General features: G+C 34.7%; 5 protein-coding genes and 1 pseudogene across 6 annotated transcripts; 1 reads left to right on the top strand and 5 right to left on the bottom strand.

The window, feature by feature from the left end:
* The first annotated feature begins 6871 nt into the window (after positions 1-6871).
* Positions 6872-7540, top strand: LOC108451679 (probable E3 ubiquitin-protein ligase RHG1A). The gene has a single exon (XM_017749339.1). It carries the CDS (start codon positions 6872-6874, stop codon positions 7538-7540), a length of 669 nt encoding a protein of 222 aa, XP_017604828.1.
* A 449-nt stretch (positions 7541-7989) lies between these two features.
* Positions 7990-10149, bottom strand: LOC108452476 (exocyst complex component EXO70H1). Its single transcript, XM_017750271.2, has one exon. It carries the CDS (start codon positions 10016-10018, stop codon positions 8195-8197), a length of 1824 nt encoding a protein of 607 aa, XP_017605760.1. The 5' UTR covers positions 10019-10149; the 3' UTR covers positions 7990-8194.
* Positions 10150-14994: 4845 nt separating this feature from the next.
* Positions 14995-16841, bottom strand: LOC108450422 (60S ribosomal protein L35-like). Its single transcript, XM_017748041.2, has 4 exons — positions 16707-16841; positions 16446-16581; positions 15627-15783; positions 14995-15294 (listed from the first exon to the last, which is right to left on the bottom strand). Exons 1-4 carry the CDS (start codon positions 16708-16710, stop codon positions 15220-15222), a joined length of 372 nt encoding a protein of 123 aa, XP_017603530.1. The 5' UTR covers positions 16711-16841; the 3' UTR covers positions 14995-15219.
* Positions 16842-18344: 1503 nt separating this feature from the next.
* On the bottom strand, positions 18345-19149 carry LOC108452737 (dirigent protein 25-like; annotated as a pseudogene).
* Positions 19150-19833: 684 nt separating this feature from the next.
* On the bottom strand, positions 19834-24565 carry LOC108452886 (uncharacterized). Its single transcript, XM_017750669.2, has 4 exons — positions 24308-24565; positions 21466-23504; positions 21027-21195; positions 19834-20936 (listed from the first exon to the last, which is right to left on the bottom strand). Exons 2-4 carry the CDS (start codon positions 23323-23325, stop codon positions 20284-20286), a joined length of 2682 nt encoding a protein of 893 aa, XP_017606158.1. The 5' UTR covers positions 23326-23504; positions 24308-24565; the 3' UTR covers positions 19834-20283.
* A 30128-nt stretch (positions 24566-54693) lies between these two features.
* On the bottom strand, positions 54694-58657 carry LOC108450262 (metal tolerance protein 11). 2 transcript variants are annotated; one of them, XM_017747806.2, is made up of 6 exons: positions 58145-58657; positions 56815-56924; positions 56479-56724; positions 56263-56343; positions 55908-56141; positions 54694-55360 (listed from the first exon to the last, which is right to left on the bottom strand). In XM_017747806.2, exons 1-6 carry the CDS (start codon positions 58323-58325, stop codon positions 55010-55012), a joined length of 1203 nt encoding a protein of 400 aa, XP_017603295.1. In that variant the 5' UTR covers positions 58326-58657; the 3' UTR covers positions 54694-55009. The 2 variants fall into 2 exon arrangements, with proteins under 2 accessions (XP_017603295.1, XP_017603296.1); XM_017747807.2 differs by lacking the exon at positions 58145-58657 and adding an exon at positions 57615-58106.
* Positions 58658-72089: the final 13432 nt, after the last annotated feature.

Genomic DNA, 72089 nt, shown 5'->3' on the forward strand with positions numbered 1-72089 from the left:
GTTGGTGAGAATGTATCTACAGTGTTATAGCGGAAAATGCCAGCGAAATGTAAATATAGGGGCTTATTCGCAATACCATGCAAAATAGGCCACTTGGGAATAAAAAAAGTCTATGAAGCCTCCATAAATGTAATGCCTTTTTCTATTTATGAATCACTTAACGCAGGTTTTTTGACAAAAACAGGTGTTACTATACGGTTGGCAAACAAGTCTGTTATGCATCCTGAAAAAGTCCTCAAAGATGTAGTGTTGAAAGTTAATGAGCTTATTTTCCCTGCAGATTTTTATGTGATAAAAATGAAAGAGGATATAGCTCCTGGGTCTTCAGACATCTTGTTGGGGTGACCTTTCCTTAGTACCATAAATACTAAGATTGACGTACGAAATGGAACCCTCACGATGGAGTTTGATGGGGAGATTACTAAATTTAACGTTTATGGCACTATTAGTCATCCTAGTGAAATCTTGAACGCACCAGATCTGAAATTAAAACCATTTTTCGAGCATCTCAAATGTACATTTTTGGAAAATGATGGGACCATACATGACTTAAAAGGGATTAACCCCTTGATAGGCACACATAAGATTTTCTTGGAGAAAAAAACAAATCCAAAGAAAGAGGCACAAGGACAATTGAACCCAAATATGGTGGATGTGATAGAAAAGAAGAATCTCCAAGCCCGTATGAATGAAAGAATCCAGTTGGAACAACTCCAAGACTAGTTGAAGCGTCAAGCTAGTGACGTTAAACAAGCGCTTGTTGGGAGGCAACCCAATTTTTATTTATTTTTATTTTATTTTTATTATTTATTATTTTATTTTTTAGATATTAATAAATTTCTCTTCTTCTATCTAGGTGAACCGAAAAAAAAAAAACTCAGGAATTGGCATACTTTAACAAACAACCCTTATCTTATTCTTATTCCAACAAAGAATAGTGCGTCCCTGCCACATGACTACCTAAAACCTACCTCCAAACACTCACCCTGCAGCCAAACATCCCTCTTATACACCCCCAAACCTTAATAATTTATCCTATTTTTTACACAAACCCCTATCAGCTGCCGCACCTTCTTCCTCATCCCACCTACTACCGATTTTCCAAGCGCCATTATAAGGACCCACAGCTAAGCCGCCACCAAACCACCTTTCACCATCAACAACTACTTCTCAGTGCCCCAACACATCAACTTAGCCAAAAAACGCCTTCCCTTCCTTCCTCTCCTCCACGCGACACCGAATCTTCTCATCCTTCTAGCTATGCATGAACGACCGTGACTACATGGGGAGCTTTCCTAAAACCTTTTTTCTTTCAAATATTTGTTTTCCTTTTTCTTTCACATCGAGGACAATGTGTTTTAAGTAGGGGACATTCTTCATTAATTCTGTCATTTATTACTGTTTTTAGTGTTTTGTTGCTGTTGCTGCTCCTTATGCTCGTTTCTACCCATATTTAATTTTTAGAATATTCTGCCTCTTTTCATGCCCAAGATTTTTACCAGGAATTGCCCACTGTTTGACCTATAAGCATGATTTTTGTCTTCTGAGAAAATTATGATTTTGCTATAATTGATTTCATCTCCACTGTTTTATTTATAATATGTTAAAATAATTATGATTAATAGCGTTAACCCTATTTTGTTTTAGTAAATTTGATTAAGTCTAAATGAAAAAAGGACACTTAATACAATTGCATGCTTAAAATATGTTCATGATCACTATTAAGGTGATTGTTGAAACTTATTTTTGACACTTGATTGTTGCTCCTAAGTCCTCTAAAATTAAAATTTCATTTAATAATAATAATGTTTCTGTGGTTATGAGTGCAGCTTAAGATGTTACCATCTAAGTAACTGGGGTAGAATGCTTGGGTTGTCATCCTATTTCGCGTCAAAAGGTTGTGTGACTTGTAAGGTAAAACTCCGCTAACCGGAATTAATTTTGAAGAATGTGCTGGGCTGAGTAACCGGGATGAGGTGCTTAGCTGTCATCTCTCTTCGTGCCAAAAGGTTCGATATATTCTTAAGAAAAATAAAAATTAGGAGTATGTTGGGTTGAGTAACTGGGGTGGGGTGCTTGGCTATCATCTCTCTTCGCTTCAAAAGGTTCAATATATTCTTAAGCAACAATAAATTAATTAATTAATTAAAAAATAAAAAAATAAATAGAAAAAAGATAGATGTATTAATAAAATGTGGGGTCTAAAGGTAGAAACAAATAGGGTGTCTTGATAGGTTTGGTAAATTACCTAATTTTCATGAAATAATCCAAGTCGATCTTAATTTTTGTGTGTGTTAATTGGAATACTTTTTCAATTTTACTTAAAGCAAGCTAAGGGTTCTCTTTATTTTTCATATGCATTTTGGCTAGTTTTTATAAAACTTTGAAGTGGTACTTCTTTCATGGCAATTTCTAAACTTCATATTGGATAGGAACCATACTTGAGGGCAAGCATGGGCTAAGTAGGGGGAATTTGATAATACTCTAGAACAACATATTTTTATGTGCTAATTGCATGTTTATTTTGAGTATGACCCTACTAATTTGAGTTATTTATGGTCTTTATCTTTCAGGGACTAAATTGGAGGCAAAAGAAAATTTAAGGGCAAAAAGTGCAAATTTGAAGATACAGTGGGCCAACATGCGACATAGGGAAAAAAGTGGTGCCAAAAATGCAAGTATAGAAGACATAAGGGCAAAAGTGTAAAAGAAGAGATTTTATAGCACAAGACTCTATTTAATGTTTAATTATATTAGGATAATTATTAAGGATTATTATTTAGATTTAATTTTAGGATTTATTTTTATTTATTTTTAATTATCTTTATTTATTTGTATTTACCTTTTAAAATTTAATTAGGAATAGGCTAGGTTTCTTAGTACTATAAATAAGGGATAAAGTGATACAAATTTCGTCCATCTTTTGCTATAAACACTCTCTCTCCCATAAATCTAGTCTTTTTATTCTTTCCATATTTTCTTTAAATAAAAATTCCATTTAAATAAAAATTCCATTCCCATTGTATTTATTTATTTTTCCCCAAAAATCATGAGACAATAAATCTATCTAGCCGAAGATTGTCAAAATTCCCCAAAAAGGGTTCTTGAGGCTTAGAATCCGTACTTAGCCTTCTCAATTTGGAGATTTTTATTTGAATCTGTGCTTTTTATTTGGAGATTTTAATTCAACAAGCTCTTACAAACCTCCATTCATCAAACAATACAATTTAAGAGTTTAACTACTCAATTTTCCATTTGTGCTCAAATTAATTAAAAAGTCCAAGACTCTGTTTACCAATCACCCTTTATATAAATATTCCAATCTCCTTATCAATCATTTTGGACGGGCGTGATGCTAGAATACCATGTGTACCACCTGATTTTATTGCCGCCAACCTATGATCACAAGCAGCATATAAAATAGCAAATTGAGAGCATTGAAGATACCATGATCTTTTCCATTTGCTCAAATGTAAAGATGGTAAATAAATATTGAGTTCCATCAATGATGTGGAAGCCGCCATGCTTTTCCAGTAAAATCATAAACTAAAGCAAAAACATAAATATAATTTCAATTAGCTAATCATATGATGGCAGAAGTAATCATGACATTGATTCCATTAATCAACCTGTCTTCCTCTTTAAACCTAACCAAGTTGAGAAAAAGGAAACACAGTGTACAATAAATATATATAAGTGAAGATCTTCCATGTGTAGTCTAACAGCTTTTCAGGTGGCTGCTTTTCTTTACTTTAACAGTGTTTAATTTTATCAATCTATAAACTAAACCCTAAACTTTTTATTAGATTAAACGTTAAACCCAAAGAAAAGCAAATGAAAAGGCTAATTTGATGTTGGTTAACCACTAAGGCTGCGATTTCCATGAATGTTTATTAGAAAGAAATTAAAAAAAAAAAAAAGGGCTGCTAAACCTGATTTTTGCAAGAATGTATTTCACTTTGAAGATATATTAACGATGTTGTTTGTACAAATATTTCATTAATGTAACAATATGGATGTAACCCTTTAATTATATTAAAAGCCTTAGACTTGGACCCAAATGATTTAATAAAAAGGTAAATTACACTTAAGGCCATTAAATTATTAGTAAGTTCACATTTTGATCACTTAATTTTAAAAAGTTACAAAAGAGTTGTTGAATTATTCAAAAGTTTTCAGTTAAATCATTAAATTGTTAAAATCGCTGCTATATGGCATTCTCCATTCGCACTAATTGAAAGCTCTCATTTCCCTTCTCTTCTCTTCTCTTCTATAGTTCAATATTTTCAAGAAATAATGTTTAACGTCAAGAATCTCGAACTAAAATCTAAATAAATTTCTTCTTTGATCTCTAACATTAACCATCAGATTACTTGGACCTAAGATATGTTCTTAGACTCGTTGATGAGTATTGATCCACTGTATCAATCATCAAATTATTAATTGGAGCTCGCTAGTTGAACTTTTAAGAAAACAAACATAACCATCCAGTTACTTACATAAAAAATTTCAAATAGTTAATGATCATTTTATAACTTTTAAAAGTTAAAATAATTGAAACGTAAACTTATTAATAATTTAATTACTTTAGATCTAGTTTACCCTTAGTGAAAATTGAACTTAATTAAGAACATTGAAGTTGTGGACTTGAATCTACTGGCTTTAATAATCCATTGGGCTGGAAAGCAAACTGTGCCTTAGGCTCTTTAATTGGGTGAAAATGAAAAGGCCCCATGATTTTTATTTCAAAACACAATAACAAGTCAATATTCTAATATTCACAATCAAATTTTATTATTCATTCCTGATTATCCCTTAAGTTGAAGTGACCATGGTATACTTAATAAAAAAATTATGTCAACTTAGACATAAAATGAGGTTGGCAAATTGTTGCCATTTTTGGGTAATATATATTTTTAAATGATTATTCTTATCTGACATTTTGGTTTTCATGCTTTTTTGTTTTTTAAATCTTGATTAATCGGATACCAACTCGAATAAAAATGATTAATATACCTTTTTTTAAATGATTATTCTTATCATTCTTGTGGCATTTTGTTTTTCATACTTTTATGTAATTTTAAAATCAAAAATTAAAAATAACATATCTAGGATTTAAATCGTGTTTAATGAATTTCTAAACAAATTATTTACCACTACACCATTAATAGTTCTTGAGTAAACTTTTAAATAATTAACTTTTAACATAAAATGTTTTCTATCACCAATTTGTAGTTTTCACACGCATACGCATGTGATAGATTTCTAATTATATATAATGATCATGACCAAATTGGTGTCACTCATAACCGGGTCTCAATTCAATTGTTAAATTACCAAAATGTCTTTATTCTAACAAAGTAAAAAATATTAATTTAAGGGTATTTTTTCTTTTATATAAAATCTTAAAAAAAATTCCATATTCATGATGGGATTTAAACCCTAAACACCAAACAGATACTCTGCTAACTTTACCATCCCAACTAAAGTAACATTTAGTTTTTACGTGAATTCTTAAAAATATATGATATAATTATTTTTACCTACATCATGAATATGTCATAATCTTATTGCTAATGTCATCAATTGAGTTAATTTACCAATTCAAGAAAAGAGACATGTTACAATAAACAATTGAAGTGTATTTAATATTCTTAATATGATGTATTTATCTATTTAAACTTTCTTTTACTCACAATTTAATTTATTTTTATTTTAAGTTCGTACATATTATACATATGTGTTGTTATAATTATTAGTTTCAAAACTTATATTTTATTATTTATTGTATGTTATTTATAAATGCACCAATGCATTCTAAATACATTATTTTTATACATATTTTTAATCTTATTATATATTTTAATTTTATTATGCACGCATTATCATCTCTATCAGTGTCCGTGTGAAAACTTTCACCCTCTCTTTTTAAAGAATTGGGTTGAGGTGTGCATCATTGTTACATTGATGTTTATGATATATGAAAAGCACTGTAAGCGACCAAATTGGTTTTTTCTGAAAATCATGTTTAGATTGGGAGAAGTTTTAGGTTTTATTAATTGCAATGGTAGCAAGGTTGTTGACGTTGTTGTGGAATGCTAAAAGGTTAACCTTTTGTTCCGATGTTGCAGCGCTGCATTTTCGTCTTTCTACATGTGAGGAAATTGAGGCGGATGGCCGGTGTTGGTGATGCCGAGAGCCGAGTCGTGGAGGTTGAATGGATTCTTAATTGGATCATGTTTGTTTTCACTAGACTCGTATCACACATTCTGATAAGCGGAAAGCTAATCAAAGATGCTTCCAAGTTCGAAAAGGGTATGGAATGGCCACTTGCCATGCTCGGAATGGCAGGAATGAATTTGCTTAATGTTTTCCTCGGCATCGACCTCTTCAATGCTTTCAAGAAAGAGAAGAAACGCCACGAATGACGGAAAGACTTGGCTCAATCTTAAAGCTATCATCTTCTTTTCAATTGATTTCATACAGGAAGTGCTTTTTCAGTTCAAAATGTGGTATCACTGTAAATTTATGTACAAGAGAAAATGTTTTCAGTTTAACAAATCCAAAACATGTTTAATGTAAATTACGATGGTAATGAACCTTCAATATTCTTTTACTTTTATGATAATAAATTTGGATATTATTTAAATATTTGAATTTGTAGATAATGATAGGGTATCTAATTTATTATTTATCACTTAAATATTTATAATATTTTTTAAAATTATATAAAAACATTGTTGAATTCCAACGCCACCTCTGTATTAGATTCCTAATAAGACTAGAACTAAAACACATATCTATAAATGTATTATTTCTTTGCTTATAAAATCATATCATAACACAGAAAAAAAATATATAAAACATTGCCATGGCTTTCTGTTACAACGTGAACATTAGGCAAGAAAACGAGCCTAACTTAGAAGAATTCAGTGATAATGTTTTCAAAATCAATACAGAGTTTCGTTATATTTCATCTCTCAATGTCGAAACCACCCTAGATATCTTTAATCAAACCCTGGTTTTTGGTCGAGACATGTTTTTATCCGACCAACATCATCGAGACATCATTCTTTGCATGGTTCTTGATTCGAGAGCTTCTCCAGAATTCATCGAGTCCGCCGTCTTTCCTCCTATTTTACGTTTTGCAAGGGATGCAAATAGCAACCCAATGAACCTTGGGCTTAAAGTAATAAATATGAATGTGGTTGTGGAAATAATTGTTGATGTGAACATCATCGAGGAGGATGATATTAATTATGATGACGAGTTGATTGACGAATCATTGATGAACACTGAAATCAACTTTACGCCAGCAAGTAGGTCATCGATTAAAGGTTTGGAAAGGGTTAAATGGGATCTAATGACGAAGAGGGAGGATGAATGCGCCATTTGCTTGGAGGAGTTTGTGAAAGGCAAGGAGATTGCTTCGATGCCTTGCGGTCATGGTTACCATGATGGTTGCATTATTAAATGGTTGAAAATTAGTCATCTTTGTCCATTGTGTCGATATCAGATGCCCACTTTAATTCACCTTTAATCCTATCATTATTTTGAGACGTCTACTTTTAACATGCTTTTTTATTTTTGTATTTTTATAAAGAAAATTATAAATAAATAAATAAATAAAGAGTTGATCAACATTACCTTCAATTGTAAGTGTAACCCTTCGTCATTTATCAGTGTCTTTTTCATCATTGAAATTTGTGGAGGGGAAGGAGGATATGATTTGAACCTTCTTATCTGATTTTGGTTTAGTACGTTAGATTATAAAACCTACACTTATAAACCTGTGCAAGGCTAAAACTATTGTATATCTATTTTGGTTTATCTGCTCTTTTTCTTTCCATTCTAAGTTTCAGGCCTTCGGTGTCCAAGTTTTAAGTTTTAATGGTTAAATTTCAACAATAATAACTTTTTTTCTAGATTATATATTAATGGTAAAATTTGAGTTTGGGTACTTGTATTATACCAAACACAACCAAGGAATTTATGGTAAAAAAAATTTTCAAATTCATCCAAAGTTCTGTAATTCTGTTCATACTTCATCATCCTTTGATCATACAATTAAACATTTCAAACTTACCAATCTGAATCTCTAAAACAATAAATTAAAAGCAAACATCAAGAAGGAAACGAATTGCATAGATTTTGTAAACCAGACATTGAATTCACAGTTCTTGAATTGTAGCATTCATCGAAGAAGACAACCCTTTGAATGAGACGAAGATGATAACAAAGAACTCGACGAAATCCGGGTTCCATGGAACAAATCCGACAAGTAATTCCCCAAATCATCAGGCGAAATCCTCACGAAATCCGCATTCAATTTGGTCGAAAACGTTTCGTAGAATTCTCTATAAACCGGCACAAGTTTTCCGGCAATCGAAACCTTCAATTCATCTCTTAACTTCCCATCGGGTACGATCCACGAAATCTGTTTCACATAAACTTGTTCGAAAGCAGCATTGAATCTTTTGAAACAGTCTTTTACTGCTTCGTACGACAACTCTGATGTTGTTCTTTCGGGCAAAGATTCGAAAACCCGATTCCAAGCAACTGATTCGTAGCTCAAAGCATATTGTTTGATCTTCTGAGTATGTCGGAACAACCATTGATGACCTAGGAGATGTTTGAGGGTACTTGTCTGAACTTGATTGATGATGAACTGAAGATTGTTTGCTAAGAAAAGATATGAAAGTGACAAATCTTCGTATAGTTGTGCTTTACTGTCAATCTTGCATAAAAGGATCAATATTAACCATGCAAGATGGACAGAAGCGGCTTGCTTCGGAGCTTCGATGACGGTGGGATCGTTAAAGTAAGATTCCGGAAATAGTACGTTGTCGATCGGTGGATGAATCGATATGATATCGGAGAGAATCCGATCATAATCCGACAGGGAAGATAAGTAACTCATCGTGGATTGAGCGAGGGGATGAATTCCTCCGCCGGGAACCGGTGTTTTGGATGAGTCTTTTCGGATTGATGATCCGAAGTTCGTGAGCAATGTTTTAACCGAGCCACCAACTTCTTGCAGTGATGAAAGGGCCTGGAGTTTAATGGCTGAAGTCAATTCAACGTTGAATATCGACTCGATATCCGGCCGGAGTTCGGAGATCGCTCCGTGGAGTTCGAGTAGCCGGAAGATTCTATCCGGCTGTGAGTTCTTATTCTTGGCGATGAGTTCGGGGAGCTTGAAGAGATTCTTGGCTCCTTCCGTAGTTATTTCAGCGAAACAAGCGTCTCTTATAGTTTGAGATGCCGAGAAAACATGATCACAGAGAATTTTTTCGCCATTGAAGAGTGATTTCACAGCGATCTTGACTGCATTCAACCAGTTCTTGATTGTAAGATGGAGATATTCTCTATCCATTTTGATGATTAGGGAAGATTTGAACTTTTCAATGCCAAGAAGATACAATCCTCGATCCACTATCGATTTTCTGAACAATTTGTAAATGTGGGCGCACTCTTTGCCATAGCCAGAACTGCTCATGCACTCAGCAATGGCTTTCAAATCCGCCATTGCTAACGCCGAGACCCTCTCCACTTCGCTGATAGACTCGCCAGCTATTTTCAGCTGATCAGCCTCATCTTCTTCGACATCAAAACTGGCCGAACCATCGGATGACAGACTCGTCGAGACCGATTCGGGATCGAGCCGCTCACGGTTGGACGATAGTATCTGATAAAACTCTTTTTCAAGCCTTTTCATGGCGATTTGCATGAGGGTTTGAGCGATGACGAGCTTATGGGGAGCCGAATTTTGAGAAACTAGAAAATGCATGGTTCCACGAAGATCCATAACGCATTTGAGGTACTCTTTAGCTTCTTTTCTGTTACGGTGAAAGAGAGGGGTGATTGAGATTAATGAGGAAGAGTTTAGGTCCCATTTTTTGATGATTGATTCGGCATTTTGAATGGTTTGTTCCACCATTGAAGATGTAGGGGAGGTTGGAAGTGAAGAAGTGGAAGTGGGAGACAAGGTGTTGTTTGAAGTGTGAAAAGACACCATGGTTGAAGCTTCCAAGGTATAAGAGAGAGATTGGTGCTAAATTTGGATTTGGGAGGAGAAGGAATAAATAGAGGAATGGAGCAGCATGTTTACCGTTGATTTAATTCCGTGTTGAATGCTTGAGATATCTTGCATATTTTCAACAACAGTGGCGTGATTAGTTATTATATTCATTCATTATATGATAATAAAATTATTAATTATATTAAATTAAAATTACTTTATTTTAAAATAAAATAATATAAAGAAAATTTGCTAAAATATTTCATCTAATGGAATACATTTGCTAAAATGAAACTCAAAGGGAATTGACGGAAGTTCGGTTTAATTGGATGCAAAGTATGATATGTCCCCAATCCTTTTAAACATAAGTCTAGAGTGAATGAGTTTGGCTCGCTCCCAATTAATTTTATCTAAATTTATTTATATTTGTAAAATATTATTTTAAACTTACCTATATTTTTTATTTTTAAAAAATATTTATATTATATTATTGTAATCTTTAATAATTTTATATATTTTTATTTATTGAAATTATTTATAGTCTATCTTAAAATTATTTTAATGTTTACATTAGAGAGTATTATTTATTTAGTATAGGTTTATTTTTTTAATATGTTCTAAATTATATAATTTATAAAAATAACATAATATAAAGTATTACAAACTCAAAAGCAAGTCAGGTCGGGCCGGGCTCGAGCCTTGAATGTTCAAGTTCAATCCCGGCCTATATTTTAGATAGGCCTAATTTTTTTGACCAATCCCATTTTTCGAGCCTAATATTTTTTTTTCCAAACCCTCTCAAATTTTGAGCGAGCCTTTAGGCCTGGACGGGTAGTCCGATCGAGGAACAGGTCTAGTGAAGCATAGCTATCCTCGGACCTACTTTTTGGCCATCCTAAAATTACTATTCATTTAATATTAAAAATAAAATATTTTTATAATTAAATTTGAATAACTTTAATTTTTTTAAAATTAATAAATTACAATTCATTCGAGCAGACTAAATTTGATAAATTTGGGTATGATAGGAGAGTTTAAATCGATTAAAATAAGGTATAATGAACATTTTAGCTTTCTATTTAATTTTTGTTTTTTAGTCTTTAAATTTGTATTTTTGTCATAACATTTTTTAACTTTCTTGACATAACGTACATGTAGATTGTCACATGGATAACATGTCATAATTTAATTAATTTAACTTTTAATATTCAAAATTTTTATAAAATTATTTTTAAAATTAAATATTATTTAAATTATTTAAAAATCTTTTAATAATTTGAAATTGTAAAAATTAATTAAGTGCTAACATGTCAACCACATGGCAATACACGGGTATGCCACATCAATAAAAGTAATAAACGCTAACTATTTTCATCCATTTTGAGATGTTTAAACAACTAAATGTAAATTGAACAGACGAAAATTTAAATGAATAACAAAAATAAATTTTTTGTAAAGTTAAAAGATTAAAAATTTTATTATAAATAATGAAAATGTTTAATATACATATCTAATTCGGATATAATTTATACATGATTTATGCTTATACTATTGATAAACAAATGAAAAAGAAAAAGAGTTATATGCGGATTGTAAGTAGAGGTGTGTATGGCCGAGCCGGGCCCAACTAAAAATTTAGGCTCAAGCCTAGTCAGTCTCGAAAAATAGGCCTAAAATTTTACCTAAACCCGGCCCGAATAAAAATGTTAAAACCCGAGCTCGACCCGACCAGCCCATATTAATTTTTATATTATTTTTATATAATTGTAAAATATATATAAACCATCAAAATACTAAAAACATCAAAATAAATATTTCTCAACAAATTAAAAATAAATTTTAAAAAGATGTATACTTAAATAACACTAAAATAGATACAATTTAATAAGCAAATGCCTCTAAAATAATAACAAAATTAGCAAATGTCTTTAAAATAATAAAAAATTAACAATAAAATAAGTTTTATATAATATCCAAACAATAACAACAAAATAGTAGCAACATACTAGTAAAATAGTAGCAAATAGGGAAAAATAATAAGAAAATAATATTAAAATAATTTTTTTCATTTAGTGAATTCCCGACCCGGCTCGGCCCAAAATGCCTTACCGAGGTCCGGCCAGTTTTTAAATGGGCCTTATTTTTTATCCAACCCATTTTTCAAGCCTTATTCTTTTATTAGGTTTTTTTATGTAACTTTAATCCAAAAAAATATTTAAACAATAATTTTGTAATAATTAACTTTCAATTCCCAATTATTCTCGTTAGAATAATGAAAAAGGAATCCAAGGTCAGTAAGAAACAACAATAGTTGAGTTTCTGGTCCAAAGCTATTGGTTTTATAATTCGTTTACTCCCATTTATATATATTTTTTTCAGAAAATTATTCAATCATTAAAAAAAACAATTTTTGGAAAATTGAAGTAAAATAAAAACCCAACATAAATACAATATTAAGAGGTTATCAGCTGATAAGAGCCTCAAGATGTGGTTGACTTTTGATGATAATGGTTTGAAACTTTCAAAGGAACAACAGCGTTGAAACGTAAGCCAAAGATGATGGCATTTGGACAATGCTAAGACTTGACTAATGTTGGTCGAGTAAGAATTTGCGGCTCTCATTTTCTGCTCTATTTTTCCCAATGTTTTTTAACTTTCAAATCTCTATTGTGTGGGTAATGTTAGACTGCCTTCTGCCTCCGAGTCTTGTCTGTGAAATTTATTTTCATTTTTAAATGTATAGCTAATTAATCACGGTGAGATTGTTGTTGTTGTTTTTTTTTAACACTTTTCTTCTAAATAAGATGGTTCTGACTATTTACGGTGTAATTAGAGTTAAAAGAAAAATGTGAGTTACGAAGGATCAAAGTTGATACTTTTATACGCTCTCCAGTATTTAATATAAAACTCAATGGATAAAAAAATCATGTTAATGAGATTTTCATTCAATAGTAAGACTAAACCCTAAAAACTAAAGTCCTAAGTTCGGGTTTCACCTTACCTAAATATGTGAGTTTTTTTCTTAATTAATTAATTAATTGTTGAATTAATTATTTAATTCAGTTATTATAATAATTTCCTTTTTTTTATTTCTTGAAACTTAAAAAACACATACCTCAACATATAAATCTTTACTTGAAGGTTTAGCTTGGAGGTCAAGCTGCATGGATTCCATTCCTTCTGTCCTCAATCGACTACTTTGATAGAAGCAGGGTGCAATGGTAGACTTTAGCAGGATAGTTTTAGCAAGTATCAGTAGTTAAACGGCACTAGTTTTTCGTTTTAATTAATCTATTTAATTTAATTAAATAAATCATAAAAATATTTAAAATAAATAATTTAATTTAACCGGTTTAATCATCTAATTCAATTGATCTATACATATTCTTAAATCAATCAATTTAATTTTTTAATTAGGTTCCATGATCATCAAATTTGAAAGATTTTGTTTTATTGTCTAAAATATACGACATTTTATTACTTCACTATGCCTGGGTTTAAAGAATTAATTATAAATAAATATAATTTTAATTATATTAAATCATTATAATGTAAAATATTAATTATTTTTATATCTTATGTAAATAAATTTAAAATTTATTCTCCAGTAATTATGATAAATTATGATAAAAACACTATATGAAAAAGTTAAAACACGATGAAAATGACAAAAAAATAGTTTAAATTTGTTGCCCTATTTGCATATCAACTCTATGCATCATTAATGCATCCCAAGTTGTCTGAGAAAAAATAAAATAGAAGGATTTTTAATAAATACTGTAAATTTGATTTAGATCTAATTAAAATTAAGGATAAATCGTTATCTAATTTTTATATCGTTTTCATTTTGAGTGAATCCTTATAATTTTGTTACCTAATTTTTAAGACACTTTCATTTGTCACCTAATTATTAAATCTTTAATAGTGGTTAATTGTACACATCAAATCACATTTATACTTTCATTTTGCTCACCTAATTTTTACATCGCTTTCATTTTGACAACTCAAAAAAAATATTTTTTTAAATATTGATTGAGGTAAAAATATATTAAGAATTGAATTGAAAAATAATAGAATTTAAAATAATGAATTAAAAATTGTCAACTTGTGCGTGTTTACCCTATCCGGAAGTTCTAATTTTTTTCATTATTAAAAAATTATCCCTTTATAATGTCAGCCGATTTATTATTATAATATTAAAATTAATTAATTAATTTAATCTTCTTTTAAAATTTTAAATTTTATTTTATATTTTCAAATTAAAATCAACTCAAATAACTTATCTTTAATAATTTCTACAAAACACAAATTTCTTTTGATTATATAATCTTAAATCTTCCATACTAAGTTAAAAACAAAAAAAAATCATTAAAATTGATTAAATTATTTAATTTTGTCGGTCATGCCAAACAAAACTCATAATTCTTTTCATCACTTCTTTATCCAAACAAAAACATGCAACTAATTTAATTAATTAAAAAGATTTTTCCATTCAAGATTATACAATCAAAAAAAATTAAATTTCTTAAGCAATTATTAAGGATAACTTGAGAACATAAAATAAAATTTTAAAATTTAGAAAGAGATTACCATATGACATCCAATGATTGATCCACATGTCAAATTAGAAGTGACAAAAATCAACAAACTATATGTAACATAAGTGCCCAAATTGCAAACTGTTTATTTTTAAATGCCTTAAATGGAAAAAATTTTATAATCCAACGACTAAATTGGGTTAATTATCGCTTGAGCTTGAACTCGACTACATTCCAACCCATAAAAGTATTCCATCGCCATTTAAATTCTCACTCAAGATTCGCCTTAATAACAATTGACATTGCCATCTTCATCGTTGACATCAATTAGGAGGGGTATAAAATCATGACTGAAGCGACCTCAGGGAATGCCGAGGAGAAGTTCCTAAATATGGCATTGACCAGCAAAGATCCCAGCATGACACTAGTGAGATGTTTCAAAACAAAGATAAATGGATTTCATTTCTAACCTCCATCTAAATTTCATTCTTAAGCAGAATGTCCCTCATTTAATTACCACTTCCATCAAAAAGATTAAAATCTAGATTTGACATATGGGAAAATGTTCAAAAACATAAAAACCAAACAAAATCACGGCTCGGGTTTTCACAAATAAGTAAACACAAACGGATTTCAAAATAGAATCTCAAATATCTTATCCTACACCTTAATGGCATACTTCCTCATGGGGAAGTACATTTCCTTCTTCTTTTCACGTTCTGTCTTCACCGATGCCTAGGGCAAGCAAACAAATCGATATTCAGATACAACCAAACAAGCTATACAAATAGCAAGCAAACTAAACCCGAATACATGTTTCAGATAGTTCTATGCATTCAAGATGGATGGAAGCTGCATGGCAGCTGAAATGGCACGATTTTATGTTATTCTGATTTCCGACTTTTCATTTTCTTAATGTACTCATGTCTGACACCTATAACAAGCACATCTTCAGACATGGGTATGTGAACTTAACCCGACACTCACACTAGGATTTTAGTAAAAAATACTTATTCAACAAAAGCTATAATAAAAGCATATTCGCATAATCAAAAGAATGTCTGTACCTGATGCTTGGTAAGCCTTCTCCTGATGGCTCTGGTCTTCTTTGGACGGAGATCAAGGGGCAAGAACTTCTTCTTCTTATATGCCTCCCTCAGTGCAGCCTTCTGCTTCTGTGAGATCACTGTCAACACCTGAGCAATTGACAACCTCACCACCTTTCTGCATTCATACAAACAGAAGAATCAAAATAACATGCCAAAGCCAATGAATCCGGAACCGGAACATGCCAAATCAACAAGGTCTAACAAAATATTGAACAAGTCAAAAATGAAACTCATATACAATGCACTCCAAAGTGTACAGTTTCAAAACCAACATATACGTTAGCCTAACTAGCTCTTTAAAAGCTGAACTTGCCAATCAAATGATATCGGAATCAATATCGCTACTTTGCTTTTCGCTTCTCATATAGTCACCAAATGATATAATTCGAGGGAGAAAAAATGGCATATGGCTAAAATAAATATAAATTCAAACATATTGTTCCATACATAAAAGCGAAATTATTAAGCTTCTTAATGAAAACCAATTTCTTAAATGTTTTAACGTTTTATTTATCACAACACATTTTAACAACTATACAGAAGGGAAACTTTGTTCCAGAGATACCAGCAATTCACTTTCACTACATAGCAAAAACAATATAAGAAAGTACCAATCGAACAAGAAAATCCTTTGTTAGAAACAAATGAATACCCATTTCTCCAAATAAACTAGGAAATCAAGTTCCATTTGCATATACCCAATTAACCCTCAACTTACGATCCATAGCTAACACATACAACAGATTAAAAAAGAACAATACAGAGAGAGAAAATTACATCTTGGAAAGCTTGTTAGGTGCACCACCGGTAACTTTGGCAACACGAAGAAGAGCGAGCTCAGCTTTGAGATCTTTCAACTGAGCCAAAAGCTCAGTTTTTGATTTCTGTCTCAACTCATGGACCTTGATTCTCGCTGTTTTTTTTAAGCGATTTACAAACAATAACATGAAACAAAGATTAAAACACATGAAAAATCCATGTTTCATTTTAGGAAATGTAAGAAAAATATGAACATTTTAAAGGTATTTGAAGAGTTACCCATTGCTTCTTCCGCTGCTCTTCAGAAGTGAGTGCAATGCCGGCTTCTCTCTGTCTTTCTTAAAGTATGATGAAACCCTAATATTAAAAGGAGACTAGGGTTCTAAAGAATTGGGTTAAAATTGGTTTATTTTATTGTAGTTTATTGGGCTATAATATTATATGGGCTTCTAAACTTGGGCCTGTTTGGATAAAGTCTAATGAGGAATGAGTATAGCTTCTCCACAAATCGATTTTTATAATTTCTCTAAAATTTAGTTTTTTTTAATATTTATATATTTTTTAATTTAGTCATCAATATTATAAAAAGAGTTAAATTTGACAATAAATATTTAAAAAAGAGTTGGATTAAAATCTTTAAACAACCCAACAATAATTACAATATTATTCTAGTAACATCATGTAAAAACCAAGCATCTATCCGCTGATGTTTCATGATTATTTCCGGAGGTTCCTAAAAGACTATTGGATCATAAGAGAAAGCTTTCATAATCCCAGCCAACGTATAAGCAGCTCTATTAATTTCTCTTGGAATCTTCTTAATGACCACCTTCCATTGCCTCCTACAAATCTCTTGAATTCTCAAGGTTAGGTCCCGGTCGGTACAATTACCTACAAGACCTATCTAAAATGGCTTCCACAGTTTGACAACAATTTGTTTCGACCAGAATATTAACCCAATTAGCATCCCACGTTATAAGAAGTCCATCATAAATAGTCCAAAGTTTAACCTGCCCAACATTGCATCTATCAATGTTTCTCCCAACTCCTCCACGCCACATACCAAGTTCTTCTCTAGCCACAACAGTTGTCGATGCAACTCCCGAAATAGGATCCCTTCACCCATCCTTAAAAAAAAAAGCTTTTAACTCTATTTACAATATTTAAGGAAAAGTTGAAAATTAAATTGGGTTAATGGTAAATTTAACTACTAATGTTTTTCATGTTTTGCCAAAATGACTTTAATTGTATTTTTTAGCCTTTTTTGGTCATCAACATTTATTCTTTATTTCAAATTGCTTTTATTTTTCAATGATTTGATGAAAGTATCATTAAAAAATTAACGGGTAATGTGGAATTTCATATGTGAAATATTTTAATGAGATATAATCTATTATTTAGGTAACCCGATAAAATAATTACATGTAAAAATTATAAAATAAATAAATAATTCATGAAGTTAAAAAATAACTTTTAACTTAAAGAAAATAAACGTAATTATCTAAAAAAAGGTTTCAAAATGAATGCACACATTCAATATTTTCGATATAGATTACATTCTATTAAAATATTTCACATATAAAATTTCACATCATCCCATTAAATTCTTAATGGTAATTTCATCAAATCTATTAAAAAACGTAATTTGAAAAAAAAACAAAGGTTTATAGCAAAAAAGACTGAAAATACAATTAAGGTCATTTTGACAAAGCATGTAAATATTAGTGACCAAATTTGTGATTAAGCCAATTAAATTTTACATTATAAATTTTTGTAAGAAATTTTTAATAATTCAATCAGATTTTTTATTGGTTAATTCGGTTGTTACATATTCATTTAACCGGATAAATCAACTCAAAATTTACGCAACAAATTCTAAATTTTTCATTTTTTTGTTAGATTCATAACACAGTATAATTTTCCAAATAAATCACATAAAATTTCACAATTTTTATTAAAAAAATCAGAAATCTTTGAATTTTGACTCTCAAATCAGATCTAATAGGTAATATAAACAGTAAACTCAGCACTGTCTCAAAGCCATCAGTCTCCTGCTGTTGATTGCTTGCTGGTATGGTCTTAACAATGGCGAAACCTTTTGCATTAACATATTTCCCAGTGCCACCATGATGGCCAAATGAGACTCCGATACACCGACCCGATGAACCCCAAAGAAGCTAAGGGTGTCAGCGTAGTGTCCACTCTCGAACATGGCCGTAAATGCCATGGTTTGACTGTTCCCATCGATTGAGCTAGCAACATAGAACCCTTGTGCCTTGCCTAGGAGCCCAGACCCTAGCTCATGTCCGACAGTCAGCTCGTCGTCCATGACCGTCATGGTTCCGAACATGAGCTTTTGCAGTGCCGACCCTGAAGGAAGTTGGCCCCCAGTTAGGACAGGGAAGTTGGAAGCCCCATTGTTTAAGTTATTGCCATTGTTTAAAGCTTGAGTGTTGCCACCGAGACCAGTGAGCAATGGGAGGTTATTGTTGTTTAGAATGCCGGTGTTCCCAGTGTTTTGGTAAATGCCATTGTTGAGTGGGAGGTTGCCACCATTTGGTTTGGTAAATGGGAGCTGACCATTGACTGCAGGGTTGTTGACAATGCCGGTGATTGCTAGTGCAGTGGGGTTTGACCCACCTAGGATGTCATGCATGAAGAAGGTCAGCGTGTGGTGGTCAGGGTCAGGGTTTACAGGATTGGGACCAGTTGTTGCACCACCAACCACATTAGAAACAGGTGTTGAAACAGGATTGGATGGGTTTGAGGGTTGCTCATCAAGCATTCTTGCTGAAGTGGAGAAGGCAATTGTGAAGGTGAGAAGTAGTGCAGAAATGAGTTTATAGGTTTCCATCTAATATGTTTCTGGCAAGGAAAAACAATACAAGCTCAGGAATTTATATTTGTCTTGATGAACTGAAGTTTCATACACATACATACATGTATATATATATATATATGTAAATGTGTATGTGTATGTATGGAGTTGTTGAAGTTTTACAGAAAGTGGAAGATAAGGAATGGTTGGAAGATTGGGTGATGGTTTAACTCCAAGTAAAGTTCATGGCACCTTTCTCATTTATAAAAAGACTATATGTTTCTAACCTATTTTACTTCAATTTTTTTAATTATATATTATAAATATTTGAAATGTCTTATATCCAAAATACATATTGAAGTAGATGTCGAATATTAATATATTTTTAAAAAATTTGAAAAGTCAAAGCAAAATTAAATTTTAACCAGAAAGTCTGCAGAAAAGGAAATAAACTAAGCCAGTTACAAAGAAAAGTTGATTAGTGATACCTAAAAGTGGTCAACCATATGTGATCCTATTCATGTATATGTATCGAATGAATATAGAATCTTTGTTTGGTATGCAGTGTTCCATAAGCATTTTATGTGATTTTCCTGTTCTTCAAACTATCTTTCCATTAAAAGTTCAATCCGAACCCATCTTAGTATTTAGCAGAATATAAAGTATTTACCTTTAACTGCATAGCGGGCAACAAAAAAACGTATCCTTTCTTTTTCTCGTTGTCTTCTTTTAGTAACAAAGTACAAAACCTTTTAGCCTTTACATGTATACACCGTAATGGCATCTGCCATCATCCCACTATACACACACACACAAACATCCATACAACTTGACTTTTCATACTAATGCAAAGAATGAACTATGTTATGTATATTTTCCTACTAACTCTTTCTATATTTTTTCTCACAAGTTTCTGTAAAATATGAATGAAAAAAAATGCAAAACAACCTTGTTCTATGTTGCGCTCCGAACTCCACTTTTCTTCAAGTACTCATGTCACAGATCCTTCAAATATATGGAAAAAGCTTCAAAAATCTTTCAAAAACTCTCTAGGCTAACAATCTCTGCTGCCAATTCATCAATAAACAAATTCACTATGTCTTTACAGATTACTTCAACATCATATCCTAAGAATAACCATCCATCATCTTTTCTAAATAGTTTCTCAGATGAGTTCTTTATTGCTTCTTTGTCATGGCAAACTAAGAGCTTATACAGTTGCTCTTCGATCTCCTTAAAGTTCTGCCTATGGCTAAGCCTTCTTGCAACAGGTTTTGCCCACATTGGTTCTCCAAAGCATGGTCGGAAAAGTTCGATTAAACCCGAATTTATTCGGTCAAAAAGTAGCCTCCTTGCTGACCTATTCCAAGATATCTGTTCACCATACTTCTTCTCTAATTTATCGAAAACTGAAGGGCCTATTTGGATTTCGGGAAATTGCCATTGATCAGAGCATATATCCTGATTTCTACCACGGAAACCTGCTTCGGTCAATACATCCACCAAATAAGAGAAATCTCTATTCTCTTCAAATTTGAACCACCAAGCTGAATCATCATCAATTACTTCACAATCCTTTAGAGACACTATTCCTGTATCATTATCGTCATCACTTGACACAACCATTCCAGATCCTTCTGAGTATCCTTTGAGCGGTTCAGGTTTTAGAAATTTGAGTTGCCGCTGTACGTCTGCTAGAAAACAAGATCATAAAAGAATCTAAATCAAGAAAAGGTGCGGTGAAGAATCCAAAGGTCAAGGAATCCTTCTATTTCACTAACCGTGTAAGCTAGCCGTTACACTTCCAAAGCATTTGGAGTTTGATAAAATCTCCTCTTGGAATGGTGCTTCCAAAACAGAAGCCAGACTGGGCTGATAAGTTGTCTCTGAGTTGACAAGAAATTCAGGGTCTTTGCTACACTGGTTGGATATTTTCATTGCTATGTCTTCCTGTACAATAACAATGAAACAAATCGGAAAATCCATTTTTTTTGTTATGGAACAAAAAATGTTCTATTGACTTCTAATACAAACTAATATTCTTGAAAACAAGATGTCTTTAGTCCAAGCTGCCATACTAAGAAATACTTTTTCGAGTATTTATCAATAATCAGTTTCATTATCATTGATCAAACCATATCCGGCACCATAGCATTACTTCAATGTGGTATTAATCTAATAAAAAAAATTGGAGACTCGAAAAGAAAAGGAACATCAAACCTGTTGACTTGAAGTGATATGGATACACAAAGAAGAATCATAATCTTTCTCTGACATAGTGCAGCCTGTTGATTCAAACTGGTGCTGCTTATGGTTTCCGGTAGACTTGCCAACATCCATTTCTACAGTAACTGCCATATTAGAGGCAATGCTCAGAGATGCAGCAGTGCACATCGATGACTTGTGTACTAGATAATCCTCTGCAGACATATTTTCATCCTTGATGATATTCCATTGATCAATTGTGGTAATTTTATTTTCAGAATAGAAGTGAATGATATTATGGTTAAATGACTTAGAAACTACAGAATTTTCGTTCGAAAGATCTTGCTGCTCAACGTTGTTATGGAACATATTATTGATAACATATACGTCTTGAAGCAAGTGACTGTTTTCTGACTCTAGGTATAGATTAGGTTGAGACTTCCTGCAGATGGATACTGAGTTTCTTTGTTCCAGACCATCATTCCCACTAGCATCCTGCTTCCTTGGCCCCATGGTTATATATGAATCACCATGGAAAGCTTTTCGATCGGTCATGATTTTAGAACTTTCAACATATGTAGAATATGCTGGAGATATGGACCTTATTAAATCTCCAACACCACCAATTTTCTGGCCATCTCTACTGCTAATGCCCAATGGACTCTGAAAGTTTGCACAATTACCATGATCCGGCAATGTAAGCATGTCATCACGAGTTCTGCTTCTGCACCTGCCCGTAAGCCCATTCTCCCGAAAATCTTTAGTCATCCTCCATCTTTCGGAGATTTGCTTCCTTGCTTCCAGAGTCATATATGATCCATCTAGGTAGTAACATGAGGGCTTGTTCCAGTTGTTCAATTCAGAATTATTAGGGGAAAAAACCATCATGAATTCTGGTTCTTCCTTAAAACTGCGAACGCCAATGAATCCCCACCTCAGTGGCTCCAAAGAAATGTTACTCATATTATGCCTCGTATTTCTGAAGATTTCCTTTTTAGTTTCACAGGAAAGGATAGACCTATGCCCCGTGTGTTTCACACCATTGCAAACATTCTTCATCTCCTTAACTTGAGCATGCAAAGTTCCCTTCCCATGACTAACAAACCCTTTGTCTTTCCAATTACTTGAATACGAAGCTTCACTAAAACTAGGAGAAGCAAGACAATTCTTAGCCTTCTCTACCTCCAAAGGATTCGGAATAACAATTTTCCTAAAGGAAGGACATCTTTCATTGTTTGATTCATGACGAAATCTAGGAACCATACAAGTACTATCATGACCATTTTTCCTTCGGGAATCTTTTACATGACGGTTATCAAGTTTTTGGAGCAATTTAGGATCTTCTTGATGAGTTGTACCTCGAACCTTCCTGTATATGTCGTTTTTTTCACATCCAAAGGCGCATGCTGACCCTAACAATCTTACATTCTCAGCTTGCTGGTGAGAAGTGCTGCCTTCTTGATCGTAGACATGCTTGGTCGTCGGATAATTTGGTTTCTGAAAATGATTTTCAAAGCAATCCTTTCTAGAACCCGCAAACCGTAACCCAGGTAGTCCAGAATGAACTTCTTTCGAAGGTTGAAGCTCGATACCGAATGTCATAAATTCTGCACCTGCAAAGCTTTCATTTAAAGATGGACCACTTTCCCTGATGAACTCCTGCTCTTCAATGCTGAGCTGAAAGGAACGGTGTTCATGACCTGTTTTTTTCTCCCAAACACCTATAGAAGCAACTTTACGTTGATAATTCTCGGAAAGCACTCTTTGCTGCTTCGGCTTCTTGACAAGTTCCTGAGGCCGGAGTTCATCAAGACCCATTAATCTTGCAATGACACTCGGTGTAGGTTTAGATTCCACATTCTTTGACTTCTTCATCTAGTCAAAACCGATACTCCTATAATTCAACAGCGTTCTACAGAAATGTGAAAATGCACGAAGAAGGATCAACCAGAAATGCAAACACTGCCATCCATTGCTCATCAAGAGGAAGACAGATGTTGATTCGGATTTACTTACTGTATATTCCCAAATACTCAATTACCTCCCTCTGCTTCCTGGAAATGTCAATTAGTTTTCAATAAACAAACTAAGATTAACTAAGATTTATAAGGGAAAATAAACCAGGATTAATAGCTTTCTTCACACACAAACACTTATCAAAATTCAAAACTAAAGTGGATGTTCAGCCTAAACCAATAGCAACTAGAAACGGAAACAAGAACAATACAAGATATTTTCTAGGGAAAAAAAAAACTTTCTCTATTAAAGGAAAACAAACATCATCTTGAATCAAAGAGAAATAAACTTAATGCATTGCTTCCTCGATATTCCATATTAATATTAGATATACAAACTATGATCTAAAAGGGGAAAGAAACTAGGATTAACAGCTTTCCATAAGTGTATATACATACGCATATGCATATACACACATATATATAACACTAAATAGGATGTTCAGCCTTTGTCAATCAAAACTAAAACTGAAAATAGAGAATTATTAGGAATTTTCTTGTAAAGAAAACCTTGCCCTAGAAAGGAAAACAAACATCATCATAAAAAATTCTCAAGAAATTAATAAGGAAAGTTAAAAAATTAAAGCAGAAAAGAGTTTTCACTTAAAAGTAGTCATATGAACATCTGATAAAAGGCAAAAAAAAAAAAAAGTTTCTAGAAGACTCAAAAATATGCTTATAAAGCAAAGGCTAATGGCAAAAAAAAAAAATGAAAGAAACAAAATCATTAAAAGCAAAGAAGCAAAAGAATCCAACTTTGACAATAGCAGAAACAAATATTAAGAGCTTAAACAAATGAACAAAAACCCAGGAAAAAAAAAGGAAGAAAATAAAGATAAGACCTTTTTTTTGCCCAAGTTTTATGCAAGAAAGTTGGTGCTGAGTATTGAGTTTAGAGATGCCCAACAAAGATTCAATCTAAACTGTATTAACTCAGGTGTTTCTTATTTATCAATTTCGAGAGTGTTTGACATACAAATCAAGAAAGAAAGGTGAAATAGAGAAGCAGACATGTCGAACAAGCTGGACGGTCAAACTTTGAAGAAAACCAAAATTTAAACGCCAAAGAAATTATTAAATAGTAATAATGTTTCATTAATGAAAACGAAATAAGATTCTGGGAAATGGGTTTTCTTTAGATTGAATTTAAGGTTTAGAATGAATAAAAAATATTCCGGAGATAATAATAAGTTTTAAATCATAATTAAATTATATCTTTTCTTTTGTATTTCATTTTGACTTATTAGAATAAAATCAAATGAAAATAATAATTTAAATACCAAAATGAGAAAATAATAATATTAATACAGAGATCAAAATCGTAAATTAAATCCAATAATAAGTAAGAAGAAAAACAAATTAATTTAAATTTTGTAGGGCCGTCGTCGTTTGAAACTACGCGCAAAATCAAATTCTGTGGCGCCAAAATGATTTATACTACCAGCTGTATTATTTCTATTTTTTTACTCAAAATGTAATTAGACGTTAACTCAAATAATATAAATTTTAAATTTTAAAAAATAATAAATATTATTTTAAGATTAATTTTTATTTTATATAATTTCTTTAAATAAAATAACTTAAACCATACTTTAAAATTAACCTCTAAAAAGCATACTCTCTTGCGGAGAAAACTATCAATTTTTAAAATATTATTAAATTAAAAGTAAATATTTTTACTGTTATAAAAGATAAATACTTCATGAATATTTTGTAAATAAATCTTTTATATAATTCTTTTTTGAGAAAATCTTTTATATAATATATTCTATTAATATTATATCTCAAGTTTTTAACTTCATAACTAATGTTTAGTACATGATATTTGTTTTAATTTATTTTAATTTTTAATATTCTTTCAAAACACATGTCAACATTTCACTTAGAGGTATTCATGCGACACGTCAAGTTCGGGTTGAACTTAAGTATGATATTAAAATACTTTATGCTTATCCAAGCTAGACCCTATTCAAAATATGGACTTATAATTTTGCCCGAACCCGTCCATATTTGCAAATGAGTAATCCAAACCCATTTTAGTCCCGGCCATATTTTTTTTAATTTTTTTTAAAATATTTATATTATATTATTTTAATATTTAATAATTTTAAACCTTTTTTTATTTATTGAATTTTTTATACAATCATCTTAATATTATTTTAATGTTTACATTAGAATAACATTATATATTTAGTATAAGTTTATTTTTAATGTGTTCTAAATTATATAATATATAAAATAACATAATATAAAGTATTATAAACTTAAAAGCAAGTCGGGCGGATACAAGCCTTGAATGTTCAAGCCGACCCTGAGCCATATTTTAAATGAGTCTAAATTTTTTGTCCAACCCCATTTTTTGAGTCTAATATTTTTGTCTAAACCCTCCCAAATTTCGGGCAACCCTGAATAAGTAACCCAATTTATGAACAAGTCTAATTTCACCCTTATGAAAATTTTTACTCTACTGGTAGTGCACCAAACAATTCCCTTTCATATAAATATATGTGTTTAATTTATATATTTACTGTCATACAGTTTTTTTATTGAATTTGGGTTAAATATGTCATTTACAATATAAAAAAAGTTAAAATATGTTTTAAGTCCTATTTTGTACATTTAGAATTTAGTTTCTTATTTTTATTTCAAGTGTTTAGTCAATTTATTTTTAAATTTAAAATGCAAGTTTAATTGTTAATAGCATTAAAATTCTTCTATTAAATTAATATTCATTATAACATTATTTTTGTTATATGAATACAAAGTGAAAAGTTTAATAATTTGACCTGAAATTTAAAATTTTGAAAATATGAAAAATAAAAGGACTAAATTTTTAAAAATTAAAGTTGAGAGTTTAAAATCTAAATGTACAAATAATACAAGGACTTGGAGCATATTTTACCCTTAAAAACCTATCCTCTACGGCCTTGTTTATCTTTGATAATCCATAATAAAAAGCAAATCACATAAAATTTTTAAGCGAAGAAGTGTGAAAATGATAAGTAAAGTATTATTTGATAACCCATTGAAAATATTAATTTTAGTGATTTAATTTTTAAATATGTTTGGTAAGTCAAAATAAAAAGTAAATTATAGAACTTGTTAAGTGAAAAAGTGGAGAAAATTATAATCAGTTAATGAGATAGAATTTCTTTTAATTCCTTTTATTTTATTTTATTTCTTTTAATATTATCCTTTAAATATTTTATTTTAAAATTCTAAAATTACATTCACCAGACAATCTAATCATATTCTGCATTTAATGTTAAGAAATATACCAAGTAAATTTTATAAATTAAATTCAATACTTAATTTCTTAATACTTAACTTTTTTTTTTTTTGGTGATACAAGAAAATCAATACCAACTAATATGTAAGTATAACACTCATAGACCTATCCCTATCAAGAAGGCTGTGAATTCCTTCAGGAGGAACATCAAAGACTTGTAAATTTTCTTTTCCTAACAAGGCTTGTTTAGCTAAATAGTCCGCACAATGATTATGTTCTCTTGGAATATAATGTAAAGACCACTAGCTTTCATGAGATAAAATATTATGGATGCGACGGATAGAGCAGAATTTGAATTTATAATGAACTTAATTTTATTTCTTTTAAAATTACATTTATCAAATAATTTAATTATATTTTGTACTTAATTTTAAGAAATAAAATAGACTTATTTTATAACTTAAATAAGTATTTAATTTTTAATGGGATACTGCCAAGATTTACTTTTGTACTTTAACAAAAAAATTATGGATGTGGTACTTATACTTTTAATTTATTCGTTTTGGTGCGTAGACTTGTTTTCTAATCTATCACTTGGGTACTTCAACCCAACGAGTTGACACATGAACCAAACATGGGCAGCCATGCAGCACCGTGTCAAAATAAAGGACTTAGAAACAATTTTACCAATTATTATTTTAAAGTGAAAAAACTATAAAAATTAATCCCTTGTACAGGCCAATTTTAGGCCCAAAACCCATACCCATTAACCTAAACAACCAAGCCCACTAAACCTAACCCATTAGCTAACTCTAAAAGCCCAGTACTAAACCCACCAAACCTACCCTCTGACTCAGTATTCAGAAACCCGAACCCCTCTTGCCCATGCTTCTGACAACTCAGCACTACCCCCGACCACCCCCATACCATCTGCCACCACCATGCCTCTGCACCTGCAAAGACCAAGGCAAAAAAAAGCATGACAAGAATAATTAAAAATAAGTATAAAAGGGTTATAAAACCCAAATCAAGAAAGGAGGGAGGGAAAAAATTTTGAATGCAGCAATACATTTTAAACAAAAAGAGTACATTCGATTCAAAAACAACAAAAGCGAATAGCAATTTCGGATACACAAAAACACGACTACCATACTAATCAGAGGCCCAAGGTATTGAAATCGAAAGCAAAAGGGCTCTAAGTCATCGTTTTGCTTTTATTTCGTTTTGTTCATACATTCAATCCATTTTATTTATATTTATATATATAAACATATAACATAAATATAAAAATAAATAAAAAGCAAAAAATTTAGAAAATTACCTTTTCCACCATCACATGCGTGGTTGGTGGCAGGCGGCATGGCGGACCTCCGGTGGTCGTCCGGTGGCCGGCCCCACGGCCGAGCCCTCTCCTCTCCCTCTCCTCTCTCCTTTCTCCCTCTCCTTTTCTCTCTTCTTTTTCTTTCTTCCCTTCAAATGATTTTTTTTCGTGTTTTAGGCTATTTATAGCCCAAAGAAAACTGCATACCGCTTTTGGTACCCAGATTTAAACAAAAGAACGACGCTGTTTTGATGCTTGGTCGGGTCGACCCGACCCGTCCGCCAGTGGTCCGCGTGTTTTGAAGCGGAAGGGCTAATTATGATCGGCCCTTCCGCATTTTTGCTATTTTACGATCGGGTTTTTAATATTTTAATTTGGCCCCGAGTTTTTGCCTGTTCATCAATTTAGACCCTCCGTGTCGCGCGCGTTTTGGTAATAGAGAATATTGCATTTTTGGTCCTCGTTGTTTTCACGCGTGTCCATTTTGGTCCTTTATTTCTTTATCCCTTTTTAAATTCGCCCTGAAATTCTGTTCTTATTCCGATTTAATCCTTTTTCGTTTATTTTCCTTTTTGTTACATATTACTAATATTGTTACTATTATTTTATTAATATATTAATTCTTTTTAAGTATTATTATTATTAATGGTTGTTGTTTCTAGTTTTAGCATTATTATCAATATTGATATATGTATATTATATATGTATATATTCATACATTTATATGGTACTATTTCAATTACTTTATTTTAATATTATTGTTATATCGTATTTGTTTTTATATATTTCATTATTATTTTTGTGTTATTATTAATATTATTAGATGTTGTTTATTCCTAATATGTATATTACGTAAATATCTTAGTATCATACTATATATATTTTTATACATGTTATGTATATAAATTTTCGCATTATATGTTATGCATATTTTTCTTATATTATTAGTTATATTTTATATACTATTTTATGTGTGTTTCTATATTATATCATATATTTCTAATACTGTTATTTATATATATGCATGTATGTACTTATGTAAGTATGCTAATGGTTTCTCTTTCATGTTATTATTTCTAATGTATGTGTATATTTCTATATTTATATATTATACATATATATTTTTAATGTTCTTTATTGTATACTTCTTTACTATTCATACATTTGTATGTATGTGTATATATCTTTTATATTATTAGTTATGTATTCTTTACTATTTCATGTATATTATTATATATGTACATTGTTTATGTTCACATTAAATATATTATGTATATATGTATATTTCTCAGACGTTACGTACATACTTTTAATATCGTTTTTATATATACGTATATTTATTGTTTTCTCGTATCTTATACTATTATTACATTTAATCTTGTATGTATTATTGTTGTTTTCTTATGTTACTTGTCACACTCGTTGTTCGCCTCAATATATTTCTAGATCCTTTAATTATCTTTATTTCGCATCAATTTGCTTAGCATTATTTGAAAATCTTATTCTTGTTTTTAAATAAGCGAGGCAATATATCGATGTGACATTAGGTCATGAGTTTCATCGCTATGTTGGATGGAATTTTTAGGCCGTGTTAACACAGTATATCCTTCTCAAAATAAAAATTGAAAGTTTTCGTCTTTTGAATTGGATCACAATTGAATATTACTTTGAACTCATATTTTGAAAATCAAGACAACACTTGTTTATGAGATACCATTTTTTGGGCGTCGCGAGGTGCTAATACCTTCCTTGCGCCAGAACCGACTCCGAACCCTAATTTTTCTCGGCTTTTTAACGTAGACCTTAACTCGGCCTTTTTCTCGCTTTTTTAAAAAATTTAATAGGTGTCCGATCACACCTAGTAAAAAGATCGATGGCGACTCGGTTTAATCTAAAATCAAATTTCAAATTCCAAGTTTTTAATCGCCACAATTAGCGACCGAAACAAAAATTTTACGTCGCATACATTTGGCGACTCCATCGGGGACATAGCCTTGCGAGTCGAGTCGAATCAAACACGTTTTGTCAAAATTTTCAAATTTCTTTGTTCAAAGTAAATATTTGGTCGTGATCCGAAAATCTCGCTTTCAAAATTCATGCATTTGTATCATGTCGTAAATGTTTCTTCTAACTTGCTTATTTGGTTGTTTTTAGTTTTCGATTTTCATGGTTTTAATTTTGGTTTGGTTTAAGTAAAACGTAAAGGTTCATGAGTTTTTCCCACACACCATGCACTTGCATTTTCGCATAACATGAGCTCTTTACCCGCCCCGTCCGTTTAAGTGAAAGTAAACGCTACGCCTTCGTGAGTTAACTCGTCCCTCCAGACAAAGCTAGTGAATACTTTCGGGTTACATATGACTTATGCTTTCGTGAGTTAACTTGTCCCTCCGCATAGGCATAAGTAAATGTAATCCTCGAATTGAACTCGTGAGCTGTGATGGGTTATGACCGAGGCTTCGTGCTAATCTTAGCAGATGATAGTACGAGCAATTCGAAAATACTGTCTAGAACCGAGATCGCATATAACGAACCATACGAGCTATCCAATTAGAGCCATGCTGAACCTCCGTCCGCTTATAGTCACCAAAATAAGTACACGGGAAAATGCCTTTTACCTTTCATTTACTTTGTTTATGCAAAATAATTGGATTGGGTAGTTTAGTTTGTTTTTAAATTATATTTGTTGTGTTTACTAACCAAGTTTGTTTGTTTTTATTTTCATCATGCATCATAGGCATCATATTAGAAAGGTGTTGATTAAAGGTTGGTTGCCAAAAAAATGGGTTTCTGATGGAGGAGTCAATTACACAAATAACCGAGAAGAATGCCATGGTTCGGGACTGGTCTCTAAAAACTCAGAGAGAAAAGGGGGATAGTCTAGTGAAAGGGTGTGTCGCCAATTTGTCCGAACATATAACTGTAAATGTTCGCCAAAATAACTTTGAGGATTTGGTTCGAATTTGGAATCAGTGGGATTCAGACACTAGAGACGTTTTCACTGAGAGGTATGGAGATATAGCTCACCTGATCACCATCCGTGTAGACGAACAGTTGATTCAAGCCATGGTTCGGTTCTGGGACCCAGCTTATCAGTGTTTCACCTTCAATCAAGAAGACATGACTCCAACCATAGAAGAGTATGCTGCTTTACTCCGCATCGACAATGTACAATTCGCAAAATATATGTGAAGGAGCCTAAGCCGATGACCTTCAAGAAAAGTTAGTGAGACCGACAGACATGACCGATGCATGGGCTGAAAAGCAGATGAAGAAGAAGAACGAAACCATTTGCATTCCATGGTCCTCCCTACGAGATTTGACTCGAACCATCCCGACATCTTTGAAAAGGGTAAATCTATTCGCTGGCCATTTATGGTCCGGTTATTTTCCCAAAGGTTCTCGGACATCTCAAGTGGCGAGAGTTGATTTCTTGAAAGGTTAAAACAAGGAATCAACCTGTCCCAACCATCCTAGCCGAGACCTTCGTGTCCCCGAGTAGTTGTCGAAGAAAAGGGAAGGACGATTTATCGGATGCTGTAGATTGCTCAATGTTTGGATTTTGAGTCACTTCGGAAGGTAGAGCGCACTCCATTTCATATGTTTTCTAAAACATTCTCCCGCTAGAAGCTTTCCTCAAGAAAGAATGGTCAAGGAAGTCATTGAGCAACATTGGGTATCGATCTTTCGTAACCTTCGCAGAGGATATAACATGGAGAGCACCCTAGATCCGTCCTTCGATTCGCTATACAAATGTGGAAGCCAAGATTGGGTACCTTTACTTGGGTTATGGGAGGAGTTGGATATGTTCCGCTATTGGTCCAAAGGCAATTTTCTTTGACAATTCCTCCCCAAGAATCGGAGGGTTAGCACATTCGAGTTCGCTTTCACGGGTGAAGGATATATGAAGAGAGTCCGAGACACGCAAAGTCTTGGAAGGAAATTCATTTCATGGAATTAGCCTTGTATGCTGATACCCTTACCCAAGATTACAACGTATGGAGGAAGCAACGGGTAAATAGTCAAGAAATCTCGACAACAAACCACCCCATCCGAATCCTTTCTCAAGGAAATGCCGTCGAGCTAGAAATGGCAAGACAAGAATTGAGCGAGAAAAGCCAAGATGTCTCGAGACCTTAGTGCCCTTCAAGAAGAAAACTATCAATCAAGATTGGAGTTCAAGGTTGAAAGATCCGAACGAAAAAGTACAAAGAGAATCCGAGATTGTGAGAAACGACTTAAGGGACCTTCATTCGGAAAACAAGAAATTAAGAAACACTATAAAGAATAGCGGGTTGGGCAAGTCGACAGCAGAATGGAAGGAAGAAATTAGCAATATCAAGGGAGGAATGGAGTTTTGGAAGGGAAAAGCAAAGAAAGAGGAGGAAAAGGCTGCGCGCGCTTTGATAGAGTTAAGAAGGAAGAACGCCGAGTATGAAATAGCGACTGCAGAATTGGCAAAAAGTCAGTCTGAACATCAAGAATTAAAAAGAAAAACACGAGATCTAGAAAATATGCTGCAATCTCATCAACAACAATTAGATAGCCTCCTGAAGGCTCTAGAAGAAAAGAGTGAGCAGTACGATAGGGACATTCACGCGTATGAAGGATCTCTCAAAGAAAGAGAAATGCAACTCGACTTCTTGATCAATGAAATTCGCAAAGCAGCTATGCAAATTGTTCAATTATCAGATGAAGCCGAAGTTCTCAGTTACCAATTCCCTCCGAGCCAAAGATCGAACATATCAGAGTTTTTAGAGCAAGTAAAGAAACAAGGCAATGTGGCTAGGAAATTTGTGTAACCGTTGAAAAATGGAAACTTTGTGTAATAGGCTATGTTGATCAATGAAATGCCTAAATATGGGGCTACCTTGAAATTAACACCAATTTTTTGCATTCCTTGCATAATTAACATGTTAACATTTTGACATTCGTACATTCATTCATGCATTCATCCATACATTGCATATCCCATACTCGGTCGCTGAAGACAAAATGTATAATTCGCAGTTGTAATACCACAAGACTGGAACCACGTCATCAGTATAAAACGCGCCGACAAGCTAGAGTGATGGAAGCTGAATTCAATGAGAGAATTGAAAGGATGGAAAGGACTCAAAAAGAATTACAAGAGCAACTGGCCAAATCACAACAAGAGACGAGAGACCTAATGATGAGATCTCGAGAGGAATCCCTCGAGCAAAGAGATCAAATGGCCAAAATGATGGAGATGATGTCAGCTCTTGTAACGCCCCCACACCCGAAACCATCACCGGAGTCAAGCTTGAGGTGTTACTAAACTTATCTTACCTTTTAAACAACTCTAAATCACTTATTTTAATTTTCGGAATAAACTATTTTTCTGCGTCATAGTTACTTAAAAATTCATTTCTCGAGTTTCAAAACTCGAAATTAAGATCCGTAAATTTTTCATGAAACTAGACTCATATATATATCTACTAATTTTTTTCTAGAATTTTTGACTTATCCAATTAGTACAGTTTATTAGTTAAAGTTTCCCTGTTTCAAAACTCGACTGACTGACCTCTTCTTACTACAAACCATTTTTCTTCCTGTACAAAATTCATATGACTAAGTCGTTTGTTTCTATCAAAACTAGATTCAAAAGAATTCTAACCATATAAATTATACCTTCTAATTAGTTTTGTACAATTTATGGTGAATTTCAAAAGTTGAAACAGGGATCCAGAAATCGCTCTGACCCTGTTTCACTAAAACTCAGATATATCATAAAATATAATACTTTTACCTGTTTTGCTTATTCCATAAGAAAATATACATAATAAGCTTTAATTTCATATATTATTCATCTTCAAACTATGTTTCTACAATTTTAGTGATTTTCAAAGTTACATCATTTCATTACTTGAATCTGTTTTTAGGTTACTTTCACATTTTCATAATTTTCATGTGATAATCATCATTCAATCATACATATTAATAAACATGTATATCATCAGCTATTTTCTTAGCTAATCACTAGCAAGTATTTACACATCATTCATTATTCATATTATGCCAAAAGTAGCTAAGTTTCTATACATGCCATACCCAAAACAAAACGTCTAGTTATACCGAGTTATTTCTTTGATAGTGTGATCGGCCTCTGACATTTCCTTCGATCCTCGAGTGACTAGATAAGTACTATAAGAAGAAGAAAATAAAGAGATTAAGCACTAGGCTTAGTAAGCTTACAAGCAAATAAATCACAACATTCAACATAATGGATAATTATGCATAATATCATCTAACATCATAAATTTCTTTACTTCTCAATTTCTATCTTCTTCTTTATTCCCTTACCTTCTTTCTTACCGACCTTTCCTTTTCATAACTATAATCTACTTTTCCTTTGTTGTTAATTCACTGTAATTTAACTCAGATCCTGACCCGTTGAACCACTCGGAATACTAAGGATACTAGGTCGCTTCTGTCTATCAATATCTCGCCAATGCCATGTCTTTGACATGGACTTACATGAATTATTCTGTCTCCAATGCCATATATAATATGGACTTACATGGCTCAATCCTGTCTCCAAAGCCATATTTCTAATATGGACTTACATGGCTCATTTCATTCATCCTGTCAACCCTAATATCCTAACATTCCTAGGGTTCAACCGGGCTTTCTAACACTTTTCCTCCTGTCACTTCACCTTAAATTCGACTTTAAATATTTTCATAACATAATATATAAATGCTGAAATTGACAATAATAATGTAAAATAAAAGAATATTGCATTTATTTATCTGTAAACTTACCTCGATACAAAATGTGACTAAACTTTACAATTTAGTCCTTTACTTTTCTTTTCCCGATCTACTCTCAATTTCGCTCTTCTTGATCTATAATAGCAAATTTAGCTTATTTAATATCAACATTTATCAAAACAACCCTTTACTCAAACTTTGGCAAAATTACATTTTGCCCCTAAACTTTCACATATTTGCACTTTTGCCCCAAGGCTCGTAAATTAAACTTCATCCTATTTTCTTATGTTTTATGACATGCTGATCATTTTTCCCTTCTATGGCAACATCAAATTCACACACTAACATGTACTTATGACTATTAGGTATTTTTACCGATTAAGCCTTTTACTCGTTTTCACTTAAAACCAAGTAGCACAAGTTGTCTAACATAATTTAAAACCTCATATTCCATCATAAAACATCAAAATACACAAATTTCACCTATGGGTATTTTTCCAAATTTGATTCCTAACTTAAATTATTGCTAGCATAAGCTTTATCGAGCTACGGACTTCAAAACGTAAAGATCATTAAAAACGGGGCTTGGAATCACTTACTATGAAGCTTGAAAGTTGAAGAAACCCCAGCTATGGAGAGAGGTAAGGTTCTGCTGGTAACTTGAAGAAGATGATACAATTTTATCATCTTTTTTACCTTTTTATTAATGTTAATAACTAAATGACCAAAATGCCCTCCTTACTAAACTTTCAAAAATTCCTTCCATGTCCTAATTTTGTCCATGAACTTAAAATTGGTCAAATTACCATTTAAGATCTCCTAATTAATATTCCAAAATAATTTCATACTAAAAACTTCTAGAATGCAAGTTTTGCAAATTATTCGATTTAGTCCCTAACCTCAATTTAAGCACTTTATGCATAGAATTTTATCACGAAATTTTCACACAATCATGTAATCATACCATGAACCTCAAAATAATAATAAAATATTTTTTATTTTATTTTTTTACCCTGAATTTGTGGTTTCGCAACCACTGTTCCGTTTAGGCCCTATTTCGGAATGTTACATTTCTCCCCCCCTTTAGGGATTTTCGTCCCGAAAATCTTACCTGTGAAGAGATATGGGTACTATTTTTGCATAGCCTCTTCGGGTTCCCATGTAGCCTCGTCTACCCCATGTCTATTCCATAGTACTTTCACAAGTACAATACTTTTGTTCCTTAATTGCTTTACCTCTCGAGCTAGAATCTTTACCGGTTCTTCACCGTAAGTCATGTCTGGCTGAATCTCAACCTCTGTTTGAGAAATCACATGTGACGGATCTGAACGATAACGACGTAGCATAGACACATGAAATACATTATGAATCTTCTCTAACTCAATCGGTAAAGCTAACCGATATGCTAATGGTCCGACTCTCTCAATCACTTCAAACGGTCCAATAAAACGTGGACTTAGTTTGCCTTTCTTGCCAAATCTGAGAACTTTCTTCCACGGGGATACTTTCAAAAAAACTTTGTCACCAACTTGATATTCGATCTCTTTTCTTTTAAATCGCACGACTTACCGTCATTCAAGTCGCTTTTAAACAATTTCTGATAACTTTCACTTTTTCTTCCGTTTCTTTAACTAGATCAACCCCGTAAATCTGGCTTTCTTTAAGCTCTGTCCAATATAAAGGTGTGCGGCATTTACGTCCATACAAAGCTTCATAAGGTGCCATCTTCAAACTCGACTGATAACTATTATTGTAGGCAAACTCTACTAATGGTAAATATTTTTCCCAATTGCCTTGAAATTCCAGTACACAACATCTAAGCATATCTTCAAGTACCTGAATAACTCTCTCTGACTGACCGTCGGTTTGAGAGTGGAAAGCTGTACTAAAACTCAACTTTGTGCCCAAAGCCTTCTGTAATTTCTTCCAAAACCGTGAAGTAAATCTTGGATCTCTGTCTAAAATGATCGATAATGGTACCTTGTGTAGTTTGACTATCTCTGACATATACAACTCGGCCAACTTGTCAAGTGAATAATCCATACGAACTGGGATAAAATGAGCCGACTTCGTTAACTTATCAATCACAACCTATACTGCATCTTTCTTTCTCGGTGTAAACGGCAATCCTGTCACAAAATCCATAGTAACTCGATCCCATTTCCACTCAGGGACTAGCACAGGCTGCAATAAACCTGAAGGTACCTGATGTTCGACCTTTACCTGCTGACAGATCAAACATCTAAAAACAAACTCTGAAATATCCCTTTTCATTCCTACCCACTAGTACATTTTTCTTTTAAATCACTATACATCTTTATACTACCTGGATGAATAGACAAAGAACTACAATGTGCTTCCTGTAAAATCTTTCGAATAAGCTCATCATTCTTCGGTATGCATACCCTGTCTCGGAACATCAAACAACCGTCAGAACTGATCTGAAAATCTGACTCTACATCCGACTCAGACCGATCTCTTTTGGTTAACAACTCACTCGGTTTTTTTTGAGCTTCACAAATTTCTTCAAGAAACATCGGTTTAGCTCTCAACTCAGCTAAGATAAAACCATCATCTGATAAGGCTAGACTAGTGTTCAAAGCTCTTAATGCAAATAAAGATTTCCTACTCAAAGCATCAGCAACAACGTTTGCCTTACCTAGGTGATAATCGATCACTAGCTCATAATCTTTAATCAACTCTAACCATCTTCTTTACCTCAAATTCAAATCTTTTTGAGTCATCAAATATTTCAAACTTTTGTGATCGGTGAATATGTGGCACTTCTCACCGTACAAATGATGTCTCCAAATCTTCATATAAAAACAATGGCGCTAGCTCTAAATCATGTGTCGGATAGTTCTTCTCATGTGGCTTTAGTTGTCTAGAGGCAAAAGCAATTACCTTCCCTTCCCGCATAAGTACACAACCAAGTCCATTCATGGACGATCATCAGAATCACAAACTCCTTACCGGTTCTAGTTGCACTAAAACAGAGCTTTAGTCAACAATGCTTTTAACTTGTCAAAACTCGTTGACACTTCTCATCCATTCAAACTTGACATCCTTTCGCAGCAATCTTGTCACGGGTAGCTATCATGGAAAATCCTCTACAAATCGCCTATAATATCCGGCAAGACCAAGAAAACTTCTAACTTTTGATACATTTCTAGGAGGCTTCCAATCAACAATGGCGTAAATCTTGCTCGGATCAACCTTAATACCTTCACGAAACAATATGTCCAAGAAAACCAACTTCTCGTAACCAAGACTCACTTTTGCTAAACTTGACATACAACCGATTATCTTTCGAATCAGAAAGCTGTTCTCAAATGCTCTTGCACGTCGGTCTCATCATGAGAATAAATCAAGATATCATCAATAAATAAAACTACAAACTTATCCAAGTACGGTCCGAAAATTCGGTTCATTAAGTCCATGAAAATGGCAGGAGCATTAGTCAAGTCAAATGGCATCACAAGGAACTCATAATGACCATACCTAGTCCGAAAGCGGTCTTCAAGACATCGACTCTTTAACTCACAACCGATAATATCCGGATCTCAAATCTATCTTGAAAAACACAGAGCTCCTTCAATTGATCAAACAGATCATCAATTCTAGGCAATGGATACTTGTTCTTTCATGTTACCTTGTTAAGTTGCCGATAATTTAAGCACAATCTCATCGATCCGTCATATTACCTTGTTTCAATTCCAGAATTCCTTTCTCTTACGGTCAATAAACCTCTCGATCGATGTACTTTTACTGAAATTCCTCTGAAAGAAATCCCAAGTGACCTCTCCTTTGGTACAACCGATACAAGTGTCTTCCACCAGTAGTAGGTGAGTCTCTAAGAAGTGATACTACACATTCCATACATTCCTCGGGTGTACAAGATAACTCATCAAAGACTCGATAGTATTTTCTAACCAAAATTCGCTCTTTCGCATCATCATCTTTTGTTGCTCGGAACTCTTACGCCCTTGTTTCTGATTCTATCAACTGGTGGCTTTTCTCTTATCACTGCACTGTGATTGGGGAGCTTGAGCTACATGGGTAGCCCGAGAATCATGAGGGGTGGAGGTCTAACTGCGGATTCGTATGAACAAACTCGGCAAACAAATCATTCAAAGCTTGGAAGAGAGCTTCGAGTCACTCCTCCCCGATTAATCATTATCGCCTATTCTCGATGGCGCTACCCTTCTCTGAGGAGCAAAGCATTACTTTCTACATCATCATCACCAGCTCACACGGATCCATTACAATAAAACAAAATATTTAAAAATAAATGAGTCGTCACACTATCAAAATACAAGTATGGCATGTATAGCTAGACTTTTCTCACACTAGCTGTTCCGAGAACCGACTAAACCTGCTCGATACCAATAAATGTAACGCCCCACGCCCGAAACCATCACCGGAGTCAAGCTTGAGGTGTTACTAAACTTATCTTACCTTTTAAACAACTCTAAATCACTTATTTTAATTTTCGGAATAAACTGTTTTTCTGCGTCATAGTTACTTAAAAATTCATTTCTCGAGTTTCAAAACTCGAAATTAAGATCCGTAAATTTTTCATGAAACTAGACTCATATATATATCTACTAATTTTTTTCTAGAATTTTTGACTTATCCAATTAGTACAGTTTATTAGTTAAAGTTTCCCCTGTTTCAAAACTCGACTGCACTGACCTCTTCTTACTACAAACCATTTTTCTTCCTGTACAAAATTCATATGACTAAGTCGTTTGTTTCTATCAAAACTAGATTCAAAATAATTCTAACCATATAAATTATACCTTCTAATTAGTTTTGTACAATTTATGGTGAATTTCAAAAGTTGAAACAGGGGATCCAGAAATCGCTCTGACCCTGTTTCACTAAAACTCAGATATATCATAAAATATAATACTTTTACCTGTTTTGCTTATTCCATAAGAAAATATACATAATAAGCTTTAATTTCATATATTATTCATCTTCAAACTATGTTTCTACAATTTTAGTGATTTTTCAAAGTTACATCATTTCATTACTTGAATCTGTTTTAGGTTACTTTCACATTTTCATAATTTTCATGTGATAATCATCATTCAATCATACATATTAATAAACATGTATATCATCAGCTATTTTCTTAGCTAATCACTAGCAAGTATTTACACATCATTCATTATTCATATTATGCCAAAAGTAGCTAAGTTTCTATACATGCCATACCCAAAACAAAACGCCTAGTTATACCGAGTTATTTCTTTGATAGTGTGATCGGCCTCGACATTTCCTTCGATCCTCGAGTGACTAGATAAGTACTATAAGAAGAAGAAAATAAAGAGATTAAGCACTAGGCTTAGTAAGCTTACAAGCAAATAAATCACAACATTCAACATAATGGATAATTATGCATAATATCATCTAACATCATAAATTTCTTTACTTCTCAATTTCTATCTTCTTCTTTATTCCCTTACCTTCTTTCTTACCGACCTTTCCTTTTCATAACTATAATCTACTTTTCCTTTGTTGTTAATTCACTGTAATTTAACTCGTATCCTGACCCGTTGAACCACTCGAATACTAAGGATACTAGGTCGCTTCTGCTCTATCAATATCTCGCCAATGCCATGTCTTTGACATGGACTTACATGAATTATTCTGTCTCCAACGCCATATATAATATGGACTTACATGGCTCAATCCTGTCTCCAAAGCCATATTTCTAATATGGACTTACATGGCTCATTTCATTACGTCTGTCAACCCTAATATCCTAACATTCCTAGGGTTCAACCGGCTTTCTAACACTTTTCCTCTGTCACTTCACCTTAAATTCGACTTTAAATATTTTCATAACATAATATATAAATGCTGAAATTGACAATAATAATGTAAAATAAAAGAATATTGCATTTATTTATGTAAACTTACCTCGATACAAAATGTGACTAAACTTTACAATTTAGTCCTTTACTTTTTCTTTTCCCCGATCTACTCTCGAATTTCGCTCTTCTTGATCTATAATAGCAAATTTAGCTTATTTAATATCAACATTTATCAAAACAACCCTTTACTCAAACTTTGGAAAAATTACATTTTTGCCCCTAAACTTTCACATATTTGCACTTTTGCCCCAAGGCTCGTAAATTAAACTTCATCCTATTTTCTTATGTTTAATGACATGCTGATCATTTTTCCTTCTATGGCAACATCAAATTCACACACTAACATGTACTTATGACTATTAGGTATTTTACCGATTAAGCCTTTTTACTCGTTTTCACTTAAAACCAAGTAGCACAAGTTGTCTAACATAATTTAAAACCTCATATTCCATCATAAAACATCAAAATACACAAATTTCACCTATGGGTATTTTTCCAAATTTGATTCCTAACTTAAATTATTGCTAGCATAAGCTTTATCGAGCTAGGGACTTCAAAAACGTAAAGATCATTAAAAGCGGGCTTGGAATCACTTACTATGAAGCTTGAAAGTTGAAGAAACCCCAGCTATGGAGAGAGGTAAGGTTCTGCTGGTAACTTGAAGAAGATGATACAATTTTATCATCTTTTTAACTTTTATTAATGTTAATAACTAAATGACCAAAATGCCCCTCCTTACTAAACTTTCAAAATTCCTTCCATGTCCTAATTTTGTCCATGAACTTAAAATTGGTCAAATTACCATTTAAGATCTCCTAATTAATATTCCAAAATAATTTCATACTAAAACTTCTAGAATGCAAGTTTTGCAAATTATTCGATTTAGTCCCTAACCTCAATTTAAGCACTTTATGCATAGAATTTTATCACGAAATTTTCACACAATCATGTAATCATACCATGAACCTCAAAATAATAATAAAATATTTTTTATTTTATTTTTTTACCCTGAATTTGTGGTTTCGCAACCACTGTTCCGTTTAGGCCCTATTTCGGAATGTTACAGCTCTAGTTAAAGGGAAAGGACCCATGCGGAGCCCTGACATTGAAGAATCTCGATCAAGAATTCACCACGATCAGGATCCACTCTATCCCTCAGATTCACTCCACCATTCGTGATATACAACACAAAGAGGGTGCACTCAAGGGAACCCACGGCTTGGAACATCGACCCATGCCACCGCTCCACCCACTAATTTGGGGAAAGGAATATTCGCGTCAAGCCGGGGATAGTCCTGGCGATCCACTAGTTCCGCACTGGATGACCCAACAGAGGTAGCCAAGTTGAAATCGGATAACCATGACGCAAAATATAGGAGTCTAGAGGAAAGACTCAAAGCGATAGAAGGCATCAAGTCTTCTCGCACTAGGTGCCAAAGAACTCGATCTGTACCGATCCGATTTTGCCCCAAAGTTTAAAGTGCCCGATTTTGAGAAGTATGATGGGACAAGATGTCCAAAGGCGCATTTGGTCATGTTTTGTCGAAAATGACCTGGTTATGTGAACGAGGATAAACTACTCATACATTGCTTCCAAGATAGTCTAACAGGTCGACTCTCGGTGGTACAATCAACTTAGTAGAGAAAAGATTCGATCTGGAAAGACTTGGCGTCGAGATTTTGCGATCAAGACAAGCATGTATCGGAGATGGTGCGATCGTATGACCTTGCAAATGATGGAGAAGAAACCAGCAGAATCCTTTAAACAATATGCGAAAGATGGAGAGATATCTCGCCCAAGTGGAGCCTCCATCGACTAAGACCGAGATAACGATCCTTTTCATCAATACTCGAAAGCACCGTTCTATGACAAGTGGTGGGAAGTGCTACGAAGGATTTTTCGGATATCATAATATCTGGTGAACTCATAGAGAATGCCGTCAAGAGCGGCGAATGGAAGGATCAAGGCTCAAGAAAAGCAAAGACCAAGAAGGAAGAAAGAGCCGAAGCCCACATGGTGGGAACTGGAGTCATTACATTCTCAATTCGTCAGATTCTAACCAACCCCGACCTCGAAATTATCCACCCCAATTTCCATTACCTCCTCAAACACCTTACTACCAAGCATCACATCTGCCCTACCTCAGACACGCCATGAATAACCAAAGGCCCGTCACCACATTTCCACAAAACACTCGCCCACTCAAAGCCAACCCAGAAATGAACCAAGACCAACAAGGCCTAATCACGAGAGATGAATTCACCCCTATTCTCAGATTATATGGGGAACTGTACCCAAAACTTCGGAGAAACAATTGATATCTCCCATTACATGGCCTCCTTAAACCTCCATACCCAAAATGGTACGATCCAAATGCTAGTTGCGCATACCATGCGGGAAATAGGGCATTCTCGAGAATTGTCTTGCTTTCAAAAGGAGAGTTCAAGGGCTCATCGATGCGGGCATTTTGTGATTCGATGGTACTGGCAAGAAGACCGGAATCCATTCCCAAACCACACGAAGGAATGTGAGCGCAGATGAGAGGAGGATAAACAACAAAATAGAAGATGGGTTTCAAGTACGAACACCTCTGCAGAGAATCTGGAGATACTAAGTGAGAAAGGGTCGCTCTGCTGTTTTAACGGAGTATCCAAAGGAGAAGATGCAAAAGGTCACAGCTTTTGCAAGCTCCATGGTATTGGGGAGCATAACATTCATCCGTAAGGAATTGAAGTTTATCGCAAAGTATGATGGACAATAAGGAGATTGGGATTTTTGTAAAGCCAAAGAGGCCGACAAAGGAGAAATATGTGCCTCGACAATCAATCATCGGGTTTCCCATATAGCGCCGAATCGAACCGTTAATAATCTATTATGACGCGAAGAAGGAGCCGTGAAACCAAAATGATAATTGAAGTACCATCTCCTTTCCCTATAAGGACAATAAAACAAGAGTGGAAGTACGATGTCAACATCGTTACACACAAGGTGAAAAGCTTGAAGTCACAACGAAGACATTGGGAAAGTAGCTCATTTTACCCGCAGTGGGCGGTGCTATTCTAAAGAAGTTGAACCGATAAAGAAAAGTAGCGACTTGAAACAAAAAGGAAAGCAATGATGCGAAGTCGAGGTCGAGCAAGAAATTCGACCCGTACAAGAAACTAAAAAGCTCGTGAATGAGGAAGAAGCTCAAGAATTCTTGAAATTTATTAAGCACAATGAGTATAGTGTGGTGGAACAATTGAGCAAGCACCAAAGACGAATCTCGGTTCTATCTCTCTTGTTAAATTGAGCCACATCGAATGCTTTATTGAAGGTGTTAAATCAAGCTTATGTGGCCAACAACATATCTGTCGAAAAGCTTGATAGATGGGTAAACAATCTGAATGCGGACAATTTCATCTCTTTTAGTGATGATGAGATACCGCCAAATGGTAGAGGCTCGGTGAAAGCGCTGCATATCACGATTCACGCAAGGGCTACATAATACCAAACGTACTCATCGATAATGGGTCAGCATTAAACGTCATGCCATTGGCCACGCTTTCCCGAATACCGATGGATTTGTCCTACTTAGGCCCTGTCATTCCATGGTAAGGGCATTCGACGACGAGGCGCCAAGTCATGGGAAAGATCAAATCCTTTGGAAGTGGGCCCTTACATCTATGAGGTCGAGTTCCAAGTCATGGACATTACACCTCTTATAATTGCCTTTTGGAAAGACCTTGGATCCATTTCATTGAGCGATCCCATCATCCCTCCATCAAAAGGTGAAATTTATCATGGATGGCTGTTTGGTCACGATCGGGCGAAGAAGACATCGTCGCATCCATCTCTACTGATGCGCCATACCGGAAGTAAGCAAGGACGCAGTGGAATGTTCCTTTCGATCCTCGAATTCGCCAATGCCACTTTCATCGTTGAAGGAAACAAAATTCGATGCCAAAATCGCGAAAAACACCGTAATGGGTGTCAAGTTGATCAGAGGAAGAGGAGCTCGTGCGAGAAGAGATTTAGGGAGACATCTACAAGGAATAGTTAGGGCTTTAAGGCGATGCACCACAAGGCCCGACACGGTTTGGGGTTCCAACGACATGCGCCAAAGAAGAAGACAGTGGAAGAAGGATCAAGAGAGAAGAATTGCAAGAACTTTAGGCCGAGAACCGAATGGGAACCGATAGAGTACCCTCATTTGTCAAAAATATTTACATCTCATGGAATGTTGTACCGGACAAGATGATCCACGAAACATGTCAAGTTAATTGAAAGGGGTTTCGAATGTCAAGATAAGTGTCATCGACAAAGAAGCTGGTGCAAGTAAAGATGTCTCGAGGATACGCCTTTGCCCTCCCGGTTTTATGTTGAACAATTGACTCTTCGAGGAGCTTCTTGTAGTTTATAAGTCTTGAGTAATGCTAAACATTAACCTTCTATTGTGTCCTTAGATATAATAGAATTCTTTTGTAAGAGCTTTCATTCGCTCTTTATCATTTAAATGAATATCGATGAAGATGCATTTTGTCACGATTTTTCGCGTTATCACTAATTTCATGATCATTTTCTCATTTCATAGCCTATCTTTACATTTGCCTCATTACCATGACATAACATTTTGTTGGTTATTTCCAATACTTGGATGTCCCCCTATAGCTTCCTTTTCTATTTCAACTTTCGGTGCTCGATATTGACGACATGAATAAGCCCGAATTCTTAATCTGAAATCGATTTTGAGAAGGTTGTTTGCTTAAGAGAATTTGAAGTCAAGAAAATGTCAAGATTATGTCTCGCTCTCTGAATTGTTAAGAATGGTGGAGCAAGAGGATAAACAGATTCGCCTCATGAAGAATCTGTGGAAACAATAAATTTGGGCATCAAGAGAGGAAACAAGAAGTGAAGATTGGGACTTCTATTTCAGAGAGTACCAGCATAGTTTGATCACTTTACTCGCTGAATACAAAGATGTTTTCGCATGGTCATACCAGACATGCCAGGCTAGATGAAGATTTAGTGGTCCATAAGCTCCCATTAAAGCCGAATGCAAGCCCATCCAAAAAAAAATTAAGACGGATGAGACCCAAATGTTGTTGAAGATAAAGAGGAAGTCAAAAGCGCTTGACGCGGCTTCCTACAATCCTCCAAATATCCGAATGGGTGGCTAACATAGTCCGGTACCAAAGAAAGATGGAAAAGTACGAATGTGCGTGGATTATCATGACCGAATCGAGCAAGCCCAAAAGATAATTTTCCTTGCCACATATTGACACGTTGGTGGACAACACAAGAAAACATTCATTGTTTTCTTTCATGGACGGATTCTCGGGGTATAATCAGATCAAGATGGCCCCTGAGGATATGGAGAAAACTACCTTCATAACAATATGGGGAACGTTTTGCTACAAGGTGATGCCATTCGGGCTAAAGAATGCTGGGGCAACATATCAGAGGGCTATGGTAACGTTATTCCATGACATGATGCACAAAGAAATAGAGGTCTACGTCGACGACATGATTGCTAAATCCGAGGGAAGAAGAGCATGTGGTGAACCTCAAGAAGTTGTTCGAGAGGTCGAGAAAGTTTCACTAAAGCTTAATCCACCAAATGTACATTCGGGCTACCTCGGGAAAGTTGCTAGGCTTCATTGTCGATAAAAGAGGTATTGAGGTTGATCCAGATAAAATAAAAGCCATCCAAGAATTACCACCTCAAGCATGCAAAAGGAAGTTAGAGGATTTTTAGGAGATTAAACTACATTGCCCGATTTATCACTCAACTTACCAACCAATGCGACCCAATCTTTCGGCTTCTTCAAAACATAACCCGGAGAATGGAACGAGGAATGCCAGTGGCCTTTGATAAGATAAAACAATATTTGTCTAGTCCTCCGTGCTAGTACCGCCAACCCCGAAGACCTTTGATATTGTATTTGACTGTGTTCGAAAGTTCAATGGGTTGCATCGGGGCAACACGACGAGTCAGAAAGAAAGAAAAAGCGATCTACTACCTCAGCAAAAAGTTCACTGATTATGAGGCAAAGTATTCGTCCATTGAGAAATATTGTTGTACCTTGGTTTGGGTAGCTCGGAGACTTAGACAATACATGTTGTACTATACGATATGGTTGATTTAAAAGCTGGACCCGATAAAATACATGATGGAATCGCCGGCACTATCAAGAAGAATGGCGCGATGGCAGATTCTCCTCTCAGAATATGACATTGCCTATGTAAGTCAGAAGTCGATAAAAGGAAGTGCAATAGCTGATTTTCTAGCAACTCGAACAACAGAAGAATATGAGCCTTTAAGATTCGATTTTCCAGACGAAGACTTAATGTGCATCTCGTAAATAGAATCCGAAGTTATCAAAAGAGAGGTCATGGAAGATGTGCTTTGATGGTGCGTCGAATGCGTTAGGGCATGGAATTGGAGTAATCTGGTATCACCAGACGGAATCATTATCCTTTCACCGCAAGACCGAACTTCTTTCGTACCAATAATATCGCAGAATATGAGGCTGTATCATGGGGCTTCGTGCGACTATCGAAGCGAAACATCGAGATCTTGGAGGTGTACGGGGACTCACCCTAGTGATTTACCAAATTCGTGGAGAGTGGGAAGTGAGGATTCAAAATTGATTAAGTACAAGCAATTTAGTGGTGGATTAATCGAGGAATTCAAAGAAATAACTTTTCATTACTTCCCACGAGAAGAGAACCAATGGCGGATGCCTTGGCCACTTTGGCTTCAATGTTCAAAGCAAGTAAAGAAGCGAAATAATGCCCTCAAAATGAGCATATATGAGGTCCCCGCACACCGTTGTAGCATCGAGAAAGAGGCGACGGACGACCATGGTTCTACGATATCTTAGAATATATCAAGAATCAAAGCTATCCCGAACAAGCAAATGAGAACGACAAAAGAACAATCAAGAATGGCGTGGATTCGTTCTTGATGGGGATATCCTATATAAAGGGAAAGAATCAAATACTTTTGAGATGCGTGAATGATGTCGAAGCGAAAGATACTTGAAGATGTCCATGAAGGAATCATGGGACACATGCCAATGGTTTCGATATGGCGTAAAGATTATGAGACTCGGTTACTCTTGGTTGACGATGGAAAGCGATCGTATTAGTTTTGCCAAAAATGCCACAAATGTCAAATCTATGGCGATAAAATTCATGTAGCCCTTCGCCCTTCACGCCATGACTTCTCCGTGGCCTTTTTCTATGTGGGGCATGGATGTTATAGGCCAATTTCTCCAAAAGCATCAAATGGACATCGATTCATTTTGTGGTTATCGATTACTTCACAAAATGGATAGAAAGCGCTTCGCTTGCCAATGTGACGTAAGACTGCAGCTTGCAAGTTTTTGAAAAGGGAAATCATTTGCGGTATGGTTTGCTCGAAAGAATTATTTCAGATAATGCCACGAATCGAACAATAAGATGATGAAAGAAATGTGCGAGCAATTCAAAATAAAGCATCATAATTCCTCGCCCTATCGCCCAAAGATGAACGAAATGTTGAGGCACTAACAAGAACATCAAGAGGATCATTGGGAAAATGATGAGACATATAAAGATTGGCACGAGAAACTTCCATTTGCTTTGTTTGCATATCGCACATCTGCGAACATCTACGGAGCAACTCCTTTCTCTAGTCTATGGAATGGAAGTCGTGCTACCCATCGAGGTTGAGATCCCTCTCTGCAGTATTGATGGAATCGAGTTAGAAGAAGCGTAATGGATTCGAGCTAGATATGATCAGTTGAACCTCATTGAAGAAAAACGTCTAAAGGCAATTTGTCACGGGCAAATGTACCAAAAGAGAATGATCGCACCCATGACAAGAAGGTACGACCAAGAGAATTCCACGAAGGAGAACTCGTCTTGAGAAAAATTCTCCCAATACAAAAAGATCTGCGAGGAAATGGGCACCAAACGGGAAGGACCGTGACGTCGTAAAAAGGCATTCTCGGGAGGAGCTTTGATCCTTACCGAGATGGATGGGAAAGAGTTGTCGAATCCAAGTGAACTCGGATGCAAGTGAAGAAATATTATGCTTGAGATGAAAGCTCGAAAAGGGCATCTAAAAAAAAAAAAAGGGAGGAAGGAATCAGAGCGAAAACCCGAAAAGGGCGCTTTGGTTAAACATAAAAGATTAGGATGAAAACCCAAGAGGCGTTCTAATGAAGTAAATATTAAACTTACAAGGCAAGGCGTTCTAAACTCACGACAAACGGTGAGACTACAAGATTTGAAGCATCTCCAAAGCTCGAAATCTTCTACGAATGAGCCATACTCTAAAAGATTCTTGATTGAGGAACGTGAAGAGTTCATGTGTCGAATATCTAAAGCATTTGTATTCATTGAATACGATCTTTTCTTTGCACATTTGTACTATCATTAGTTAACTTTGTTTGTTTGCCACATTTGAAATAAAGGAATATGAGATATCCTTTTTGTCCCTGCCTGACCATTTTCATGCATATCATTATGTGTTTATTTACATGATAAATGGTGAAATGACATGCTCTAAACAAAAGAAATGTTAAGCATTACCCGGATGAAAATTTAATAAGCGCAAGAGCCTCAAAGTAGGAACAAAGTTCAATTGGGGACAAAAGAGTGACACCTGAGAAACGCCGATTACCCGTGAAGCTTGAAGACATGTACATGGCAAAGAGCCGAAGTAATGAATGCAGACCATCACAAGAATCGAGATGAAAAAAGACATACGACAAACATACTTAAAGAGCACTGCATAATCATGTAGGCATAAAGGTATTTAAGACAAACATGTGCATCATGCATGGCATATACAGGTACTCCAGCAGAGCAAGAAATCTGGAATGAGAGTCACATTGAATCAAAGGAAAAGACACTTGAATTCTACCAAATGACAGGTTTTGATATTTTTGATGTTCAATTTCTGTCCTCCAATTTTGTTTTTTCCAAAAATCAACTCATATCGCGAGAAGTGAGTTGAGCCTCAGGGCACGCTGAGGTATTTTCAATTTCTACTTTTTAATTCATGTTTTCCAAGAAAATCAGCTCATATTGCGAGAGGTGAGTTGAGCCTCAAGACACGTTGAGGTAATTTCAATTTATGTTTCAAAAATCAACTCATATTGCGAGAAGTGAGTTGAGCCTCAGGGCACGCTGAGGTATTTTCAATTTCTGATTTTTAGTTCATCAACTCATATTGCGAGAGGTGAGTTGAGCCTCAAGACACGTTGAGGTAATTTCAATTTATGTTTCAAAAATCAACTCATATTACGAGAAGTGAGTTGAGCCTCGGGGTACGCTGGGGTATTTTCAATTTTTGCCTTTTAATTCATGTTTTCCAAGAAAATCAGCTCATATTGCGAGAGGTGAGTTGAGCCTCAAGACACGTTGAGGTAATTTCAATTTATGTTTCAAAAATCAACTCATATTGAGAAGTGAGTTGAGCCTCGTGGCACCGAGGTATTTTCAATTTTTGCTTTTTAATTCATGTTTTCCAAGAAAATCAGCTCATATTGCGAGAGGTGAGTTGAGCCTCAAGACACGTTGAGGTAATTTCAATTTATGTTTCAAAAATCAACTCATATTACGAGAGGTGGGTTGAACCTTTTAATTTCTACTTTTTCAAAATCAGCTCATATTGCGAAAGGTGAGTTGAGCCTCAGGTCACGCTGAGGTATTTTCAATTTCTGTTTTCAATTTACGTTGTTCAAGAATCAACTCATATTACGAGAGGTGGGTTGAACCTTTTAATTTCTACTTTTTCAAAATCAACTCATATTGCGAGATGTGAGTTGAGCCTTGGATTCACATGTCGAGGTATTTTCAAAATCTACTTTTGCGAGAGGTGAGTTGAGCCTTGGCTCACGTGCTGAGCTATTTTCAGTTTCTGTTTTTAATGTCTAGTTTTACAGAGTCAATTCATATTGCAAGAAATGAGTTGAGCTCAGGATCACATGCCGAGTAAGGAATCAATATTAGAGCTGATTGAAGACACCAGATTTTGTCTCCCTGAAGTTGCAGTGGAGCTGATCGAGGATATCAGATCTTGCCTTTCTAAAGTTACAGAAGAGAAGACCACAAATCTCATCTCAACTGAAGCAGTAGAAGAGCAAATTGAAGCTGTAGATCTTATCTTTCTGGAGCTACAAGTGAAACAGATCGAAGCCCCAAAATCTCATACAAGTGAACTCACATTAGAGAAGATCGAAGCTGCAAGGCATATGTCGGAAGATACGGTGGATTGAACCAAAGCTACGAGATGAGATGGACTAGAAGGAAACTATTTGAACAAGAAGAGCACCGATGAAGTCAAGACTCGGCAAGACGGAGCAAAATTTGCCTTTCTTTGTGTCTTTGCTCTATTCCCGTTACACGACAATGAGCAAAGAGGGGCAGCTATACAGGCCAATTTTAGGCCCAAAACCCATACCCATTAACCTAAACAACCAAGCCCACTAAACCTAACCCATTAGCTAACTCTAAAAGCCCAGTACTAAACCCACCAAACCTACCCTCTGACTCAGTATTCAAAAACCCGAACCCCTCTTGCCCATGCTTCTGACAACTCAGCACTACCCCCGACCACCCCCATACCATCTGCCACCACCATGCCTCTGCACCTGCAAAGACCAAGGCAAAAAAAAGCATGACAAGAATAATTAAAAATAAGTGTAAAAGGGTTATAAAAACCCAAATCAGAAGCTGTAAGGGAGGGGGGAAAAAAATTTTGAATGCAGCAATACATTTTAAACAAAAGAGTACATTCGATTCAAAAACAACAAAAGCGAATAGCAATTTCAGATACACAAAACACGACTACCATACTAATCAGAGGCCCAAGGTATTGAAATCGAAAGCAAAAGGGATCTAAGTCATCGTTTTGCTTTTATTTCGTTGCTCATACATTCAATCCATTTTATTTATATTTATATATATAAACATATAACATAAATATAAAAATAAATAAAAAGCAAAAATTTAGAAAATTACCTTTTTCCCGCCATCTTTGTTGTGGTTTAAGGCCAGGCCGGACCTCCATGGCCGTCAAGTGATCGCCCCCACCACGGAGCCCTCTCCTCTCCCTCTCCTCTTTCCTTTCTCCTCTCCTTTTCTCTTCTTTTTTCTTTCTTCCCTTCAAATGATTTTTTTTCGTGTTTTAGGCTATTTATAGCCCAAGAAAAACAATACCGCTTTTGGTACCAGATTTAAACAAAAGAACGACGCCGTTTTGATGCGGGTCGGTCGACCCGACCCGTCCGGCCAGTGGTCCGCGTGTTTTTGAAGCGGAAGGGCTAATTATGCGATCGGCCCTTCCGCATTTTTGCTATTTTACGATCGTGTTTTTAATATTTTAATTTGGCCCCGAGTTTTTGCCCGCTCATCAATTTAGACCCTCCGTCGCTACCGCGTTTTGGTAATAGAGAATATTGCATTTTGGTCCTCGTTGTTTTCACGCTGTCCATTTTGGTCCTTTATTTCTTTATCCCTTTTAAATTCGCCTCAAATTTCGTTCTTATTCGATTTAATCCTTTTTCGCTTATTTTCCTTTTTGTTACATATTACTAATATTGTTACTATTATTTTTATTAATATATTAATTCTTTTTAAGTATTATTATTATTAATGGTTGTTGTTTCTAGTTTTAGCATTATTATCAATATTGATATATGTATATTATATATGTATATATTCATACATTTATATGGTACTATTTCAATTACTTTATTTTAATATTATTGTTATATCGTATTTGTTTTTATATATTTCATTATTATTTTTGTGTTATTATTAATATTATTAGATGTTGTTTATTCCTAATATGTATATTACGTAAATATCTTAGTATCATACTATATATATTTTTATACATGTTATGTATATAAATTTTCTGCATTATATGTTATGCATATTTTTCTTATATTATTAGTTATATTTTTATATACTATTTTATGTGTGTTTCTATATTATATCATATATTTCTAATACTGTTATTTATATATATGCATGTATGTACTTATAAGTATGCTAATGGTTTCTCTTTCATGTTATTATTTCTAATGTATGTGTATATTTCTATATTTATATATTATACATATATATTTTTAATGTTCTTTATTGTATACTTCTTTACTATTCATACATTTGTATGTATGTGTATATATCTTTTATATTATTAGTTATGTATTCTTTACTATTTCATGTATATTATTATATATGTACATTGTATATGTTCACATTAAATATATTATGTATATATGTATATTTCTCGCAGACGTTACGTACATACTTTTAATATCGCTTTTATATATACGTATATTTATTGTTTTCTCGTATCTTATACTATTATTACATTTAATCTTGTATGTATTATTGTTGTTTTCTTATGTTACTGTCACACTCGTTGTTCGCCTCAATATATTTCTAGATCCTTTAATTATCTTTATTTCGCATCAATTTGCTTAGCATTATTTCGAAAATCTTATTCTTGTTTTTAAATAAGCGAGGCAATATATCGATGTGACATTAGGCCGCGAGTTTCATCGCTATGTTGGATGGAATTTTTAGGCCCGTGTTAACACGGTATATCCTTCTCAAAATAAAAATTGAAAGTGTCTTTTGAATTGGATCACAATTGAATATTACTTTGAACTCATATTTTGAAAATCAAGACAACACTTGTTTATGAGATACCATTTTTTGGGCGTCGCGAGGGTGCTAATACCTTCCTTATGCAGAACCGACTCCCGAACCCTAATTTTTCTCTCGGCTTTTTAACGTAGACCTTAACTCGGCCTTTTCTCGTTTTTTAAAAAATTTAATAGGTGTCCGATCACACCTAGTAAAAAGATCGGTGGCGACTCCCGGTTTAATCTAAAATCAAATTTCAAATTCCAAGTTTTTAATCGCCACAATTAGCGACCCGAAACCAAAATTTTTACGTCGCTACATCCCTCAATCAGTAACAATTTCACAATGAGTTTTAAATCCATCATTCTTTTTCATTCAATAAATTAAGTTTTGAAATCATCATCATTTTATTCAATAATCAACATTATTCTTTTACTTTTATCTAAAAATAAATATATCTGGAATCAAAAGACGATGTAAACTAAATCTAAAAACAACCATGGTGATTGGTATGGGTGCAAACCCAAAGTAAACTCACCACATCTCCATCTCTAACCATGTAAATTAGTTTTTAGTCACTATAGGTGGCATAAGAGATTGATGGCATATCTTTTTTACGTCTCATCTCTTTATTTATTTAATGCCATGTCATTAACGGTGTTAAGGAAAATATCATTTTAGTAAACATAATTAAACTACAGGTATTAAAATAAACAAATTAAAAGTATAGATACCACGATAATTTTATTATAATACACTAGTAAATCCTGTCATTATTCCTATTTTATTACTTAATTTTTAAATATTTAATTTTTTAGTTTACCCAACACAACCTAAATTAGTATTAAAACTTTCCTCTAAATTATTATTTTCATTTTATCCATGTTACTAAATGAATACTGCTAAAAATAACCATCCACTTACAATTTTTTTTATTTGTAAAATCATAATTTATTTTTCTTTCACAAAAAATTAATTTAATGTGTATATATATATACTATTATTTAAGTGTTTAGTAAGTTGATGTCATGAGTTAAGTCATATAAACTCAGTTAGAGAAAATATTAAAAATTAAATTTTAAAACAACTAAAAATAATCGATTTTGTCACAACCAATATGGGTAAAAGAAAAGATTTTGTGGTAATAAACTTGTATGTCAATACTATTGTACATTTTTTTTATCTTTGAATTTGTAATTTTTTAGTAAATGATATAAAACTATGAAAAGATAAAATATCATTATAATAATATTAATTATAATCTTATAACTAAATTAATGGAATATTTAAATAAGATTAAGTAAATTTAATACTATATTAAGTAAATTTTAGAACATAATTACATTCATAATATTTTTATTGTATCACATCTTATATTATTTCTCGTTTTTGTTTAATATTGCCAAATTTAGCAGTAAGTAATTCCCCTCAAAACAAACCCAAATCCATTTATCAACAACAAGCACTAAAGGCGTCAGAGCTCTAATAAAGGAGCATAAAATTAGTAAAGATCTGCATTTACCAATATTTACCTTTACTTGTTTTACTCTCAGTTGATTCTTTTTTACTGAAAATACAGAAACTCGAACTCTAGACTTGTTAGAAGCCGAGGTTCAGTACATGAACTAACTAAACTAAACTAAACCTCGAGTTCCAACCATACATAGGCCATAGAATTTGTAGGTAGAAACATTCTAACTTACTAGCCCAACCGGACAAACCAGAGGTTAATGGCTACCTACAGAGCATGTGCCTGTGCATGTTCAGGTTTGTGACTGAATTCATAATCCAAATGAACAAACGCTCGCTCAATGTCGGGCAGTAACTCCAGTTTCTCTTGCAAGGATTCTCCAATGTCATGAGCTTCTTGTAATGCCATGTTTGCTGGAAGTACAATATCAACTTCGACAAAGTAGTGAGACCCGAAGGTGTAAGCTCGGACCGTATCGATGTTCTTTATGGCCTTATGGTGGTTCCAACACAGATAGGTCAGTTTCTGAAGATATTCTGGAGCTGCTGATCTTCCAACCAATGAGTTCACGTTCTCTAATACTGTCATCGACCATGTCCGTATTGTGTACAAAGCCAGCTGCAATATCCAGCCTTATGAGCACAGGCTAATGTTTTTAAGCTAAACATGATATGCAAATTTGATATTTCGGAAAATAGATGAAGCATTGATTCTTTTATAGTATCTATAAGAAGATTATGACAATCTTACCAGCTATAGTCATTTGATTTAACAAGCTCGCTCCTATGTTACTTGAACTCAAGTACAGGTATGTTCAATGTTTTACAAGTCTTTAATGTATTTGAAAGGTCTTGAAGGCTCATATCCTGATACCAGTGTCTAGATATATACTGGACACAGGTACTTCAAGAGAAAATAATGAAGACATTTAATCAGAAGAGGACAGTTCAAGATCTCTAAAAACCATTGTGTGCAACTAATATTATAAATGATTTGCCTAGGTCTTTAGGGCTTGATCTGTACAGTATTTGCAATTTTTTCATAGAATCAAGCCGATGATACCATAATGAATGTTAGTGGCAACAAGAAGAACCTTATTTCCTTTACTGTTAATGCCACAAGCAAAACAAAAAGACCATGGAGATGAGACAAGGTTTTCACTTACAATGATAGCTCCAACAGGGTCCATCCAATCGTCGATGTACTTAGCAAGTAGCACAGCAACAAGGCCAATGATGTTTGTGATAACATCAAAGAAGTGATCCTGAGCATAAGCTTTAACGATTTCGTTTGTAAATGTGCGGCAATAGAACATGAGGAGAAGCTTTGTCAGAGTCACTCCAAGCATAATGCCAACAACCCACCTCTCTTGCTCATTTGTCAGGTTGAATTCATCCTCCTAGGCAAAACAAAGAAAGATTTTCTTGTCATTCCATCTTTATAAGCAGTCATCAGTGAATATAGTAAAAGATTTATCAAATGGAGAAGAGAACTGTAATGCATAATCAAACATGACTCACATTTGATACCATTGTTCGAACAGACTCCAAGATTATCTGCAGTCCAAGAGTTGCCATGACAGAGGCAAAAACAAGGATACCCTGCAGCAAAATTACCAGTATAATACAGAGAGAGAATAATCTTTCAGTTCGAACACTCATACCAGAGTCTGAGCAGCATAGCTAACAATGGTCTGGAAATTGATTATGACAAGAAGGTACAGCAAGAATACTGACCAGTGGCTGCATTCGTTTCTTTCCAATTGGGTACTGATATGGGTTTGGTGTTGACATGGAGAATGCAGTAAACCAGAGGATGAAGCCAGACAAGAGATCAAGAAGAGAGTCCAATGTGGACGCAATTATAGCTAATGAGCCACTTCTCATGGAAGAATAAACTTTAGCGGCAAAAAGAACCATGTTTGCAATATTCGAAATTCTAATAGCTAATGTCTTGCTTCTAGCCAACCTTTCCCGCTCTTCCTGCCAACCGTAGCAACAAAATTCAGTCTAATGCTAATTCAAGTAAGCTAATCTTCTTACCTAGAGAAAACAGAAGATATTGCAGTAAACCTTTGACATGCCAGGAATAAATCCACGCTCAGCTAAGGCATCCATTTCACTAAAACCCTCCAGCATTTCTACCTGCTGCTGATAGTATTCAGCCACGTTATCTTCCGGACCTGAAACCATTGAAGAAAACAATTAAGATGCATTCTTGTAACTTGTCTTGTTCATTTGCAATCATTCACCCATCATTCCACAGATGCTAAGACTACAGACTAAGCTATACGTAAATTCTAAAACTTCAACCATAGAACATGTTAGTTCATTTATTGTTTTTTGCTTTCCACTTTCAAAAAGCAAAAGAAATTTGATATAAACATGGCATACATGTTTAAACCTAAATAGAAAAAATCTCTATTCTTTCCAAAAGAGCTCTAAAAAACGAAGTCCCACATACTTCATAACTTCAATATACACACGTTAGAGTAAAGCGAGAAGCAAGTCATTTACATAAACATTCACATGTAGAAAGGCAGTAAGTTATGTTACTTGAACTTGATGTGAGTTTCGGATACGGATATGTATTCCACACCAGCATGTATAGTTTTTCTTAGTTTTTACACGCATTAGAAGGATCCTTGGAAATCATATCCCGGCACTTCAAGAAAATGAAAATTTAAACTAAAGCAAACTTCCAACACAAAAAACAACATAAATAAACAAGAAATCACATAACATAAAGCAAATCCAATTGTTAATCTTAGCTTGATAAAAAGAAAAGCTAGCAAACTTTTTAACCATAATTTTCTAGCAAAATAAAGCACAATCCATGATGAAAACAACATCTAAAACAAGGATTCACATACCTCCTTGTACCTAGAAAAACACCCAGGCGATCAAGCTCTGATCACTCTTTAGCTTCAAAATATCAAGATAATGCTCAATTTAAAGACCAAAAAACAGCACAATCTCTCCTCTCTTAACTCTATTAGAGTTTTGATGCTAAAAAAAACTAAAGAATAACTCAAACTCATAGTAGCCATAAACAGAGAATAATATATATATCACCAATTGAGTAAATTCATAACCAAACATATTAAAAGAATCGAATATTGCTAATTAAAGTCCAACCATGATACAAAAAATAAAACACAGCCACGAAAAATATAAATGTAACTTTTACGTACAATGCCAAGCTGTTCAGTCACCAAACAAAAAAGGAAACTTAAAACAAATATCCTAAACAAGCACGAAAATAGAATAGAGTATTGCTAATTGGAACTAGAAAAAAAAAATCCAATATACCCAACAACAAAGATGATGAAACATGATTAATATTTTTTCTGGGAAAAAAAAGAAGGAAAATTTAATAAGAAAATCAAGTACTAGAAATGACCTAAAACCCCAAGGCAATCATGGAGGCTACGAGGAGGCTTTTTGTCTTTGTGTTCGGGAGATAACTGGAAGCCATCGAAGTTCAACCGCCATGATCGATCAACATTGCTCTGATGTGGCAACAATGAAAGCTCTTCGTCGGTTTCACGCGCCACCATCTCCACCATTTCCCCGCGCACCATTCCAAACAAGAAAATTGTTTAGATCTGTTAAGTGTGATTTCCTTTTTGTTTATTCAATTTAGCAGCGGCAAAGGTTGGAAATTTGAAGGAAAAGCGAGGGTATTTCGGGAATAAAAAAATCCCCTGGCATTTTGCGTCCAGGAATGTTGGATGGGAAAGCGAAGGGAAGATATGTAAGGGGCTACGTTTCAACTTGGATAAACTATAAACTATCTGGTTGTTGAACCTAAGAATGAATTGTGGAAACCAATTTTTTTTTTTTAAAAGTCGATTTTTGTTTGAAAAAAAAAATTAAGAGTCATGACTAATTTTTTTTTATAAGTTGTGAAGTTGTGATTGCATCACCCCATAATTTGATAATTTTAATAAATGATTTAATTTATTAAAATAATATTTATCACTCCATAAAAATTTAAAAAATAAATTTAGAAGTCAATTACGCACGAAAAATGATTAGCACCTTCGTGACGCCTATATTTGGCACCTTAAAATTTTGATGAGATTTTAAAATACAATCTTTTATTAAAATATTACTTGATTGAATTTTTACAAAAAAATATTTATATTTTACGTTAATCGAGAAAAAAGATTACGCCTCGTAAATTAAGACACAATGCTTTAAATCCTCGAAATGAGAATAAACACAAAAAAATAATTAATTTTAAAAGATATTTGATTATCTTGGTTTTAGAAAGAAATCATATTCCGTAAGTTAGAACACGATTTTTCTAATTCTAAAATAATGAAAATTAATCTCGGTTTAAAATCTCTTTTTATATGCATTGTGCGAAATCAAATAATATTTGAAATATCGTAATTAGTTTATTCAAATATGGTAAAAAGGGTGAAAGGTTAAAAAAATCATGTTTAGCAAATAATAATAATGCAACATAAATTTGTAGTGATAATGACATAATATGCTTATTAAAATATAAAAGATATGATAGTAATAGTAAATTACGGTACTAATATGCATGATAGAATAATAATAATGAAGATGATAATGTAAATAACAATAATACTAATACTAATAATAATAATAACGAATAATCTAAATTTTGAAGGAATATGAAAGATATAAATAAATAAATGTATAATGAAATAACAATAATAAGGATAAAAATAAAATTAAAATAAAATAATAAAAGGAATAATAAATGAAATAACAAATAAATACTAGTAAAAGTTTAATTAAAATTTGAGAATAAGCAAATAAGCAAAGAAATAAAGAAATTTTAAATAAAATGGTTTAATAATAATAATAATAATAATAATTGTACAAGCCCATTTTGCCCGGGCCCAATGAACCAATACAGACCCGAACCCAATACACCCTATTGTACCCAAAAACAAATCAAACCAACTGAGCCCAATAAAACTTAACCCTAGCCCAAATAACAAATCAGAAAGAAAAATGAAAAAACCCTAGGAGTCGCCTCTACCCCCTGTCCCATCGCACCATGCCTGCTCCACCGCCCTTGTTAGCCACCTGCTCCACCACCACGGTCGCATCACCGTCCATGCACCTGCAAAAGAGAAAGAGTAGAACAACTATTAATAATCATGTGTAATAAGGCTATAAAAAGGTCATTACAAAACCGAATGGGTTCAGCTTTTTTTTGGGGTTTTAAATTCAAAGAACACAAAACATCAACAAAAAAAAATCAAATCTCAATAGCAATCAAAAAGAAAAGAGTTCGAAAGGTCGTTAAACGAAGATTTAGCCACGCTCTATTATTTTGTTTTTTATTTCTAGTCTTTTCTATATCTGTTTATATTGCTTTCCCTACTTTATCCCTCAAAACAACAATATATATATTAAGCAAATAAAAAGGGGAGAAAAAGTACCTAAAGATGATTTCCGGCCACCGTGTACAATGGCCGGCACGGCTGAGCCACGACGGGGCGATGGCCTAACCCCCTGGCCGATTCCAGTTTTCTCCAGAGAAAACCCTCTCTTCTCTCTTCTTTTTTTCTCAGAACTCAACCAAAATGAAGTTTCAAAAAAAATTTTGACTTTTAAAGGCCCCTGGTACGACGTCGTTTTGGGGCAAGCACTCAGCACCCAAAACGGCGTCGTTTAGATGTTGACCCTTGCAAGACCCTACCCGATGCTTGAGGATCCGCATGTTTCTACTGTTTGGGACAATTGCTCACGTAGTCCCTCCCCATTTCTGTTAGGTTTTAATCTAGTCTTTGGCCATTTCTTAAATCTGCCCTTTAATTTTAATTTTGCTTCAATTCGAACCTCGGACCATTCGAGGGTTAGACATTCTGAACGGCATCGTCTTGGGGTGTTGGAATATTGCCCCATATGGCCCCTATACCTTCTCTTGTGTTGCATTTGACCCCTACATTTTCATCTCGTCCCGATTTGTCCCAAAAATCCTATTTTTAATTCAATTTCGTCCCTCTTTTACCTTTTTTTATTTTTTGATTTTAATATCATTCATGCTATTATATATTATTAATGTTATAATTGTATTTTTATTATTAATGTCCCATTATTAGTATTTTTATTTAATACCTATATATATATATATGTTATATAATAGCTTAGTATTATTTTTTTATTTTTTGTTAATGTATTTGTATGTTACATATGTATTCTTTTAATATATATACATTACACTCCACATTATGCGTATATATATTAGTATTATATTACGATATTTGTTCTTTTTAAACATTATATATATATTTTTATATTATGTCTATATTTTATGTATTTTTTACATTATGTATATATTATGTATATACTTTTAATATCATTATATATTTATTTTAATATATACATATATATTTATCTAATATTATTGATAATTGTTTTTTTACATTATTATCATTATAATTGCATTAGTACTATTATTATTATTACATTTTCTTCCTTTTGTAATTACTTATACGCTATTATTTTTTATACTAACTAATTTAATACATATATACTCATATATATTTTAGCGCACCTATTTTGCTTATATATATCATTACTCTTATTATTATCGTTTCATCACCTATTTATTTATATCTTTATAAATCATTTCAAACCTTAAATCATTCATTATTTGTATTATTATTATTATTATTGCTAACATATATATATATACTATATAATTCCATTATATTACGTATACATTTTTATATACTATGCATATGTATCTTTTAATATTGTACTATTATTATTATATATATATTTCTTTTATATATTTCTTATTACTTCTATTATTACGTATGTACCTTAATACACATATGTATATACTTTTATATCATTATCATCGTTATGATTGTCATTTTATTCTGCCATTCTTTTATTTATTTATTTGCTTGCGTGTTAGACCATTTCATTTCCCTCGCGCATTTGTTTATATTTACATATTACTTACCTTGCTTTTATGCCATCTTCTTATAATTGCTCGTTATTGTCACTCATTATTACACGTTATTATTAATATCATAATCTGCTTTTATATATCACTATAAATCACGTTATGTTTTTACTCAATGCCTTAAAATAATTCTTTCATAAAAGTGATATTCCGTATTTGGTAATTCGAGATAATCGTGCCCTAACTTACTGGGTTTCGATTTTTCTCACTTAATCTAAATAACGGAATACTCTTTTAAATCGATATACGAGTTTTGAAAATGCTCATTGTCTGAGGTACGAAGTGTTGTGCCCTAACTTACCAAGTATGACATTTTGCCACCTCGAAATAAGAATTTGTTTTAAATTAAAGGCAATGTTCGGTGTTCGAGAATTCGAGAAAACGTACCTTAACTTACTGGGTTTCGATTTTTCTCGTTTACTCTAAATAAATTGAATCCCCTTTTAATAAATTAAAACACGCAATTTTATACAAAAGGCAAGCTCGCTCTCGGAAATTTAAGATGTCATGTCCTAACTTACTGGATGTGACATTTTATATTTTAAGACGGGAAGGTTTTTAACACTTGAGCATTTTTATAAAGAAGGATCATATTTCAAAAAGTCTTTCAAGTTTTCAATCTTCGACACTAAGACACTAATTAATCAACTAGGTACCAATTTTGGGCGTATTGAGGGTGCTAACCCTTCCTCGTGCGTAACCGACTCCCGAACTTAATTTCTAATTTTCGTAGACCAAAAATTATCGTTTTAGTAAACCTTAACTTTTATTAAAATGATCAATTTAAGGTGATCCGATCACACCTAATAAAAAAGGATTGGTGGCGACTCCTTCTATTCGTTTTCATTTTCCAAAATCTAAGTCGATTTTCGTTTTTTCAAAAAAAATGGTTACGACAGCTTGACGACTCCACTGGGGACCCAAATAAGAGAGTCAAGCCACAAGTTGATAAACTCTTGTCTTTTTATAGAAAATTAAAAATTTGATTTTGAAATACGATCATTTCATTGCATTTCATCAGCTATTTTTTGTGGTATATGATACAATACCAGCTGCGTTGGTTCGAGTCTTTAAATAGTTTTGCATATTGCATTGCATGACCGCTATGGTCACACCCCTTTAAGTGGGAGTGGGAAACTACTCTTTCGTGAGGTTTTCACCTCCGTGCAGGATAGTGGATCATTTTCAGAATACATCCATACCTATGTCTTCGTGAGATTTTCATCTCCGTGCAGCCATAGGGAAATGTATTCCCCTGAACTGAACTCGGTCTGTATGAGCCTATAATGGGTGAAGATCGAGGAATCTGCTGGTTCAGGTACCTTTACTCTAGAACCAAACCCCATGTAGCGAGCCTTAAAAACCCACCCTAAGTAGAGCCATTCCAAAACCCTAGTGGTTACCTGAGCAAGTACTATATTTATTATTCTTTGTTTGCTTTGAACTGCGTATGAAATACTGACTTGTTTTGTTTTACTTTGATTGTATTTGCATGGCATATGTATCACAAAAGGTGTTGATTTGCATTCGGTTCCTAAATAGATAGCTTATCATGGAAAAGGGGTTTTTTGATAAATTAGAAAACAACGCGGCTGTCCGGATATGGGCCGAGACAACACAACAAGAGAAAGGTGACAGCCTTATTGAGGGGTATGTGTCAGAGTTATGAAACTTTACTCGGATCAGCGTAACTCAGAATAATCTCCAAGAGATGAAAGAAATTTGGGGTCAGTGGGATGACGAGGTCAAACAGCTATTCTATTGTCATTACGGTGATTTACCTTATCTGCTCGATGTCAAGGTAGATGAACATCTGTTTTGAGCCCTTTCCCAATATTGGAATTCTGCTTACAGTTGCTTCACTTTTGGGAAAGTAGATTTGGTACCTACTATAGAAGAATACACGACCTTGCTCCATTGTCCAAAGATTCAGGTTGACAGAATTTATTCCAGACCTGCTAACGTCCCAGCATTTTCAAAAAAACTGATGAACATCACAGGAATGAGCGAACAGTGGGTGACAACCCGGATCAAACAAAAAGGAGATTGTAAATGCATTCTTTAGAGGAACCTGAGGGATCTAATCTTAGCGCACCCCGACGTGAAGAAAAGGGTAGATGTCTTCGCCTTGAGCATTTATGGACTGGTCATTTTCCTCAAAGCTTTGGGGCATGTAGACGAGGCTGTTTTCGACCTTTTTAACAGGCTTGGTAAAGGAACCACACCTGTACCCGCAATCTTGGCTAAAACGTTCAGATCATTGAATGCTTGTAGAAGAGCGGGTGAAGGGAGATTTATTGGATGTGCACAGCTCTTGCTATCTTGGTTCCACAGCCATTTTTGGAAAGTGGAGAAAGTCTCGTATCGTATCTTCTCTGAAAATTACTCTCCACTGAAAGAGTTAGTGGCTACACCGAGACGAGATGATGTTACAGAAAAAAATTGGATGAAGGTTCTCCAAAATTTGCAAGAAGAAGATGTTGAATGGAGAGCCCCGTGGATGGTTCCTGATGAAATATTATGCCGATGTGGAGATTTCGATTGGGTTCCCTTGTTGGGAGTATGGAGAGCCGTCGGATATGCTCCTCTGCTTGCATTAAGACAGTACAGATCTAGACAGTTTACACCACTAATATACGGGTTAGCCCAGTACGAGCTCGTGTTCACAAGGAATAATTACAAAAAGAAAGTTCACGAGATATCAAATGCCTGGAACCAGACTCGTAGAATGACAAAGTTTGCTGCCAATCCCATGACTACTCCTGAGTACGACCGATGGTGGAATTAGAGGATTAACGACAACATCCCTACATCAGATCAAGGGAACCCTCAGTCGATAGAAGAACACTTGAAAGTAATCCCATCTGAGCTAGAAATCATCAGGAAAGATTTTGAGAGGAAGAGTCTAGAGCTAGAAAAAAGGATCGAGCAGTTGGAAGAAGAAAAGATGCAGCTAGGGTTTGGTGTCGATGTCCAGAAACTAGAAGCTGAAAGACTCAGAAAAGGAAAAAATAAGGCTGAAGAGGACTTAGACAGTTTGAAAACGACTATAAGAAGCTGTGTAGATCAATGAGAACCGCTGGGTTAGGAAAAACATCAGAACAGTGGCGACAGGAAGTTAAAGAAGAACAAAGCAAAGCCAACCAATGGGAAGAAAAATTCCAGGATGCTCAAGCTCGAGAAGGTGTTCTGAAAAAAAGTTTGGTAGAAAGCCAGAATGAGAAGGAAGGGTTAAAGATTCGGGTATCAAAGTTAGAGAGGCCCTTGTATCAGTGTCGCTCGCGTAACTTCGTAATCGAGTTGAAAGCTAGTCAGAACAAAATTGAAGAATTAAAAGAGAATATAGAAGAACTCAAAACAGCCTACAAAATCGTGAACTTCAGATAGAACTCCTCGAGGTAAGTAACAAGCGATGGAAGAAGCAACTTCATCAATCTCAAGACCAGGGACTACGTTATGGGCGAAGCTTTGACTCAAGTGCGAGAAGCGGCTGATCACTTGCAAACATTAGCAGTACAAGCCGATGTGCTGAGTTTAAAATACGAGTCAGAATCGGACCGAGGCTGAGAGCTAGCTTGGCTTCTTAGGTAGGTCAAGCCCTTAAGTATCAGGGCCAAGCCTTATATGTAATCTATTTTATGTAAAGAAACTTGTTTTCTAGAAAAGTTACTCTAATGAAATCGAATTGGAATCAACGCTTTTGCATTCATTGCATTCATCGCATTCATTGCATTCATCGCATTCATTGCATTCATGCATCAGCATTGCATCATACGCACTAAAACTCACAAAAAATCCTAAAAATCATGACAGTTACCCTGGAACATCGTTACGGTACAAGAGGAAAAACAAGAGCAATGGCCAAATGTTAGAGAGATTGGAACAAATGCAAAAAGAGATGCAGGATCAATTACAAACACGTATGCAAGAACAGCTTGCCAAAATCTAGCAAGATATGAGGGACCAGATGCTGGAGTCCCAAAAAAGCATGAAGGACCAACTAACGCGTTTATTGGCTAGCGGATTAGAAAAAGGGAAAAGCCCCTTGATCAATGTGGGAGATGATAATGAAAATCCTTCCTACCCTCCGGGTTTTGCCCTAGTAGACGTTCAGACACAACCTGATATGTATCTTAGAAGGCCATCGGTCACAATTAAACCCCAACTATTTTAGGCGAGTGTTTCGGCACCCATGAATTATCAGGCTGGCTCGGGCTCTAATCCGGGGGATAACCCGACTAATCCTGTAGTCCTCAATCTCGATGAAGTAATAGAAACTGAAAAGACAAGGGTAGAACTCCCGAGAGAGCTTGAAGAAAGGTGTAGATGTTTAGAAGAAAAATTTAAAGAAATGGAAAGCACCGATTATCGTGGTGGAATCGAGGCTAAGGAATTAAGTTTGGTTCCGGACCTGGTACTCCCTTCCAAGTTCAAAACTCCAGAATTTGAGAAATACAACGGGACTAGCTATCCCGAAGCTCACATCATTATGTTCTGCAGACGAATAGCAGGCCATGTCAATAATGACCAACTATTAATTCACTGCTTCCAAGAAAGTCTGGTTGGGGCCGTTTCTAGATGGTACAACCAACTGAGTCGCGCCCAGATCAATTCATGGAAAGATTTAGCACAAGCCTTTATGAAGCAGTACGGTCATGTAGCAGACATAGCCCCTGACAGAATCACTTTACAGAATATGGAGAAAAAGCATAATGAGAGCTTTAGGCAGTACGCCCAGCGATGGAGAGAGGTGGCCACACAAGTTCAGCCCCCTCTGTTGGAAAATGAAACCACTATGCTCTTTATCAATACCCTGAAGGCACCTTTTATTAACCACATGATGGGTAGCACAACCAAGAGTTTTTCAGACATAGTAATGTCTGGAGAAATGATAGAAAATGCAATAAGGTGTGGGAAAATAAAGGCTGGGAAAAACGCCAAGAGGTCAGCTCCGAGAAAGAAAGAGCGCGAGGTGAATAATGTGAGCTCATATTCGAAATCGATCACCATAAGCCAACCAAGGTCGACAACTACTGGACAGTAGGGCCCACCCAAACAAGATCCCAACACAAAACAAAATAGGGAGAAACTCTAATTTACACCCATTCCAATGACGTACAAGGAGTTATACCAAAGTTTATTTGATGCACATGTCATGTCTCCCTTCTATCTAAAGCCAATGCAACCTCTATACCCCAAATGGTATGATGCAAATGCCCAATACGAATACCATGCGGGAGCCACAGGACACTCGATAGAAAACTGCACCACTTTCAAGAAATTGGTTGAAAGACTCATCAACATGGGATTGTGAAATTTGATGATACATCCAGTACAGAGAATCCATTACCTAACCATAGGGATAAGGGAATAAATACGATAATCGAGAGTTCGGGGAAAGAAATTAAGATGAATGTTGCCGAAGTGAATACCCCGTTGAAAGAAGTATGGAAGAAAATGGTGGAAAGAGGATTGATAGCACAGAATTCAAGAGTCAGACCTCGAGAAGTAAAGAATTATTACGAGTTCCATGATCAAGAGGATCACAAGATTCAGAAATGCAGTGAATTCAGGGCTTTGTTACAAGGATTGATGGATAATAAGGAGCTGGAATTCTTCGAATATGTCAAGAGCCCGGAAGAAACAAATGTGTGTGCCTCCAAAGAAGGGTCGATGAAGGGTGTTTACAAAGTCAACCACCCAGTGGTTATCATATCACGGCCGAGAATGAATGAATTCGGGGCACAAGTTACGCCAAAGGTTGTAATCCAGAAGCCCGTTGCTTTCCCTTACAAGGATAGCAAAAGGGTACCATAGAACTATAGCTGTAATGTGACATTGCCAGGAGGGGAGACCCCGATTAATGCATCAGAGAAAGTTCAAAACGAGGGTTTTTATATGCGCAGCGAAAGGCGTTATACCCCAAATACAAAAGTCGAGCAGGTTAAAGAAAAATCATTAGCAATTGAGCAAAGGAAAGAGAAGTCGGCGGGGCCTGAACCAACTGTTAATGAATCAGTGACTGAAAAAAAAGCCAAGAAATTCTTAAAATTTCTAAAGCATAGTGAATATAGTGTCGTAGAATAGTTGTACAAACAGCCAGCTCGCATATCGGTACTGGCCTTACTCTTAAGTTCAGAAACCCATCGCAGTGCATTGATGAAGGTGCTGAATGAGACTTATGTTGCCAACGATATCTTTGTAAACAAACTGGACCGCTTAGTCAACAATATAAGTGCCGACAACTTCATATTCTTCAATGATGATGAAGTACCGCCAAGAGGCCGAGGATCGACTAAAGCTTTACACATCACGACTCGCTGTAAAGGGTACACATTACCGGGGGTATTGATTGACAATGGGTCTGCACTAAATGTTCTACCCCTATCTACGCTGAGTAGGTTGCCAGTGGATAGTTCCCATATGAAGACATGCCAAAGTGTAGTGAGAGTATTTGATGGCACGGAAAGGAAGGTAATGGGGGAGAATTGAAATACCCCTCTTAACCGGGCCGAGCACGTACGAGGTAGATTTCCTGGTCATAGACATTAAGCCTTCATATAATTGCCTATTGGGGAGGCCATGGATACACTAAGCAGGGGCAGTCCCTTCATCACTGCACCAGAAATTGAAATTGGTAACCGAAGGTCGGTTAGCAACGATCAATAATGAATAAGATATCATCGTAGCAATAACCAGTGACGCCCCATATCTAGAGGCAAATGACGAAGCAATCGAGTGCTCTTTTCGATCTCTGGAGTTCGTGAACGCGACATTCATTACCGAAGGAAATAGGATTTTAATGCCCAAGTTATCTGAGACTACAAGAATGGGACTACGACTAACTGTTGGAAAAAGGGCCTTACCCGGAAAAGGACTCGGGAGATACCTCCAGGGAAGGATTAATGCACCAGTGGTGAAGGACAAACAAGACCGTTTTGGGTTAGGATTTAAGCCAGACACAAAACAAAGAAAGAAGGAGCTAGAAAAGAAGCAAGAAAGAAAGAGAGCGCGATTAAGCGTGGGAGAAATCGAATGGGAACCAATGATCTCCCCCATATATCAAAGACTTTTGTGTCTGGCGGGGTCATTCACTCCGAGCGGAAGACGTCGGGAAAAGAAATCGTGGAAGGAATGATGGAGAGTTTGGACATCAACGCCACATATGAAGAAGGAACTGGGGTAGAAAATTTGTTGGGCATTTGCCCCTATGAGCCGGGAAGTGTTCTGAATAATTAGACTGCAGAAGAGATTCCTGTAGTCTTTAGAACTAACTTAGAGTAATGTCAAAAACACACTTATTGCTCTAGGCCTAGGAGTAATAAGTGTCCTTTTGTGAAATAGGCTTATGTTCGAAATCGTTATTTCAATAAAATGTATCCTTTTGACTTATTCCGTACAAATATTCTTTTATTCTTTCATTCATGATCATACTATACATATCATTGTTCTTAGATTCTCTTGTTCTTTGTATCTTCCTTCGCACCTACAACAGGTCTCCAGATATCAACGATGTGAGTGACGTTGCTACTAATTCAGGGTCCCTTTTTGAGCGGGATATGTGTCTAGAGGGATCTCAGGACTTTGAGGATAACGGAGACTGTAACTTATCCCCTGATTTGTTAAGGATGGTAGAACACGAGGAGAAACAGATTCTACCCCACAAAGAGACCGTAGAAGTCGTGAACTTGGGAGATAAACTAGAAAAGAAAGAAGTAAAGATTGGAGCTTGTATTACCATAGAGACAAAGCGAGACCTTATTGAGTTACTCCGAGAGTTCAAGAATGTCTTTACATGGTCATATCAAGATATGCCTTGGCTAAGTACTGACATTGTGGTACACAGGCTCCCCATCAAAGAAGAATGCAAGCCAGTTCAGCAAAAGCTTCAAAGGATGCGGCCCGATGTTTTGTTGAAAATAAAAGAGGAGGTCAAGAAGCAATTTGATGCTGGTTTCTTACAAGTAGTCAAGTACTCGGAATGGGTAGCCAACATCGTCCCCTTCCCTAAAAAAGATGGAAAAGTACAGATGTGTATAGACTACAGAGACTTAAACAAAGCCAGCCCGAAGGATAATTTCCCGTTACCTCATATCGACACATTAGTGGACAACACGGCAGGTTACTCACTCTTATCCTTCATGGATGGTTTCTCAGGATATAATCAGATCAAGATGCATCCTGAAGACATGAATAAAACCACATTTGTGACCATGTGGGGAACCTTTTGCTATAAGGTGATGCTGTTCAGATTGAAAAATGTGGGAGCAACATATCAGAGAGCCATGGTAACTCTATTCCGTGATATGATGCATAAAGAAATTGAAGTCTATGTCGACGACATGATCGCCAAATCTCGAACTGAAGAAGAGCATGTGCAAGTCTTAAGGAAATTATTTTTAAGGTTGAGGAAATTCCAGCTGAAGCTCAATCCAGCAAAATGTACCTTCGGGGCCAGGTTAGGAAAGCTGCTAGGGTTCGTGGTCAGTGAAGAAGGGATTGAGATTAACCCAGGTAGGTCAAAGCCATACAAGAGTTACCTGCACCGCGTACTCAAAAGGAAGTTCAGGGATTCCTAGGAAGATTAAATTACATCACTCGGTTTATTTCACAACTAATCGAGAAATGTGACCCTATATTCCGTCTCCTTAAGAAACACAACCCTGGTGTTTGGGACGTGGAATGCCAGAAGACTTTCGACCAAGTTAAGCAATATTTGTCAAATGCCCCAGTGTTGACACCACCTAGTCCAGATAAGCCACTGATACTGTATTTGACGGTATTTGAAAATTCTATAAGATGCATGCTTGGCCAACACGATGAATTAGGAAAGAAAGAAAGAGCGATATATTACCTCAGTAAAAAGTTTACTGAGTGTGAGACGAGATACTCGTTCATCGAAAAGTTGTGTTGTGCCTTAATTTGGACAACCAGAAGACTGAGACAATACATATTGTATCATACAACTTGGCTAATCTCTAAAATGGATCCTCTAAAGTACTTGATGGAGTCAATTGCTTTGAACGGGAGAATGGCCCGATGGCAAATTCTACTTTCTGAATTCGATATAGTCTATGTGAACCAGAAGGCCGTAAAAGGGAGTGCGATAGCAGATTTCCTGGCCAGCAGAGCCCTAGAGGACTACGAGCCTCTGAACTTTGACTTCCCAAATGAATATCTAATGTATATAGCAACCACTGAAGAAGACCCTCAAGAAGGTCATCCTTGGAATCTAAACTTTGACGGAGCATCAAATGCTGTGGGCAACGGAATCAGGGCGGTCCTAGTATCCCCAAACGGAGATCATTATCCCATCACTAGTAAATTGGATTTTGACTGCACGAACAATATAGTAGAATACGAAGCATGCATCATGGGAATTCGCGCGGCCATAGAGCGTAAAATCAAGGTGTTAGAGGTATATGGAGATTCTGCCCTAGTGATTTATCAACTCAAAGGTGAATAGGAGACAAGAGACCCTAAATTGATCAATTATCGAAGGCTGATCCTTGAGTTAATTAAAGAGTTTGATGATATTTTCTTCTACTACCTCCTGCGAGAAGAAAATCAGATGGCTGACGCCCTAGCAACTTTAGCCTCTATGATCAAGATGAACAAGCAAGAGGATGTAAAACCAATCCAAATGAGTATTTATGAAGCTCCGGATCATTGTTACAACCTCGAAGAAGAAGAAGACAATGATAATCACCCTTGGTACCATGATATCCTGCGATATGTGAAGAATCGTGAGTACCCCGACCAAGCTACTGAGAATGACAAAAGGATGTTGAGAAGACTGGCTAGTGATTATGTCTTAGACGGGGAGATCCTATAAAAAAAAAAGGAAGGATCAGGTACTGTTAAGATGTGTAGATGCTATTGAGGCTAAGAAAATCTTAGAAGAAGTCCATGAGGGCGTCTGTGGGACACACTCTAATGGTTTTACAATGGCTACACAAATTATGAGGTTCAATTATTATTGGTCCACCATGGAAGGAGACTGTATTAACTACGCCAAAAGATGTCATAAGTGCCAAATCTATGGAGACAAGATTAATGTACCTCATTCACCTCTGCATGTCATGACTTCACCATGGCCTTTCTCGATGTGGGGCATGGATGTGATTGGACCAATTTCGCCAAAAGCTTCAAATGGGCATTGTTTCATCTTTGTGGTCATCGATTATTTCACCAAGTGGGTGGAGGCCGTTTCATATGCCAATGTCACTAAATCTGCAGTCAACAAGTTCCTGAAAAAAGAAATTATCTGTCGATATGGAATGCCAGAAAAGATCATATCTGACAATGCATTGAATTTGAACAATAGAACGATAGCGGAGGTCTGCAGTCAGTTCAAGATTAGACACCACAACTCATC

Source organism: Gossypium arboreum, chromosome 5 (genome assembly GCF_025698485.1).
Source record: "Gossypium arboreum isolate Shixiya-1 chromosome 5, ASM2569848v2, whole genome shotgun sequence".
In the NCBI taxonomy this organism is placed as follows: domain Eukaryota; kingdom Viridiplantae; phylum Streptophyta; class Magnoliopsida; order Malvales; family Malvaceae; genus Gossypium; species Gossypium arboreum.

What these genes read in the sequence shown, in the direction of transcription:
- LOC108450422 (XM_017748041.2), bottom strand. An exon ending in CCTAACAAGCTTTCCAAGAT is followed by an intron (nt 15,784 to 16,445) that starts GTAATTTTCTCT and finishes GTATGAATGCAG; the next exon opens with AAAGGTGGTGAGGTTGTCAA. An exon ending in GAAGGCTTACCAAGCATCAG is followed by an intron (nt 15,295 to 15,626) that starts GTACAGACATTC and finishes TGCTTGCCCTAG; the next exon opens with GCATCGGTGAAGACAGAACG.
- LOC108452886 (XM_017750669.2), bottom strand. Translation starts at nt 23,325, where the DNA reads ATGAAGAAGTCAAAGAATGTGGAATCTAAACCTACACCGAGTGTCATT. An exon ending in ATATCACTTCAAGTCAACAG is followed by an intron (nt 21,196 to 21,465) that starts GTTTGATGTTCC and finishes GTTATTGTACAG; the next exon opens with GAAGACATAGCAATGAAAAT. An exon ending in TGTAACGGCTAGCTTACACG is followed by an intron (nt 20,937 to 21,026) that starts GTTAGTGAAATA and finishes GTTTTCTAGCAG; the next exon opens with ACGTACAGCGGCAACTCAAA.
- LOC108450262 (XM_017747806.2), bottom strand. Translation starts at nt 58,325, where the DNA reads ATGGTGCGCGGGGAAATGGTGGAGATGGTGGCGCGTGAAACCGACGAA. An exon ending in AGAAACGAATGCAGCCACTG is followed by an intron (nt 56,344 to 56,478) that starts GTCAGTATTCTT and finishes ATTTTGCTGCAG; the next exon opens with GGTATCCTTGTTTTTGCCTC. An exon ending in TTCGAACAATGGTATCAAAT is followed by an intron (nt 56,142 to 56,262) that starts GTGAGTCATGTT and finishes TGTTTTGCCTAG; the next exon opens with GAGGATGAATTCAACCTGAC.
- LOC108452476 (XM_017750271.2), bottom strand. Translation starts at nt 10,018, where the DNA reads ATGGTGTCTTTTCACACTTCAAACAACACCTTGTCTCCCACTTCCACT.
- LOC108451679 (XM_017749339.1), top strand. Translation starts at nt 6,872, where the DNA reads ATGGCTTTCTGTTACAACGTGAACATTAGGCAAGAAAACGAGCCTAAC.